The sequence below is a fragment of the Erithacus rubecula genome (assembly GCF_903797595.1).
Source record: "Erithacus rubecula genome assembly, contig: scaffold_282_arrow_ctg1, whole genome shotgun sequence".
Classification (NCBI taxonomy): domain Eukaryota; kingdom Metazoa; phylum Chordata; class Aves; order Passeriformes; family Muscicapidae; genus Erithacus; species Erithacus rubecula.
The window spans coordinates 61,616-133,704 of NW_027636043.1; the positions used below are offsets into that span (position 1 = coordinate 61,616).

General features: G+C 49.3%; 2 protein-coding genes across 2 annotated transcripts in view; one reads left to right on the forward strand and one right to left on the reverse strand.

Annotated features, from left to right (window-relative positions):
- LOC306815904 (class I histocompatibility antigen, F10 alpha chain-like) overlaps nucleotides 1-2,606 on the forward strand; it is a 3,525-nt gene extending 919 nt beyond the window's left edge. The window contains 5 exon segments of the mRNA XM_079332409.1: nucleotides 748-1,011; nucleotides 1,412-1,575; nucleotides 1,579-1,687; nucleotides 1,919-2,191; nucleotides 2,284-2,606. Coding sequence (XP_079188535.1) covers nucleotides 748-1,011; nucleotides 1,412-1,575; nucleotides 1,579-1,687; nucleotides 1,919-2,191; nucleotides 2,284-2,591 — 1,118 coding nt within the window. The 3' untranslated portion in view covers nucleotides 2,592-2,606.
- A 35,719-nt stretch (nucleotides 2,607-38,325) lies between these two features.
- On the reverse strand, nucleotides 38,326-42,997 carry LOC306815903 (class I histocompatibility antigen, F10 alpha chain-like; the record flags this gene model as incomplete). Its single annotated transcript, XM_079332408.1, has 5 exons — nucleotides 42,913-42,997; nucleotides 40,097-40,360; nucleotides 39,698-39,970; nucleotides 38,633-38,905; nucleotides 38,326-38,540 (listed from the first exon to the last, which is right to left on the reverse strand). The coding sequence occupies exons 1-5, from the start codon at nucleotides 42,977-42,979 to the stop codon at nucleotides 38,326-38,328; spliced, it is 1,092 nt and encodes a 363-aa protein (XP_079188534.1). The 5' UTR covers nucleotides 42,980-42,997.
- Nucleotides 42,998-72,089: the final 29,092 nt, after the last annotated feature.

A 72,089-nucleotide genomic window follows, 5' to 3' on the forward strand; every position in this document is an offset into this window, starting at 1 on the left:
TCCGTTCGCCTCTCCCAGCCCCAGCCCCCCCTTTCCCTCAACACCGGGGACCCCTGGAGCCCCTTTCCTGGGCACAGGGACCCCCTGGATCCCCCATCCCGCCTCTCCCAGTCCCTCCCTTGAACCTTGGACCCTTCCCAGCTCTCCCCGTTCTGCTTCCTGCCCCCCCAGTCTCTGCATCTCCCCAGATCTCCACCCCCTGCTCGTCCTGCGGGGGGTCTGGGAGGGTTCCTGGGTTATCGTGGACGCTCCCAAGGGGGATTCTGGATTCTGGGACCCCCCTGAATTCCCAGTCCCACTGGAAAGGAAGGCACCTCCCTGCACTCCCTTATCCAGTACCAATCCCCCCCTGCACCCCCTTTCCCATCCATCCCGCCTTCCCCAGCTCCAGACCCACATTTTCCTTGACTCTGAGACCCCCTGGACCCCCATTCCTGCTTTTCTCAGCCCCCAGGCCCCCTTTCCCTCTTCGTCAAGAACCCCTGAGCCCCCCATTCCAGCCATCCCAGGTCTCCTCACCTTGTGACCCCTCTTTCCTTGTCACTGGGGACCCTTGGACCCCCTTTCCTTGACACTGGGGTCCCCTGGAACCCTCATTCCTTGTATCCTGCTTTCCTTGACACTGTGAGTCCCCTGAGCCCCCATTCCTGGACATTGGGACCCCATGCACCCCCTTCCCAGCTCTCCCAGTTCCCCTTTCATTGATCCATGACCCCTCAACCCCCCCAAATCTCTGTGTCCTCCCAGTTCTCCACTCCCTGCATTACCTGGATGTGTCAGTGTCAGAGCCCAGCCCGGGGATCCCCCAGTTCATGGCCATTGGGTACCTGGATGGGATCCCCTTCACACGCTACGACAGCGAGCGGGGCCGGATGGAGCCGCTGACACAGTGGATGAAGGACGGAGCAGAGCCGGGATATTGGGATGAGGAGGCACAGACTTGCGTGGGGAAACAGCACATGGATGCCAGGAGCCTGGAGACAGCGCGGGACCGGTACAACCAGAGCAGGGGTGAGTGGGGGGATCTGTGGGGCTGGGATGTGGATGGATGAGTTGGGATGGAATCTATCGGGTTGGGATGGGATCTGTGGGGCTGGAGTGGGGATCTATAGTGCTTGAATGGGATTCATCGGGTTTGGATGTGGATTCACAGAGTGCCAAGAGGCTGAGATGGTGATCCATTAGGCTGGTATGGGATATCTTGTGCTGCATGGGTTGGGATGGGATCCATGGGTCTGGGATGGGGATCTGTGGGTCTGGGATGAGATCCATGGTGTTGGGATGGGGATCTGTGGGGCTGGGATGAGGCTCTCTGGGTCTTCATCAGACCCTGGTGCTCCATAGGGCTGGGATGGGGCTCTGTGGGGCTGGGACACAATTCCATGAGTCTCTGTGGGTACAATTCCCCCAGGTTTTCACACATGTTTGCGATTTTCTGGCTGTGACCTCCTGTCCGACGGGAGCATCCGTGGATCCTGCCGGGATGGCTACGACGGGCAGGATTTCATCTCCTTTGACCTGGAATCCAGGAGATTGGTGGCGGCTGACGGCGCTGCTGAGGTCACCAGGAGGCGCTGAGAAGGTGAAACAAACGAGGCTGAGAGGGGGACGAATTACCTGGGGCACATCTGCCCAGAGTGGCTCCAGAGATACGTCGGATATGGGCAGAAGGAGCTGGACCACAAAGGTGAGAGCAGAATTCCTGTGGGAATGTGAGTTTTGGGAATGGAGAACTTGGGAACCCTATATTTCCTGTGGGAATTCCATGGGCAGATCTCACCCCTGTTCCATTCCCATTGAATTCCATGGGCACATTAAAAACCCCATCCCATTCCAGTGGAAATTCCATGTGCAGATCTCACCCCCATCCCATTCCCATGGAATTCCATGGACATCTCTCACTGTTATCCCATTCCAGAGCCCCCTGATGTCCATGTGTCCGGAAAAGAGGAACACGGGATGCTGATCTTGTCCTGCCACGCGTACGGATTCTACCCCAAGGCCATCGCGGTCAACTGGATGAAGGGGGATGAAATCCGGGATCAGGAGACGGAGTGGGGCGGGGTCGTTCCCAACAGCGACGGCACCTTCCACACCTGGGCCAGGATCGAGGCGCGGCCGGAGGAGCGGGAGCAGTACCGGTGCCGGGTGGAGCATCCCGGAATGTCGGAGCCCGGGATCTTCGCTTGGGGTGAGGCTGGGAATGTGGAATGTGGGAACTGGGGAGTTGGAATTCCCAGATGGGGATTCCCCTCCTCCTCCTCACCATCCCACAATTCCCAGAGCCGACATCTGGTGGGAATCTCACCGTGGTGGTCGCTGTGTCCATTGTTGCCATCATCATCCTCATTGTCCTCGTTGGATTCGTCGTCTGGAAGCGCCAATCCGGTAACACATGGGATGGGGGTCAGGAAGGGGCACAGATCCACCCAGCACCGTTCTGGGAATCCTGTGCCACCAACGCTGATCCCACTGTTTTTCCACAGGGAGGAAGAATGAGAAGATATACCACAAGGCACCCAGTGAGTACCAGTGGCAGATCCAGCTTTGGATCCCCTCCATGTGGATCCCAGGATGGGTCCTGGGGTTAATCCCAGTGTGTGATCCGTGCTGGAATCTCATGGATCTTCTCTTTCTGCAGGAAATGATGTGGGAACAACAGCTTGACTGCAGGTACGGAGTGGGGTCAGGGTGGGATTCCAGAGGGGGATTGGGACAGGATGGACAGATTGGGATCAGGGAGAGATTCCGGATCAGAGGAGGGATCCAGTGCAGGATCAGATGGAATCGTGGAGTGGGATTGGGGCTGGATTCTGGAGCAGGATCAGTTGGGATGATGGATAGATGATGGGTGGATGGATGGATGATGAATGAATAGAAAATGGATGGATGGATGGATGGATGGATGGATGGATGGATGGATGGATGGATGGATGGATGGATGGATGGATGATGGATGGATGGATGAGTGGACAGGGCAGGATTGGTGTGGGATGGATGAGACAGGATCAGGTTGGGATTCCAGAGCGGGTTTGGGTGGGATGGATGGAGCAGGAGTGGGCAGGATCCGGTTGGATCTGGAGCAGCTCCTGCTCTCCATGGGCTCCAGCCAGGCCCATCCTGTGGGATGGGGACAGGGACAGGGTGACACTGTGACCCTCTCTCATCCCAGCAGCAATCACTGCCTGAGCAATCCATGGAGCTGAATCCAGCCCCTTCCTGTTCCCAGGAAACTGAGGCTTTCCAGCAGAGCTGCTCCCTGTGCTTTTACCGACCAACAGCTCCTGCTAATGGATCAATTTCCCATTTTGGCTTCTTTAAAGCCAAGAACCACAAACATTCCCAATGCTTTAGTTCTGGTGTGAAATTATCCTGCTTTGGGCAATAAATCCTGCTTGGGGCAATAAATCCAGGTTCCCTCCTCCAGTGTCTGTCAGTTCCTCTCTGGGAGCCAGGAATGAGAATAGGGATGCCGAGAACAGGATGGGGACACCAGGATTGGGATGGGGACACCAGGATTGGGATGGGGACACCAGGACTGACATGGGGACTTGCCAGTAACGCTTGGCTCCAGCCCTCAGGATTCATTTCCTGCTCTGTGTTCCATGTCCGAGGTGTCCCCAGGAGGGTTTGGCTGTGTCAGGCTCCTGGAGGGGCAGTGGGATGGGGGGAGGGATCAGGCCAGGCCTCATTGTCCCCAATGGTCCTTGAGTGTCCCAAAATCCGGGTTTGGGATCTCAGAGAGGTTCCTGCTCATGACCATGGCCATGAGATGAGAGTGGCCATGAGTGACACAACCCTGAGATGACCATGGGATGACCATGACACAACCACAGCCCCATGAGATGGTTTGGACCAAGAGATGACCATGGGTTGGCCATGGCACAGCCATGGGCTTGAGGTGGCCCTGATGTGGTCATCTCATTGTCCTGATCATCTTATGGTCATCTCATGGTCATTTCCTGATCACCATCATCTATTGAGTCCCCTGGGGTTTACACCATCTCCCCCCGAGAGAATGGATTGTTGCTGGCAATCAGGACAGGAGCTGATGATCATGTGGGACTGATCTTTAGTTAGATTAAAAGTTCTTAGGAGGGATGGGGCTTTTTGGTGAAAGAAAGAGTGACTTAAATGGGCTTGTTCACAAAAATTTGGAAGGGTGGTTTGAATGGGCGTGGTGAGGTGATCAGCATGGGCATTACCTTCAGCCCTGAATTCACTTCCAGGTAGGTTGGTACGTGAACCAACATGGGTGACAAAATAAGGTTGTTTCCTTAAAAAAGAAAATTAAACTTTTGTGCAAATTGTATAGGTTTTCATTAGTGATAAATTTGAGGGAGGAACCTTCTGCTCATTCCACAATGCCTGCATAATAAAAGGAATCTGTAACTAAATTAAAGGGAATTAAAAACTTAGAGAAAGCTTGGATAACTGCTGCAAGTTCCACAATCTGTGGTGATCCTTCAATGGAGGCTTCTGTAAAAATAGTAAGAGCATTAAGAGAGGTGTGACTATCTAGGGGTTTTTGGATAAAATTCAAAGGAAAGTGTAATAATTTATGTTTTGGAAAATTAACTGAGATTTGTCCCATAAAAGCTGCTAAAATAATTTGAAAAACCTCAGATTGCTGAATTAAGAATTCTAAATACAGGGAAGTAATGAGAATAAACGTAACAGAGAAATAATTTCTGGAAAGGGTTAAAACTCAGGATTGGGATTTTGTGATCAGCTGAGAAAGGATTTCAGGACAAGTAGTGATTGTTTTGGGCATCTGATAAGATAGGAAGATCCATTCTAAAATTAACAAAAGGACAGACAAATCCTTTTTCCGTTGAAAAATTGAACCATAAAAATGTGGCCGTTCTCCCAAAATAGCAAATCAAAATGTGACTCTGGGTGGTATCAGTGGGCTTGGTGAGTGTGCAGTGCTGTAGCCACTTTATCCAACCCGGTTCTGGCATCTGGTGTGAAGTCTCTGGGAGAGTTCAGGTCCGTGTCCCCCCTTAATAAATCAAATAAAGGAGCCAAATCCTGGTTTGTGATTCCAAGGAGGGTCCTAACCCCGTTAATTGAGTTTCTGCAGAGGGTGTAAGGTGGTGAGTTCCTCCTGCAGGTGGCTGATCTGTGGTGTGACAGTGAGCCTGTACCCTGGGTACCTGCAAGGGGAGGATCACTGCACTTCATCTTTGGCTACTTGTAGACCAGACTTATGATCTCCTCTAAAATGTCGGTGGTGACAAGTTCCATGGTGGTCTCCTTTTCTGAGGCAATCAGGATGTCATCCATTGTGGATGATTGAGATACCCCTTCAGGGCCCCCTTGGAAACTTACCCCTTAGATAAATCCTTCCTTAGGATGACTCATGCTAGAGAAATGTTCACCCCCTGTAGACCCCCGTGTTATCTTTTAGTGTTCTAACTGGTCTTTTTTCCTTCTAAGTAATTGGTCACTCTCACCTAAAACTTTAAAGTAGTTGGATAGTTTTTCAATCTCTAATTTTATTGGTCTGCATCTCAAGCCACCCCAACCCTATAAAACCCCTTTGATATTCTACGCACTTGGATTTGCTGCTGGGTCCCTTCGTAGAAATCAAGTTGCCTGCAGAATTCCTGTGCAGCATTCCCAAATCTCTTTCTCTCTGGCTAAGGAAGTGCTGCAATCAAAATGAAATCACAAAAGAGTTGATAGCCTAAGTAAGGCTAGGCCTTGCTTAATTTAATCACTTTGTAGCTGATGTCTGCCTAAGGCAGCCAGGAAAATCTCTTTTATTTGGAACATTTTATCCGGGCTTGCTGTAGCTGCCGAGGGCCATCCATGTAGTACAGTATCATTACTTGGGGGAATTTCTCTTGGGTGAAAGGATCCTTGCCATGTACCATTGGCACATTGTTGGGGAGTTCCACATCCCTTGTGGCAGGACGGTCCTATGGTGCCTTTTCAGCAGTGACTGTTGGTGGATGGAAGGTATGGAAAAGGAGAATCTTTACTCAAACTCTGGATGTAAAGGGATCCTGAAAAAGCAATCCTTCAGATCAATAATCATTAACAACCAGTCCCTGGGGATCACGTTAAGAGAGGGGCAATCCTGTCTGCAACAGTCCATCTCCTCAATGATTCCATTTATTCTTCTCAAGTCTTGAAGCAGCGTCCACTTCTCACTATGTGGCTTTCTGATAAAGAAAATGGGGATTTTCCAGGGACTATTTGTAGGGACAATATGCCCCTTTTTCCAGTTGTTCACAAGCCAGAGACTCGAGTGTGGACAGCTTTTTGATGGGAAGGGGCCAATGATCAATCCCAGATGGGTTTGCCTGAGGTCCAGGTGAGTTTTACAGCACCATGCTCATCAGTGGTCCTTGCAAAGAATTTGTTTTGAGTCTCAGTCCCCAGTGGTACAGGAGATCCCTACCTCAAACACGCACTTTGTCTTTAATAATAAATGGCTTGGTGGTGGCCACACGGCCCCACAGTCTTTTAAAGGAAACAGGATGTAAACTCCTGATTGTGTTGCTGTGCCCCCCAATTCCCACAAGTGTGTTGAGTGAAGAAACAAGAGTCCACTCTGGTGAGTTGTGTGAGATAATGGTCATGTCTACTCCCATGTCAAAAAGACCCATACAGATGAGGGTTTTCCCCATGTAAATGACATCACAGGTGATTTTGATTTTTCCCAGGCCAATCTGCTGGGCCCATGCAATGTGGTCAGTGTCATCATTAACCACAGGCAACAAGAGAGCCTGAGTGAAAGGTATTTCCTTGGAAATAAACAAGGAGGATTAGGGCACCTAGCTAACACTCTGATTTCTTGATTAGAGGTAACTGTTAAAACAGTGGGCAACACATAAAAACCTTCAATGTTACATTGCTCAAGTCCAATAATGAGAAAACTTCTTGGCTGCAGTTCTGGTTCTAGCTGGCCTGTAGAGATAATGAGATGGATAAAATCAGTTATCATTACTGACCACACAGGTGACAGCTCCAGTCAGGAGCTGCATGGTACTGAGACAGGCAGGTCCCTGAGGAGGTGTTGCAAAAAGAGGTTTGGTGGGTTCCAATGTCTGTTTTGCCAGTGTTCAGCCATGGGGGTTCTTGTGTCTCCACGTGCCACTGTCCTGTGCTCTGCTTGGAGTTTCCTCATGGCTGCAGCAATGTACCTGGACTCAATGACAAGAGTTAGTATCTAGCCCGGTTTATTCCAGTCACAAAGTTCTTGAGAGTTCTCTTCTTGGGTTTGCAATAGTTCCTTTCCCAGTGTTCATTTTGGCCACAATTAAAGCATTGTCCTGGCTTTTGGTTCTGCTGTCTTTGAGGACGCTTTTGAGATTTAATCAAGGCATTGGCTAATACTTTTCCTTGGAGGGTGGCAACATGCTCTGGAGTATCCAGCTTATTACAAGCCCCCAACATCTGGGGGATGGTGGTCTCAGGGTCAAGGGACAAAGCCTTTAAGCCCTTCTTATATTTGGGGTTAGCATTGACCACTGCTAGCTGTTTCAGCTTCCCAAACCTGGTCCTCAGCCACTTGTTCATCAAGAGTGAGTTTAACCCTATCCAGAAAAGTCATATAAGGCTCTGTAGGGTCTTGCCTTATAACAGCAAAGTTCAATTGCAGCTTACTGGCCTCAGGTACTTGTAAAAAGGCCTTTTTAGCCACTTCCATCATGTCATTTAACACTGGTCTTTGCAAATCTCTGGCCTGCTGGTCTGGGTCAGTTCCCTCCCCTGCCAATTGGGCAAGTGTAATGCCAGCCCATGCTCCAGAAAGCAATTTATTTAACTGTCTCTTCCACCCCAACTCCCATAGCAAAATCTCAGTAGGGGGTAGCAGCAATGCCATTAAGTATTTTATGTCATGAGGAATAAAGATGTGCACGACAAAAGTTGCTGAAACCAGCTTGTAAAACATGGAGAGCTCCGGGCATGATCTCTGCCTGCGTTTCATAGTTCCTTTATTTCACTAAATGTCCAAACCTCTCAGTGTGAGTTGCCTTTCCTGTTATACCTTATTGGCATTATGTCAAGTCTAGAAGCTGAATCCCATTCTCCCTTCTTCAGGGCCAATCTTTTAATTTCTTCCCAATTTCTCTTCCTTGACTCCAACCAGCAGAGGTCTTCCTTGGAAGAGGAGGGAGAGAAGGACAATCTGCAGGAGTAGCCCTTGGCAATGAGCACCATTTTATCTCTTGGGTTGGCCCCCCTTGCCGGGCCTCAGTGCAGGCCAGGGCAATCTGACATTGACATTTTGGGGATGGACCCTACTGGAACCACCTTAAGGGTAGTTCTGGTCTCCTCCCAGGGGAATGGCATTCAGTGCCAGTCTTGGCAGGGATGGGATTGGGTGGCCCCTTAAGGTGGGGGTTGAGCCATGACAGAGTGAGGACTGGCAGGAGGGGCTGGAGGTGGGGACACCTGACAAACCAGGTCTTTGTCCGAGGGTGTTAGTTGGGATTTCACAATGGCTGCCATTTGCAGCAGGGCAGATAGTGGGGTAACAGCCATGCGTGCTTTGACTGGATGGGTCTGCAAGGTGTTAGGAGGGTAAAGGGGATGAGGAGCTGTCCTAGTTTGGAGGACAGGTGTCTGCTAAGAAAGGCAGGATCCTCTGTTTGAAATGGAGAATGTAAAACCCCTCCCTCCAAATTATTATGATTTTGAAATTAAGAGGCTCTCAGGCAAAGATATGGGAAATAGGAATAGCAGTTCTTTACTTGGAAAATCAAAATAAAAATACAGTGTTATGAATACCAAACCCAAAACACTGACCGAGTCAGAATACAACCTGCCATTCTGTCAGTCAGAGTGTAGGTAGAAGTCCATTAAATGGTAGCTGCGTCCTCCTGCAGCGACAGATGTTGGAGCAGTCCTCCTGTAGAAGGTGCAGTTTTCCTCTGAAGGCCCAGGAATGATGTAGAATGGTCTGGTTTTCCTCTGTAATCCAGTGGAAAAAAGGCTGCTTTGGTGTTCCAAATCTCAGATTTTATGTATGTAAGGAATGGTTGGCTCCTTTCACTGGCTGGATCATCTCCCAGTGGGACGATGTAATTTTATCAGTCATGCCATGGGACTCAATGGCCCATTAGCAGATGATATCTTCCTGGGGGAAGGATGGGTTGTGGAAAAAAATAACGATGACTGCCTGTTGAGGGTTGAGTGTTTTTCTATTACTGTGTCAATTGAAAGAATTTTTCCCATTATCATGCCAATGGAGCTGACCGGGTTACACCCAGAATCTCTGATGATTCTAGACAAAAGGTGTCAATTGCAGCGGCTCCCGGAGGGGCCTCTGAGACTTTCGGGGGGGACTCTTGTTTCGGGCGAGCGGGGAGGAAAACGCCCGGGATCTTCAGCCACGTGGCTGGAGCACAGGAGAGCCAGACCCTCTGGATCACCTGCCCTGCATCTGCCCCGTTCCAGCCTCCTGCCTATGCGGACACAGCTGATCACCTGGACACACACGGTGAGTGAGGAGCCGCCGCTCCAGCCCGTTCCCACCCGAAACCGGCGTGGCTGCTGCCGCCCCCTCCTGCCTGCGCTCCCACCTGCCCTCAGCAGCTCCGGGCTGGGACTAGGCACAGAGACAGCGTGCTTGCATCTAAAGGGACTGACACCGAGTTATCTGTTCTGTTCTGTTAGCAATTTTAACAACTGCTGTTGTTTTCTGCTTGTACGGTTAGATATATTAGTAAAAGAGCAGTTATTCCCACCCCCTTATCTCTGCCTCAGAGTCCTTGATTCAAACAATTATAATACTTGGGGGGGAGTAGAACCAAAGTCTCTATTTCAAAGGGCAGCTTCTGCTCTTACTGGCAAACACCTGTCCTTTCAAACCAGGACAGATTTTTTGGCGTCCAACGTGGGACAGAGGGCACTGAGTTGAGAGTTAACACAGGAATAACAGTTCTCTTAAGTGGCAATATGTTGTCTGGCTTAATCTTGTTTGGGTTCCATGTGGTCACAGCCATCTCCCTCCCATTTGCAAGCCCTTATTTGAATATGGGCCCCCTCAACAAAGTTACTGTAGCTATTATCCGATTCGTTTGGTGGATTGATTATGTCAGGAATTCATGGGTTTTTAATTTTTTCTGGGAATTGGTTTCATGGATCCGGAGCTATCGTACTCTAACTGCGTGTTTCTGGGGCTATTTCAATAATGGTACTTACTGTGAGGTAACGAGTGCAAGGGAAATTTTCTCCCAACCCATCACCCAGTTTTTTGAGGCTACCCCACCGGTTCTCAAGGATTTCAGATCTGCTATAATTGCTAGTGTTATTAATCTGTGGCTGGTGTTGCTGATAGGCCTGTTCTACTTAGCATTCAGAAACAAGGGAATATTGGCTTGGACAACAACTCTGATACCTGCCCCAGAGACTAGGGATATTGCCCCAGAGCCTACCCCAGGGACTAGGGATGTTGCTCCAGAACCTGCCTCTGCCCCAGGGACTAGGAATGCTGCCCCAGAGCCTAACCCTGCCCCACAGCCCACCACAGAAATGAGCCACCCAGAGTGGGTGGGGGCTCTAGTGAAAGATATAGGCCAGATGTTGAAGGAGCATAGCCAGATGATGAAGGAGTATTTTTCTCCACCTGGTGAGAAACTCTCCCCCTGCCCTAAAGAGGGAGAGTCAGATGGTGCTGCAGTGGAACCCGTAGATGTTGTATCTGTCCAGGTTCCAGCTGGTTCACAGGAGCAGCCACAGCCAGCAGCAGTTGCTCCTGTAGAAACTAGGAAATCTAAGATTAAAATGAGGCACTTAGATAATGGGGATCAGCAAGGAGGGTCCTCACAACCAGCAAGGGAGCCAGAGGTTGAGATTGTCACCGAGTCCCTCTCATACGATAGTCTCCGTAACCTGCGTAAAGACATTGCTCGGCGGGGCCGTGAGCCTTTCACAACTTGGTTACTCCAGGTCTGGGACCTTACAGGAACAGGTGTACAACTGGATGGAACTGAGGCCAGGAATTTGGGATCCTTGGCCCAGGATTCAGGTGTGGACCAGATATTCCTAAGGGAGCAAGGCCTCCTTTCCCTCTGGGACCGGCTTTTAATGAGTGTGAGAGAGAAGTTTGTACACAGAGAGAGAATGCAGGAGCACCACCGTAGGATGCGCTGGCAGACCCTTGAGGAAGGGATCCAGCAGCTGAGAGAGACAGCAGTATTAGAGGTACTCTTTGGGAGGGATGGACAGCATGACAATGACTCTGACAAGGTGAAGTGCACAGGGCAGATGTTATGGAATTTGGCAACCTTGGGTCCATCTCAATATACCACCTACATAGCAATGATTAATGCTGATAACCATCCAGAGACAGTGTGTTCTGTTGCCAACAAACTCAGAAATTTTGAGAGCATGATGAATGGCCCAATGCAGGCCAATGTCTCTGCCGTGGCCAGGGACATCCAACAGGTCGAAGATAGGATGAGGGATATGAGGGAGGAGATGATAGAGAGAATTGAGGAGGTGAGGAAGATCAGCGTAGCAGCAGTACGAGTCACAGGCCCCCAAGTCAGAGCTTCACACCCCCCGTTAGGGAGATAGGGTACACCTCACGAGCTGACCTGTGGTTTTTCCTGTGAGACCATGGGGAAGACATGAGAAAATGGGATAGGAAACCCACTTCTGTCCTGGCAGCACGGGTGCGTCAGCTCAGGGAGGGAAATGCTAACCGAGGGAGCCGCACTAAAATGAAGGTAGCCTCAACCTCCCACAAGCAAGGTGCAGGGTATTACAGCAAGGAGGATGATCTGTCAGATCCCCTGGAAGGAACCTCCACTATGTATGCCCAGGAAAGAAATAATAACCAGGGCTAGAGGGGCCCTGCCTCTAGCCAGGGAGAGGCATGGGATGACAGGATCTATTGGATAGTGTGGGTGCGATGGCCTGGCACGTCAAAGCCACAGAAACATAAAGTGTTAGTTGATACTGGTTCACAATGCACCCTGATACCATCAGAACATGTGGGGAAGGTACCTGTTTCCATTGTTGGGGTGACAGGGGGATCACAGGAATTCACTTTGCTGGAAGCTGAGATTAGCCTGACAGGGAAGGGGTGGCAGAAACATCCAATTGTAACTGGCCCAGGGGCACCGTGCATTCTAGGCATAGACTTCCTCAGGAATGGCTACTACAAAGACCCAAAGGGGTTCAAGTGGGCTTTTGGAATAGCTACTGTAGAGACAGAGAGCATTAAGCAGTTGAACACCTTGCCTGGACTGTCAGAAAACCCCTCTGCAGTAGAATTCCTGAAAGTGACTGAGCAACAGGTGCCAATTGCCACCATGACAGTGCACCGCCGGCAGTACCGGACAAATCGAGATGCTGTGATCCCCATCCACAAAATGATCCGTGATCTAGAGAGCCAAGGGGTGGTCAGCAAGAGCCACTCACCCTTCAACAGTCCCATTTGGCCTGTGAGTAAATCTGATGGAGAATGGAGACTGACTGTGGACTATTGTGCATTGAATGAAGTGACTCCACCGCTGAGCGCTGCCGTGCCGGACATGCTGGAACTCCAGTACGAGCTGGAGTCCAAGGCAGCAAGGTGGTATGGCATCATTGACATTGCAAATGCATTCTTCTCCATTCCTTTGGCAGCAGAGTGCAGGCCTCAGTTTGCTTTCACCTGGAGGGGCGTGCAGTACACCTGGAACCGACTGCCCCAGGGGTGGAAGCACAGCCCCACCATCTGCCACGGACTGATCCAGGCTGCACTGGAGAAGGGTGAGGCTCCAGAACATTTGCAGCACATCGATGACATCATTGTGTGGGGGAACACAGCAATGGAGGTATTTGAGAAAGGAGAGAAGATCATCCAGATTTTGCTGGGAGCTGGTTTCCCATTAAAAAGAGCAAAGTCAAAGGACCTGCCTGAGAGATCCAGTTCCTGGGAGTGAAGTGGCAGGATGGTCAGTGCCAGGTGTGCAAGGGTTCAGATTGGGGTCCCCTAGTCCCTGGGGCAGGATCAGGCTCTGGGGCAGAATCTCTAGTCGCTGGGGCAGGGTCAGGCTCTGGGGCAGCATCCCTAGTCCCTGGGGTATGGTCAGGCTCTGGGGCAGCCCCTCTGTTCCCTCAGGTAGGTATCAAGGTTGTCATTGAGGCCAATATTCCCTTATCTCTAAATGCTAAATAGAACAGGCAAATAAGCAACGCCAGCCGCTGTATGATATCATTAGCATTTAAAATGGATCTGAACTCCTTGAAAACTGGTGGGGAAGCCTCAAGAAACTGGGTGATGGGTTGGGAGAAGATTTCCTCTGAATTCACTTTCTCACAGTAGGTACCATTATTGAAGTAAACCCAGAAACACAGCTAGAGTATGACAGCTCTGGATCCATATGGCCACTTTCCAGAAAAAATTAAAAAAGCATGAATTCCTGACGTAATCAACCCACCAAATGAATCGGATAATAGCTACAGTTATTTTGGTGAGGGGGCCCATGTTCAAACAAGGTCGTGCAAATTGGAGAGAGATACCTGTGATCACATGGAGCCCAAGCCAAATTAAACTGGACAACATGTCGTCACTTAGCACACGAAATCTTAGGTAACTCAAGAGCTATTATTCCTGTCTTAACCCTCCTCTCAATGCCCTCTGCCCCATGTCTGGGTCACCAAAATCTGTCCTGGTTTGAAGGACAGGCGTCTGCCAATAAAGGCAGAAGCTCCTCTTTGAAATAGAGAATGTATGTCCTCTCCCTCCCAATAATTATAATTTTTGAATCAGCAACTCTCAGACAGAGATAAAGGGGTAGCCTCCTACCACTGAGACCACAACTGACCACCAGGATTCCAATGGTGAGTGGCGAGCTGTTCCTCCACAGTGGCAGGAGGCTGGAGCGGAGCAGATGCAGGGCAGTGTCCCACAGCAGAGCCTGGCTTCCCCGGCGTTCGGACGGCATGGGCTGGAAACCGGCAGTCCTCACTTCACCCAGACCCTGCCGGAGCGTGAAAAGCCCTGGAAGCCAGCCCCCATCTACCCCTTTGTCTCCAGCCCTGAAAGAGCCTGGGTGTAACCCTGCAGGCTTCCTTAGCATAATAATGGAAAAAATTCTTCAAGCTGGGACCATAAGGGAACAAACCCCAACACTCAACATATATATATATATATATATATATACACATACACACACATATGTATATATGTATATATAAGAGGGTATTGGTTTGGGTATGATATAGATTGTAATAGAACAAGGGGTGGATTATGTCCTATATATCTTACCTACAATGTAAAGATATGCCCAAATGTATGTATGCTATCACTATCTGCTGAAGCCAGGTGGGGCAGTGGTTCTCATCTCTGTGGGAGATATCCTCTGCTGATATGGCTGCTGTTAAAAACCAGATGGGGAAATGTTCTTTATCTTTCCCTTGACCCATCCTTCCTCCAGGAAAATATCTTCTGTAAATGGGCCTTTGGGTCCCGGCTGCATGACTGATAAAATTACATCATCCCATTGTTAGGAGCTCCACCCAGGGGAAGAAGCCAAGCGTTTCCTACCTAGATAAAATCTGAGATTTGGAACACCAAAGCAGCTCTTAGCCACTGGTTTCCAAAGAACAAGAGCTCCTAGAACTTCTATAGGATCACAGCTTCAAGACCACTTCATCTGGACTGCTACCACCACTCTAAGTAATAGGGTGTCAGATTGTGTTTTGACAAAGTCAGTAGTTTTTCTTTTGTACTACTGCTTGTATTTTCTCCTTTTTCTTATTAAATTGGATTTCTGATGTGGAGTCTCTCACTGTTTTTTCTTTCAGAACCATTACACGGACTCTTAGAACCTAATGGCCATTGTGACACCGTGGGGCCTCAGAGAAAAAAGGGGCATTGTGACATCATCAGGGCCCAAAGGAACCAAGGGGCCTTCAGACACCATAAGGACCTCGTGGGATCAAGGGGCCATGGTGGCACCACTGTGTCCCATGAAACCAATGTCCATTGTGACACCATAGGGCTTCACAGAACCAAGGGCCCATCATGGCACCATGGGACTCATGGCACCAAGGGGCCATTGTGACACCATGAAGACTAGCAGGACCAAGGGGCCATTATAACACCATTGGGTCTAACAGAACCAAGGGGCCATTTTGACACCATAGAGCCAAAGTTCACCAAGGGGCCCATGTGACACCAGGGAGTCTAATGGCACCAAGGGACAGTGTGACACCATGGAGCCTAAGAGAACCAAGGGGCCATTGGGACACCATTGTGACAAATGGAACCAAAGGTCCATTATGACCCCGTGGGCCCTAGCAGAAACAAGGAGCTTTTGTGACACCATTGAGGCTCACAGAATCTAGAGGACAATGTAACACCATAGGCCCTTAGTGAACTAAGGCTACATGGTTACACCACGGGGCATCATGGCACCAAATGTACAAGGTGACATTGTGGATCATATCAGAACCAAGGGCATATTGTGGCACCATTCGGCCTGACAGAATCAAGATGTCATAGTGACATCATGGGGCCTCATAGAACGAAGGGCCATCGTGACTGCATGGGGATGAACAGAATGCAGGCAACATTGTGCCACCATGGGGCCTCACAGAACCAAGGGGCCATTGTACCACCATGGGGCCTCATTGAGCCAAGGGGCCATTTGAACACAAAAGGGCCTAATAAAACCAAGGGGCCATAGTGACACGTGGGTCCTAAAAGAACTGAGGGGAAATTGTGACACCATGGGGCATAATGGAACCAAGAGACTTTGCTGACACCATAGGGCCTAAGATATGAAGGGTCCATTGTCATGCCATGGTGTCCACCGGAACCAAGGCATCATTGTGACCCCATGCAGCCCATCTGAACCAAGGGACCAGTGTGACAACACGGAGCCTAACAGAACCAAGGGACCATTGTGACACCAGGGAACCTCAGGGAACCAAAGGACCATTGTGACATCATGTGCCCTTAGATACCCAAGGGACCCTTCAAACAAAATGGGGCCTCATAGAAGCAAGGGTGCACTGTGACACTATGGACTCTAATGGAACCCAAGGGTCCATTGTGACACCATGCAGCCTAATACAATAAACGGCCATTGTGACACCATGGGGCCTCATGAAACCAAGGGTCAATTGTGACCCCCATGTGGCCTAACAGAACCCAGGGAGCATTGTGACACCATTGTGCTGTATGAAACCGAAGGGCCATTGTGACCCCATTGATCCAAACAGAAACAAGGGGACAACGTGACACCATTGTGCCATCTGGAACCAATGGTCTATTGTGACACCTTGGGGCCTAACATTATAAAGGGGCCACTCTGGCACGACGAGGCCTCATAGAACCAAGGGACCATTGTGACACCATGGGACCTCATGGCAGCAAGGGTCCATTTTGAACACCATGGAAGCTCATAGAACCAAGGAGCCATTTTAAACACCACAGAGCCTAATAGAATCAATGGGCCATTGTGACCCCAAGGGTCCTAAAAAAACTGTGGGAAATTGTTACACCATGGGGCATAATGGAACCAAGGAGCTATTGTGACACCATGGGGCATCATGGCACCAAGGAATCATTTTGAACACAATGGGACATATAAGAACCAAAGGGCCATTGTGACATCATGGGTGCTAATAGAACCAAGGGGAAATTGTGACACAATGTAGCATAATGGATGCAATGGTGTTTTGCAAAACCATGGGGCCTAACAGAACCCAGGGGCTGTTGTGACACCATTGTGCCATATGAAACCAATGGTCCATTGTGACATCATGGGGCCTAACAGAACCAAAGGGCCTTTGTGACACCATGGGGCCTCATAGAACCAAGAGGCCATTGTAAAACTATGGGACCTCTGGGAACCAAGGGGATATTGTGACACCATGAGGTCTCAAAGAACCAAAGGGTGATTTAGACACCCTGGAGCCTAATGAAACCAAGGGTTCCTTGTGACACATGGAGGCTCATGGAACCAAGGGGGCTTTGTAACACCATGAGGCCTCGTAGAACCAAGGGGCCATTTAAACATCATGGGACCTCGTGGAACCAATGGGCCAAATTAACACATTTTGCCTCATAGAACCAAGGTGCCATTGTGACACCCAGATGGCTCATGGCTCCAAGGGGCCAATTTGAACACTATGGGAGCTCATAGAACAAAGAACCAATTTGAACACCATGGGGCCCAAAAGAACCAAGAAGCCATGGTGACACTGTGGGTCCTAACACAACTGAGGGGAGATTGTAACACCATGGGGCATAATACAGCAAAGCGGATTTTGTGTCACCATGAGTCCTCTGATAATCAAGGCAGGATTGTGACACCAAGGGGCCTCATAGAACCAAGGGGGTATTGACACACCATGGAGTCTAACAGAACCAAGGGGCCATTGTGCCACCATGGCACTTCATGGAACCAAGAGCCATTGTGAGACCATGGGACCAAACAGGCCAAGGTGCCAATGTTACTCAATGCTGTCCACTGGAACCAAGGGGCTATTGTGAGACCATGGAGCCTAAGAGAACAAAGGGCCCATTGTGACACCATGCAGCCTATCTGAACCAAGGGTCCATTGTGACACCATGGAACCTAACAGAAGCAAGATGCCATTCTGATACTATAGGGCCCCATGGCACCAAGGGGCCATTTTGAAACCAAGGGTGCCTAACCGAACCAAAAGGCCATTGTGACACCATGGGACCGTAGAGAAGCAAGAGGCCATTGTGACACCATGGGTCCTCATAGAACCCAGAGTGCATTATGACACCATGGGGCCTCATAGAACCAAGGGTCCATTGTGGTACATGGCAAGCATTGAACCAAGGGGCCATGGTAACAGCATGAGACCTCAGCGAATCACAGATCCACTGTGACACCATGTGGCCTATCTGAACCATGGGGCCATTGTGACAACATGGGTCCTAACAGAACCAAGGGGAAATTGTAACACCATGAGGCCAAACAGAACTAATGGGCCATTGTAACTCCATTGGGCCTTATGGAACCAAGGGTCCATCATGACACAATGAGTCCTAACAAAACCAAGGGAAAATGGTGACACCATATGTCCTAAAAGAACCAAGGGTCTATTGGGAGTACCATAGGGCCTAAGGAAACCCAGTAGCCATTGTGACCCCATTGTGCTATATGAAACCAATGGGCCATTTAGATACGATGGGACCTAATAGAACCATGTGGCAAATGCGACACCAATGTGCTGCCTGGAACCAATGTTCCATTGTGACACCATGGGATCTCATAGAACCAAAGGTGTATTGTGACACCAGTGGGCCTAACAGGACCAAGTGTCCATTGTGACATATGAGGGCTCATAGTACTCAGGGGCCATTATAACACCATGGGACCTCACAGAACCATGGGTCCATTGTGACACCATGTGACATATCTGATATAAGTGGTCATTGTTGCAACATGGACTCAAACTGAATCTAGGTCCATTGTGAGGCCAAGTAGCCTCATGGCACCAAAGGGCCACTTTGAACACCATACGAGCTCACAGAACCAAGGGGCAATTATTAACATCATGGGGCCTAACAGAACCAAGGGACCATAGTTGCACCATGGGTCTTAACAGATGGGAAATTGTGACACTATAGAGCCTAACAGAAAAAGGGGCCATTTTCACACTATGGTGTCCACCAGAATCAAGGGGCCATTATGACATCATGGGGCCTCCCAGAACCAAGAGACCATTTTGACCCCACGGAGCCTGACTGGACCATGGTGCCGTTGTGACACCGTAGGCCTCATGGCACCAAGGTGCCATTTTGAACACTGTGGGGTCTAAAAGGACCAAGGGGACCATTTTATACCATGAGGCATAATGGATGCAAGGGTTTATTGTGACACCATTGGGCCTAACAGAACAATGGGGCTGTTGTGACACTATGGGAGCTCATTACATCAAGGGGCCATTGTAAAAACATGGGACCTCACGGAACCAAGGGTCCATTGTGACACTATAGGTCCTCAGAAAACCAAGGGGTCATTGTGACACCTGGGGCCTAATAGACCCAAGGGTGTATTGTGACACCATGGGGCCTAACAGAGCCAAAGGGCCATTGTGACACCATGAAGGCTCATAGAACCAATGGTCCATTGAGACACCATGGGATCTCATGGTATCAATAGGTCATTGTGACACTGTGGGGCCTCATAGATCCCAGGTTCCATTGTGTCACTATGAGACCTCATGGAACCAAGTGGCCATTTTGACATCATGGAGCCTCATGGAACAATGGTTTATGATGACACCATGGGGCCATACAGAACCAAGGTGCCATTGTGACACCTTGGAACTTAACAAAACTAAGGAGCCATTTTGACATCATGGGCCTCATAAAACCAAGGGGTCAATGTGACACCATGGGACCTCACAGAACCATGGGTCCATTGTGGCACCATCTGGTATGTCTGATCAAATTGGTCATTTTGACAACATGGACCCAAACAGAACCAAAGTGCCATTGTGACACGAAGTGGGCTCATGGAACCAATGGCCCATTTTGAACACCATGGGAACTCATGGAACCAAGGGGCAATTATTAACACCATGGGGCCTAATAGAACGAAGGGGCCATGGTGACACCGTGGGGTCTCATAGAATTAAGGTTGTGTTGTGACACCATGGTGCCTAACAGAGCCAAAGGTCCATTGTGACACATGGGGGCTCATAGACGCAAAGGGCCTTGTAAAACCTAGAAACACATAGAACCTCATGGAATCAAGTGGTCATTGTGACACTTTGGTGCCTCATAGAACCAAGGGGCCATTCTGGAACCATGGGGCCTCTGAGAAGCAAGAGGTGATGTAGACACCACGGAAACTAATGAAACCAAGGGCCATTAGTAACAGATAAAAGTAGACATTATGGCAGCATGGGGAATCATGGAACGAAGGAGACATTGTGATACCTTGAGACCTAACGGAACCAAGGGACCATTGTGACACCATGAGGCCTAACAGAACTCGGTGGCCATTGTGACATCATGGGCCCTAACAGAACCAAGGGGCCATTCTGGCACCATAGGACCCAACGGAACCAAGGATGCTACTGAGGAACCTCGTGTGAACATTAATTAAACCAAGAATCTGCTCCAGTTGAGCTCCTCTCCCCAGGTGTCCTGGGGTGACGTTACGATGCTTTGTATCCCCAATTGTGTGTGCTGTTCGTTTCTGGAATTATGTTCGGTGCTTTCAGAATTGACTCTGAAAGTGAAGGTTTGTTTTGTCTAGTTAGCGGGTGCCCCTCCACCATTGTCTGGGCTTACGGAGGCTCACTGGCTTTGCTTTCACTTTGCTGGCTTGGCTGCTGCTTTGCTTGCTTTGCTTTTGCTTTGCTTGCTTGGCTTGGCTCACTGGCTTTGCTTTTGCTTTTTCCTTACTAGTTTGTTTACCTAAGTAGCCCAATTTCCTTCTCTGGACTGTTTTCTTTGCTTTCCTTCTTTTCATTTCCTGAGTACCATCTGAATCTGTTTCAGACCAGGACCTAGGAACATCGAGGAGCCCCATGAGTCTGCATTTTCATGATAAGCATTCAGCCCTCCCCAGCACTGAAGACTTTCTGAGTTTGTTCATCCTCTCAGACTGGTGAAAGAGTTTCTTTTGTCATCTGTGGCTGTTTTTTCTTGTGTAAGGGAGTGGGGGTGTTTTTGTTTGCTAAATAAACAGGTTTTTTCCACTTTTCCTCTGAGGAAATTCTTCCTGAACCCGGTGGTGGGGGTCTGGTTTTTTTGGGGGGGGCTTCCTTCCAGAGGTTTTCTTCTTAATTTGTCCTAAATCAGGATACCAGGGTTCTACAGGTCCTGCAGGATCCTGCTCCATCACAGGCTTCCTGTTTGGTCATAGCCTCCTTTGGGAATAGATCTACTGCAGAGCAGGATCCAGCACAGGATGCAGGTGAATCCCTGCTCCATTCTGGGCCTCCGTGGGCTGCAGGTGGATCTCTGCTGCATCATGAGGTACCTGAGCCAGTCACCCTCCCCATGTGTTACTGCATGATTAGGGCAGGGGAAATTTGGGAGGACAAGAACTGCTGTTTCCTCCAGTTACATGGTTGTGAATATTGAGTTTTCGGAGTAGCTACTGCCCATTCTGGTGTTGTGTCACCAACTGAACCATCCAGCAGTTCAATCTTAGGTCAGGCTCCCATATTGACAGGATCTTTTCTTGATCCCCTGTGGTTCTCATCCATATTTTCCTAAGCAGAGGGAAGAAGAAAAGGAAAGAGCAGCCCTGACAGAATCCCAGAAAGATGGTGATGAGAAGGGGCCCAGCAGGGTAAGACACCTCAAACCCACTGAATGTGCAAATAAGACCATAGGAGCATAACCTACGAATTTGATTGAACATGGATTTGATTGAACTGGAAATGTGAGGTAGAGAAATAGGAAAGAGAGAAAAAGAAAGAGGGAAGAGTTGAGGCTGGGACTGGGCAGCTGCTGGGAAGAGCCACAGAGCACAGAGTTATTCACCAGCACGGCCAGAGCCCAAACTGAACAATTTGCTCAGTGGTGACTCCCCAGAGAGTGGCATGAAAAATGTGTTTCTCTCTGTGTTGATTTTAAAAGGTGTAATACAAGAAAATAAGAGACAAATAGTAAAGTAAAAGTTTATAATGGTTGGGAGTTTGGTATTTGGATAAGAATACACTTTTTTTGAGGTATACTTTTTTAATTTATTAGCTTCTTGTATATTTACAGACTTACTGTATATTTTCAAACTGTTTTATAAATTACATTTTATAATTTAGGATTTGTTTTTAAGGTTATTTTATGAGTTTGGTTTTTAAGAGCATTTGTTGTGGTTTTAATTTATTTTTTTAATAAGTTTAGATTTGTGGCTTTTAGTTTTTAGAGATGGTTGGTGCTGGTAACTGGTATATTAGCAATAGGTGTTTCTATTGAGTGTTATTTAATTAAGTAAGTAGTTTCTTTATTATAAATGCTCTTTATTAACCTATGTTACTTTTAAAGAAAACTATATTTAAAAAATTATTTTAACACTACACATACAGTATTTCTCTGAATATTCAGGAGAAGCCAATGCCATAACATGTATTTGTAGCAGCGGCAGAGCCGCAGCGCCCAGCGCTCCCCACTCCCACCCCACCTGCGCCACCCCCTCGCATCCAGCGACCCCCGGGAGCGGAACTGGGGCTCGGGGGGAGGGGACGGCACGGACGGATCTGCACTGGGGGGCCCGAGCCCCCTGCCCAGCCCTGAGAAGCGCGGAAAAACTCTCTATACCGCACAAAATAAGGTATAAGAGTAGGAATGTATTTATTCAGCACTGAGGGGGATAGCTCCTCCAAAACCACGCACACCTTTGGCGACCTGCACCTCTCTTTTTATTCTCTACAAACTAGAATTCCACAATTCACCTAATACATATTCATCGCCTGTCCCGCTTCATATTAAAATTAGCTACAAGCCTCTTTCTGCTCCACACTGCTCCTTGGGAAAAAGGAAACCGTTTTCCTCTCAGTTGAACTTTTCATCTTATCTCCTAGCACATATTCTTTTTACTCCTTTGCCCATCTTCTGGACTTTGATACCAGTTTTCTTGGGTTCAGGGATCTGGAGAATCCCCCTTATCCTGTGGTGCCTTTGTCCTTGCATCCTGTTCGCCCACTCCAGCTCTTTATCTTATCCTGCAGCCTTGCTCTCCCCTGTTCTTGTAAGCACCGTAAATTCCAGCAAACATAGGGTTTTGTCAGCCCCCTTCTAGTCCAAGCATTTCTCGATGCTCGATTCCTAACTCTCAGTTGCTCTGTCTCCCCTGCAGGTTCAGGGGGTGCTGCCCCCTCCCCAACAGCCGCTGCTGCGGCGGCCGTGGGGCACAGGGGGTGGCAAAGGGGGGTCCGGGATGCGAGCGGGGCAGCAGCGGGAGGAAGAGGAGGAGAGAGGAAGAGGAGGAGAGAGGAAGGAGAGGAAGAGGAGGAATGGGAGGAGCAGGAGCAGGAGGAGCAGGAGAGGAGAAGCGGGCGCAGGCGGAGAATCGCGGTGCTGCAGGGCGAGCCCGCTGAGCCCGCAGCTCCGCTGGCCCCGGCAGCATCGCATTCCTGCATCCCGCGGGTGAGCGCGGAGGGGAAGCTCGGCCCGGGGCTATCGCGGCAGCTCCGGCACGGCTGGTTGGGTTTCGGATTCTTGGGGGATGGGGGGTGAGGTATGTGCCTTGCAGATTCGGGAATCGAGTCCCAAATGTATTTGGGTGTCCCTGGGAGAGGTATTGTTTTATTGATGTGAGGAGGGGATGTTTCTGGCTCATGCAGGAATCCAAAGCTGAGCCGTAAATGCTCCTTGGGGGGATTTGGAGGGGCCCACGTGGCGATGGCCCGGTCCCGGCGGGGCGGGACATCGGTTTTGGGGATCCCTGGGAGAGGCGGGGGATGAAAGGCGGGAGCCCCGGCGTGGGGAGAGGGGCGACAGCAGAGCTGGGGGACCCCCGGCAGCCTGGAGGGGAGGTGGAGCCGGGAGATGAGTGGGGTGCGGGCCCCCCGAGCCTGGAAGGGCTTGGCAGGGAACGGGGGAAGCCCCGAGTGCCTGGAGTGGGGGGATGCTGGAGAGGGGGACCCTGGGACCTGAGTCAGGATCAGGGCAGGATGAGCCCTGGGACCCACAAAACTCCCTCAGTGTGCCTGAGCAGGAGCCAGGAGAGGGGGAATCCCCAGGAGCCACGGGTCCCCATCAGCTCTGAGAACAGGAACCCCCATAACCACAAAGTGAAGAGTGTGAACAGGGATCTTCTGGGAGAGTGTTTTTGGGCTCCTTCGTGATTTTTGGAGGTTTTTATGGACACCAAACAGCTCGGGCATTTCTAGAGATGTACTCAGGCAGCAGGACCTTCAAAGCCATATCAATCACTTTGTTTTTCCCCTAAACCAAGATTTTCCATTCCCAAGTCTTATTCAGGTGGAGGAAAAGGCTGTGAGGAACAGGAAGATGCCCCTGCACAGCCAGGCAGGTGAGGAGGAAGTCACTGCCCCTTTCCCCCTCTGTCATGCCAGGGAGGATTTGGGGCATCTCCTCCTTCCCTCTGGCACAGAGTCAAATCCCATCCTCTCCTTGTCCTTCCCCCACAGACCAGGAGCTGAGGACGGAGACCATGGAGGACAAATCCCCACAGCAGAACCTCGTGGAAGAGGCCGTTTGCAGCAGCTCCACAGTGCAGGAATCCAACAGGGAGGAAAAGCCGCGGAGATCCCGCACAAGGAGGGGCTGCAAACGCAGATCATGGGGATCCGAGGAGGAAAGACCCAGCCTGGGCCGGGCAGGCAGCCAGAGATGTGGCCAGAGCTCTGAGCTGAGGGTCCATGAGCAGCTTCATGATGGCAAAAAGCCCCTTCAGTGTTTGGAATGTGGGAAGAGTTTCCACACGAGCTCTGGCCTGGTCCGCCACCAGAAGATCCACACTGGGGAGAAGCCCTATGAGTGTGGGAAATGTGGGAAGGGATTCAGAGACACCTCAGATCTGATCAGGCACCAGACAGTGCACACTGGGGAACAGCCCTATGAGTGTGGGGAATGTGGGAAGGGATTCAAGTGCAGCTCCAGTCTGATCATCCACCAGAGGATCCACACTGGGCAACAGCCCTACAAGTGTGAGGAATGTGGGAAGAGCTTCAGTGTGAGGTTTGGTTTGACCCGCCACCAGAGGATCCACACTGGGGAACGGCCCTACGAGTGTGGGGAATGTGGGAAGAACTTCAGCCAGAACCGCAGCCTGATTGTCCACCAGATGATCCACACTGGGGAACGACCCTATGTGTGTGGGGAATGTGGGAAGGGCTGCAGAACCACCACTGAGCTGATCCGCCACCAGACAGTGCACACTGGGGAACGGCCCTGTGAGTGTGGGGAATGTGGGAAGGGATTCAGGAACACCTCTCACTTGATCCGCCACCAGACAGTGCACACTGGGGAACGGCCCTGCAAGTGTGGGGAATGTGGGAAGGGATTCAGCCTCAGCTCCAGCCTGATCCGCCACCAGAGGTTCCACACTGGGGAACGGCCCTACAAGTGTGGGGAATGTGGTAAGAGCTTCAGCCAGAGCTCCAGTTTGATCTACCACCAGAGGATCCATACTGGGGAACAGCCCTTTTTGTGTGGGGAATGTGGGAAGGGATTCCACAAGAGCTATGGTTTAATCTGCCACCAGAGGATGCACACTGGGCAGAAGCCCTATGAGTGTGGGGAATGTGGGAAGGGCTTCACCATGAGGTCCTGTTTGATCCGCCACCAGAGGATCCACACCGGGGAACGGCCCTACAAGTGTGGGGAATGTGGGAAGAGCTTCAGCATGAGGTCCAGTTTGATCCGCCACCAGAGGATCCACACTGGGGAATGGCTCTACAAGTGTGGGGAATGTGGGAAGAGCTTCAGGCACAGATCCCACCTGAGTGTCCACCAGAGGATCCACACCGGGGAGAAGCCTTATGAGTGTCCGAAGTGTGGCAAGAGGTTTCAGAGGAGATGCAGTCTGCTAAAGCATCAGCAGATTCATGTAGAGGTGAGGACAGGCCCTTCCGCTTCCCCTAGTGCAGGAAGGGTTTTAAGAAAAACTCCACCCTCGTCACCCACCAGTGGATCCACACCAGGGAGAGGCCCTAACAGTGTCCCCAGTGTGGGAAGAGCTTCTCCCAGAACTCTGCCATGACCCAGCACCAATGGGGGCACTGGCAAGGGAAGCTCTGTGAGTGCCCTACGTGTGGGAAGAGGTTCCTGCATTGCTTCAGCTCCATCCCCTCTGTTGGGCCCTGTTGGATGCTCCCCAGTAACCCTTGTTGGGCAGAGCCTTGGTGATCGATGGTCCTGGTGATCCATGTTGGGAACTCACCTGGCTGGTGGTCTCCACATCTTCCTGGCTCATCGTGGGCACCTGGACTCAGCAGGCCAAAAACCCATTGGGATGCAGACTGACATCAGGAATTCATTTGGGACAGCGGATTTTACTTTCCACCCTGTGAGAGTCCGTGTGAGCCTCTCATCTGTTTCTGCCCAACGACCCTCGCCTGAGGCCTGCGCTGGCCAGGGATGGGAGGAACGCCAAGTGACTGTTCCGCAGGTGATGCCTGCCAGGACTGGTTTCTCATGACAACTAGTCACGGGGCGCTGACTCAACAAAGCTCCCACAGATGGAAAACAATGGACTGGTCAGTATGCGCTGCCCTGCGTGTGTTCATAACAACAAAGATGATTTTGTGTTCCTTGAAACGTCCTGTTTCCACCTGTTCCTCAGGATAACGATCACCACATACAATAGTCCATAAATCTTCCCACCTTTTGGCCAGAAGCCACTCGCTTTGGGAAAGGACTATAAATGTGACTTTCTCAGAGGAGACCCCTGAGATCTCCCCAGACGGCAACAGACATCTGTTGGTTGGCTCCATGAGGATTCGTCTGCCAGTCTTGGTAGCTATAATCCTGACCCCCCTTTCTCTCTCTCTCTCTCTCTCTCTCTCTCTCTGTCCCCCTATCACATTTTGGTTGGCACTAAATAAAGTGCATTTCTGCAAAAGTAAACTGGTTTTGTCCCCTGCTGTGTCTTTTGCACTCTGAGATCCATAAAAGAACCAGTCACAACTCCCTCTTGAATTGGGAGGACCGTGACATTATTTGGCATAGTTGGAATTGGATTCCCGATACTGGGGGAGTTGGGGTTTCTGTGCACTTTGTACCAGGGGAAGACCTGTGCCATTTCAGCCGCACCTAGCCTGTCAGTGCCGTAAGGACTGAACAGTGTTAGAAAGCAAGGGAGGTGGTATTGGGTTCTTCTCGCAATCTGCACACAGACCCAGGTGGATAATCAACTCCATTTCAGTTATCGGAGAATTTTTTGAAAGGATCTCAGCTGAGCAAAAGATGGGACTTGTGTTTTATGTTGTTTGCTGCTTGATGTAGTCGAGGAGACACCCATTGTGCAACTAAAGAAATCCTCCCAAGCGGTTTGGTCTCCTCAGCCACTCAGGGATGGCAGGGGGTTGTCCCCAGCAGAAGTCTGGGTGACAAGTGTTGACCTTCCTGAAGTGGTTTTTTCCCCCTCGCACATAATCGTAACTCAGAGGTTACAGTTGTTGTATAATTATTGTATTTGACTACTTGGGATCACGAAGAGACAAGTGGTTTTTGTAGTTAAGTTAGTATCTCCCAAGTAGTGTGTCTCTTCACCCGCTCCAGGGAAGAGAAGGGATTCACAGTTTCAGCTGTGCTTTTTGTGTAACTTTAAGTGTGTCTCCCTGAGAGTGGTTTTAGTCCCTTCAAAGAAATGTCTGAAAATTATAAAGCTGCATTTTACGCTTTACTAGCTAAGTATAATGCCAGACCCTCCCAAGTAGGGGAAGATTGGGCACACAGTAATTGGTTTAATTTAGAAAATGTGATTGATAGGATACATTCTTTGCAACATGAAACAAAATTCAAACTGAGCAAGAAAAATAAGACCGCACTTTGCTCAGTTCTAGGCGCTTGTCTTTCAGCTGCTGTAGAATCTCGTTTTAAATGAGTGAGTGAGGAAAATGCAGTGATAGACTCCTTGCAAAACCTGGTGGAAGCTTTGCAGAAACTATTACAGGAGGAAAGAAATGAGGTACAAACTCTGAAAAACCAACTAGAGCAGGAAAGAAATCAAGGAGAAACTCTGCAAAACCAACTAGAGCAGGAAAGAAAACACAACTATTTGCTACAACTATCACATGCCTCACAACATGCAGATATACCTAATGAAACAGAAGAAAAGGAAATATATAACATAAAGCAGATATACCCACAGAGAGAACTAGTACATGTACAGAATTGTGGGGAAAAGTTGCTGCTCTAAAATGAGACCTCTCATTAAAACGGAACATAGATACTTGAACGACGAGGATTTTGACCCACACATAACCTCCAAAGAAATACCATACACTGCTACAGAATTGGACAAATTAAAGAAAGAATGCTCATGTCTCCCACAAGAATCTGAGACCAGGTATGTTTTTAGAGTTTCACTCACTGGAGGACATCAAATTAAATTGAGTGAACAAGAAGCCAGTGGGTACTGGGGGACTGGAGTTTTCTAAACAACTGGAAACTCACATGTTCCGTGGTCTCTGACACAGCGTGCAGCCTACTGGGCTGGGGGACTTAGCCCCCTAAAAAGAGGTGATCCTCTAGCCATAACTGGCACCCTAGACCAACTCCTAACAAACATTCAATAAGCTGCCTGCTTGCAAATTATACATGAAATACAATTCACTGCTGGTCATAAATCACTTATGCAATTATCTGTAAATGTAAAACAATACCCTCTTCGTTCTGGTGCCAAGGTAGAGATCAAACTGGTTATACAGGACTTGCAAAACTCCCCTGTATGGCCAATCCAAAACCCCAAACCTGACACTGTAGCTGTGTACCAATACATAGATGATGTATTGATAGGAGGAGAAGAAAAAGAAGAAGTGAGGGATGTGCAACAGAAAACAATTTCACTCCTACAAAGCCTTGGTTTGAAGATTCCTTCAGGGAAAATTCAAAAAGCTTCTCAGGAAGTGAAGTTTTTAAAGACAGCCATTACTGGGACTGCCCCCTCTGACGGGGTGGCCCAGAAATCCTCAGTAACAGAAGGAACTGTAAAAAATCTGGCAATAACAGAAACTGAGACGTTGGGCAACAGCGATGACAAACCTGCCTCAATAATTAAAGTAGCCTCTGCTTTCTCCCCCAAACACTCTTTGTTCACTAATTCTTCATTCACTGATGCTTCTGCTGAACAAATTCTTGCTGTGGGATTGGGTGGGTCTAGAGTTGGGGTGCTGATGGTTATTTGGGGTGTTTTCCAGCTTGAAGTTCAGAGTGCCTCCTTTGCTTGTAACTACACTGACTCTCATTTTGTGTTTAAAGGAGGTACAGAGTGGCTTCCTTCTTGGCAGCAAAATGATTGGGAAGTTAACAGAATTTCTGTCTGCATAGTTCCATCATTTTAACCTCCTGCCTCTTCGTGGCAGATTCTGTTGTGTTTACTTTTCACAGAATAACGCCATGGAACGTGAAGATTAATTGCTGAATCCCTCATCGAACCTGAATACAGTTATGGCACAGGACCTTACAGCTGTGTTTTATTTTGTGAAGATTCAAAATCAAAATTGAACTGTTGTACAATTTTTCCAAAAAACTTATGTGTGGGAAAAAAATACAAAATATAAAGGAGAACTTGATGTCAATGTTGTAACACCTACTACCCAACCACCGGTTATACTGAGCCTGAAAATTTTTGAAATTGGACCTTGGGTAATTCGGAAAACTGGCCAACAGCAAATATTGTTTAATTCAGCATGGCCTTTTAAAGAAGTCAAATTGCCAATGCAAAACAATGTCTCAGTAATTCAGCCAGCTTGTTCACCTTTTCTAGGGGTGGACAAACGACCTGGTTGCAAAAGCAGGATGATCCTTTCAAGAAACAAACAAGAGACATAACCGGTGTTGTGAAAACAGGATGGGGAATTTTAAATAGCATTGATTCAGAGGTATTAATGAACAAATTGGTTGCCACCACCAGAGACCTGACCAAATTGAAACAACCTCTGCAGTCCTCTTTAACAGCCCTGGGGATGCAACAATGGTTTGCGTGGGTGCGGAGCCACTTGTTGGGGAATGGCGAGGGGATCAGCCAGACAATCAATGTGATTGATAAAGCATAATCCAGCTTTATTGAGAGCATCAGACAGTTTTATAGGCCAAAATAGCATAAATCAGCATTTTTCATATTAGTACAATCTTATTGGTTTTTACTATGTATGCCTTCTCTTATTATTGGTTTTTACAAGTGTGAGATAATCACGCTTACTGAATTTCTAGCCAAAAATTATACGTGCTACCTCGCTGCTAGTCTTGGCTGCTATTTCCCTTATTCTTACACTTATTGCTATATAATATCCGTCCCAGGGTTATACCTCGCTTGCTACGTGCTTCCCTGGAAGTTAAGGCCTTGACTGAACAATGGACATATGTATTACTTGTCGACCAACTCTGCAAATGATGCTAGCTGCATTGCTTTTGCAAAAGTCTCTAAAAAGCAAACACTGCTGCTCAGCAAAATCTGCTTAAGAGCAAGGCCTAGCTACTACTTAGCAGGAGCTGCTCTCCTGTAACAAGGCCTCAGCCGAGCCATATCCACAGTTGTGTCCATGGCTTTCTAACCAATTCTCAACACTGGTTATTATCAAACATTTTACCAAATTGGGAAAAGGCAAATGTAAATGATCACAAATTGAGAATTGATGCTCTTGATACTGCTCAAAACAACATCTCCTTAGCCCTCAGCTGTATCCAGACACAGCTTTGGATGCAAACAGTTGTTACCTCAATTATAAGGGAAGGGGAAGAAGGCATCTTCCCTACTGAAATCCAGACAATAATTTGGGACAGTGCTAATGATTTTGAAAGGAAGTTTCAGTCCTGGTGGAATCTGGTAAACTTTACCTACAACCCCAGCACAAACACAGCCACAGCCTTTGTGTCAACAATACACAACACTTCAGTGCATTTGATATACCCCATCATTGCATTAGGATTGAATCACAATGGAACTATTCTCTATCCTTTCGAGCACAGAGAATGGGTCAGTCAAATTGGCAAGAAATGGCAAACTGTTAATTTGGAATCTTGTGTTGTTCGGGAGCAACAGGGTTTCATTTGTGAAAGCAATGCCATTGTGGCCCAAGACATCTGTTTAGACACAAAGCAAAATATCTGTCATTTTGAAATACACCTTGATGAGACTCCTACAACAGTGCTGGTGTACATAGGAAATGGATGTGTGTGTGTAAGAACTGCTTGCGAATTAGTGTTTGTAGAAAATGCAACAGTGGATCTAAAAAATAATTTAAATTTTTGTGTTTGTAATTTTACCACGATCATGGGCTGTGACTTTTCCTATACTGCTCCGGTTATGTCTTATCACCTTTTGCAATCCAATTTTACACTGATTCATCAGTTAGTGCCTGCTCCCATTGGGATGAACCTCACTTTGATTAAACAATTGTTGCTTCAGCAGGACTTAATTGGGATCTTGGGAAAAATCAAGAAAAATGGACAGAAGACCCTGGTGACAGTTCATCACGATGTGAGAGAAATATATCGGGTTTTAGACAGGGTAAAAGGGGATGCTGAACCCAGGTGGTGGGATACTCTTTTTGGGTGGTCACCTACTGCTACCGGCATCCTAAACAAATTGTGTCATCCCATTGTTGTGCTTTTGATTTTGGTTTTGATCGGTTTTGTTTTGTCAGGTATCCTATACATCCTGAATTGAAGAATGGTCAAACAGTTGACACAATTGGCATCAACAATGGAAGCACATAATTTGATCACTACTCCATCTGCTAAAGATACCCCTAAAGTTATTGACACCAGACAAATTACACAAGCAGTAAAAGTCAGGCCTTTAACAGCAAACTGATTGGAATTGTTTGTTGCTTGTTATGATTGGTATGATTAGTTTTAGTAATGTTAAGCTTTTGATTGAAAATGATTTTGGAAAATAATTGTTTTAATCATAAAAACATAATATAATGGATACTGATTTGTTTTAATTTTAATTGTTTTCATTTTAATTGTTTGAATGTTATTTCATTGATTTGTTTTAATTCTAATTGTTAGACTTTTTTATTATTTGAATGTTATTTCATTGATTTGTTTTAATTCTAGTTGTTAGAGTTTTAATTCTAATTGTTAGAATTTTAATTGTTTGGAAGTTATTTCATTGATTTTGTTTTAATTCTAATTGTTTGAATTTTAATTGTTTGAATTTTAATTGTTTGGAAGTTATTTCATTGATTTCTTTTAATTTTGTTTGAATTTTAATTTTTGAATGTTATTTCATTTATTAATTTTGATTGTTTGAAAGTTATTTTAGCTAATAGCATTGTGATTTGTTTGAAAAATTATTTTAATCAATTTTGTTGCGATTATTTTGCTTTATTATTTTTCTGTTTATTTTCTTTCCTTTTCCTTTTCCCTTTTCCTTCTTATCCCTGGTTTTTAGTTTTTCCTGTTCTCGGGATGTGCTACCAATGACGGGTCCTGAAGATGCTACAAGGTCACAACATCATGCTGATGGAGTTTCTCAGCGACGCTCGTTGGTCACGGGGTGATGTGAGAGTCCGTGTGAGCCTCTCGTCTGTTTCTGCCCAACGACCCTCGCCTGAGGCCTGCGCTGCCCAGGGATGGGAGGAACACAAAGTGACTGTTCCGCAGGTGATGCCTGCCAGGACTGGTTTCTCATGACAACTAGTCACGGGGCGCTGACTCAACAAAGCTCCCACAGATGGAAGAACAATGGACTGGTCAGTATGGGCTGCCCTGCGTGTGTTCATAACAACAAAGATGGTTTGGTGTGCCTTGAAACGTCCTGTTTCCACCTGTTCCTCAGGGAAACGAGCTCCACATAAATCTTCCCACCTTTTGGCCAGAAGCCACTCGCTTTGGGAAAGGATTATAAATATGATTTTCTCAGAGGAGACCCCTGAGATTTCCCCAGATGGCAACAGACATCTATTGGCTGGCTCCATGAGGATTCGTCTGCCAGTCTTGGTAGCTATAATCCCAATCCCCCTTTCTCTCTCTCTCTATCTCTCTTTCTGTCCCACTATCGCATTTTGGTTGGCACTAAATAAAGTGCATTTCTGTAGAAGTAAACTGGTTTTGTCCCCTGCTGTGTCTTTTGCGCTCTGAGATCCATAAAAGAACCAATCACGACTCCCGCTCGGGTTGGGCGGATCGTGACACCTTGACATAAAATACTTAATGGCATTGCTGCTATCCCCTACTGAGCTTTTGCTATGGGAGTTGGGGTGGAAGAGACAGTTAAATAAATTACTTTCTGGAGCATGGGCTGGCATTACACTTGCCCAATTGGCAGGGGAGGGAACTGACCCAGACCAGCAGGCCTGAGATTTGCAAAGACCAGTGTTAAATGACATGATGGAAGTGGCTAAAAAGGCCTTTTTACAAGTACCTGAGGCCAGTAAGCTGCAATTGAACTTTGCTGTTATAAGGCAAGACCCTACAGAGCCTTATATGACTTTTCTGGATAGAGTTAAACTCACTCTTGATAAACAAGTGGCTGAGGACCAGGTTTGGGAAGCTGAAACAGCTAACAGTGGTCAATGCTAACCCCAAATATAAGAAGGGCTTAAAGGCTTTGTCCCTTGACCCTGAGACCACCATCCCCCAGATGTTGGGGGCTTGTAATAAGCTGGATACTCCAGAGCATGTTGCCTCCTTCCAAGGAAAAGTATTAGCCAATGCCTTGATTAAATCTCAAAAGCGTCCTCAAAGACAGCAGAACCAAAAGCCAGGACAATGCTTTAATTGTGGCCAAAATGAACACTGGGAAGGAACTATTGCAAACCCAAAAAGAGAACTCTCAAAAACTTTGTGACTGGAATAAACCAGGCCAGATACTAACTCTTGTCATCAAGTCCAGGTACATTGATGCAGCCAGTGAGGGAACTCCAAGCAGAGCACAGGACAGTGGCACGTGGAGACACAAGAACCCCCATGGCTGAACACTGGCAAAACAGACATTGGAACCCACCAAACCTCTTTTTGCATCACCTCCTCAGGGACCTGCCTGCCTCAGTACCATGCAGCTCCTGACTGGAGCTGTCACCTGCCCGGTCAGTAATGATAACTGATTTTATCCATCATGTTATCTCTACAGGCCAGCTAGAACCAGAACTGCAGCCAAGAAGTTTTCTCATTATTGGACTTGACCAATGTAATACTGAAGGTTTTTATGTGTTGCCCACTGTTTTAGCAGTTACCTCTAATCAAGAAATCAGAATGTTAGCTAGGTGCCCTAATCCTCCTTGTTTATTTCCAAGGAAATACCTTTCACTCAGGCTCTCTTCTTGCCTATGGTTCATGATGACACTGACCACGTTGCATGGGCCCAGCAGATTGGCCTGGGAAAAATCAAAATCACCTGTGATGTCATTTACATGGGGAAAACCCTCATCTGTATGGGTCTTTTTGACATGGGACTAGACATGACCATTATCTCACACAACTCACCAGAGTGGACTCTTGTTCCTTCACTCAACACACTTGTGGGAATTGGGGGGCACAGCAACACCATGGGGAGTTTACATCCTGTTTCCTTTAAAAGACTGTGGGGCCGGGTGACCACCACCAAGCCATTTATTATTAAAGACAAAAGTGCGTGTTTGAGGTAGGGATCTCTGTCCCACTAGGGACTGAGACTCAAGAGAAATTTTTAGCAAGGACCACTGATGAGCATGGTGCTGTGAAGCTCACCTGGACCTCAGGCAAACCCATCTGGATTGATCAGTGGCCCCTTCCCATTGAAAAGCTGTCCACAGTAAAGTCTCTGGTTTGTAAACACCTGCAAAAAGGGCATATTGTCCCTACAAATAGCCCCTGGAACATCCCCACATAGTGAGAAGTGGACGCTGCTTCAAGACCTGAGAAGAATAAATGAAACCATTGAGGAGATGGACTGTTGCAGACAGGATTGCCCCTCTCCTTACACGATCCCCAGGGGCTGGTTGTTAATGATTATTGATCGGAAGGATTGCTTTTTCAGGATCCCTTTACATCCAGAGTTTGCGTAAAGATTCTCCTTTTCCATTCCTTCCATCCACCAACAGTCACTGTTGAAAAGGCACCATAGGACCATCCTGCCACAAGGGATGTGGAACTCCCCAGCAATGTGCCAATGGTTCATGGCAAGGATCCTTTCACCCAAGAGAAATTCCCCCAAGTAATGATACTGCAATACATGGATGGCCCCCGGCAGCTATAGCAAGCCCAGATAAAATGTTCCAAATAAAACAGATTTTCCTGGCTGCCTTAGGCAGACATCAGCTACAAAGTGATTAAATTAAGCAAGGCCTAGCCTTACTTAGGCTATCAACTCTTTTGTGATTTCATTTTGATTGCAGCACTTCCTTAGCCAGAGAGAAAGAGATTTGGGAATGCTGCACAGGAATTCTGCAGGCAACTTGATTTCTACGAAGGGACCCAGCAGCAAATCCAAATACGTAGAATATCAAAGGGATTTTATAGGGTTGGGGTGGCTTCAGATGCAGACCAATAAAATTAGAGATTGAAAAACTATCCAACTACTTTAAAGTTTTAGGTGAGAGTGACCAATTACTTAGAAGGAAAAAAGACCAGTTAGAACACTAAAAGATAACACGGGGGTCTACAGGGGGTGAACATTTCTCTAGCATGAGTCATCCTAAGGAAGGATTTCTTATCTAAGGGGTAGTTTCCAAGGGGGCCCTGAAGGGGTGTCTGAATCATCCACAATGGATGACATCCTGATTGCCTCAGAAAAGGAGACCACCATGGAACTTGTCACCACCGACATTTTAGAGGAGATCATAAGTCTGGTCTACAAGTAGCCAAAGATGAAGTGCAGTGATCCTCCCCTTGCAGGTACCCAGGGTACAGGCTCACTGTCACACCACAGATCAGCCACCTGCAGGAGGAACTCACCACCTTACACCCTCTGCAGAAACTCAATTAATGGGGTTAGGACCCTCCTTGGAATCACAAACCAGGATTTGGCTCCTTTATTTGATTTATTAAAGGGAAACACGGACATGAACTCTCCCAGAGACTTCACACCAGATGCCAGAACCGGGTTGGATAAAGTGGCTACAGCACTGCACACTCACCAAGCCCACTGACACCACCCAGAGTCACATTTTTGATTTGCTATTTTGGGAGAACGGCCACATTTTTATGGTTCAATTTTTCAATGGAAAAAGGATTTGTCTGTCCTTTTGTTAATTTTAGAATGGATCTTCCTGTCTTATCAGATGCCCAAAACAATCACTACTTGTCCTGAAATCCTTTCTCAGATGATCATGAAATCCCAATCTCAAGTTTTAACCCTTTCCAGAAATTATTTCACTGTTATGTTTATACTCATTACTTCCCTGTATTTAGAATTCTTAATTCAGCAATCTGAGGTTTTTCAAATTGCTTTAGCAGCTTTTACAGGCCAAATCTCAGTTAATTTTCCAAAGCATAAATTAATACACCTTTCTTTGAATTTTACCCAAAAACCCCTAGATAGTCACACCTCTCTTAATGCTCTTACTATTTTTACAGATGACTCTGGCAAATTTCATAAATCAGTTATCACCTGGAAGAACCCTAACAGTGATAACTGGGAATCAGACATTGAACTTGTAGATGGATCAACACAGATTGTAGAACTTGCAGTGGTTGTCCATGTTTTCTCAAAGTTTTTAATTCCTTTCAATTTAGTTACAGATTCCTTTTATTATGCAGGCGTTGTGGAATGAGCAGAAGGTTTCTCCCTCAAAATTATCACTAATGAAAACCTATACAATTTGCACAAAAGTTTAATTTTCTTTTTTAAGAAAACAACCTTATTTTGTCACCCATGTTGGTTCACGTATCAACCTACCTGGAAGTGAATTCAGGGCTGAAGGTAATGCCCATGCTGATCACCTCACCACGCCCATTCAAACCACCCTTCCAAATTTTTGTGAAAAAGCCCATTTAAGTCACTCTTTCTTACACCAAAATGCCCCATCCTTCAAAAGATCTTTTAATCTTGCTAAAGATCAGTCCCACATGATCATCAGCTCCTGTCCTGATTGCCAGCAACAATTCATTCTCTCGGGGGGTGGTGGTGTAAACCCCAGGGGACTCAATAGGTGATGGTGATCAGGAAATGACCATGAGATGACCATAAGATGATCAGGACAATGAGATGACCACATCAGGGTCACCTCAAGGCCATGGCTGTGCCATGACCAACCCATGGTCATCTCTTGGTCCAAACCATCTCATGGGGCTGTGGTTGTGTCATGGTCATCCCATGGTCATCTCAGGGTTGTGTCACTCATGGCCACTCTCATCTCATGGCCATGGTCATGAGCAGGAACCTCTCTGAGATCCCAAACCCTGATTTTGGGACACTCAAGGACCATTGGGGACAATGAGGCCTGGCCTGATCCCTCTCCCCATCCCACTGCCCCTCCAGGAGCCTGACACAGCCAAACCCTCCTGGGGACACCTCGGACATGGGACACAGAGCGGGAAATGAATCCTGGGGGATGGAGCCAAGGGTGGCTGGCAAGTCCCCATGTCAGTCCTGGTGTTCCCATCCCAATCCTGGTGTCCCCATTCTAGTCCTGGTGTCCCCATCCCAATCCTGGTGTCCCCATTCTAGTCCTGGTGTCCCCATCTTGTTCCTTGTGTCCTCAACCTGTTCCTGGTGTCCCTATTTTCATTCCTGGCTCTCAGAGAAGAACTGACAGACATTGGAGGAGGGAACCTGGATTTATTGCCTCAAGCAGGATTTATTGCCCCAAGCAGGATTTATTGCCCAAAGCAGGATAATTTCACACCAGAACTAAAGCATTGGGAATGTTTATGGTTCTTGGTTTTGAAGAAGCCAAAATGGGAAATTGATCCAGTAGCAGGAGCTGTGGGTGGGTAAAAGCATGGGGAGGAGCTCTGCTGGAAAGCCTCAGTTTCCTGGGAAGAGGGAAGGGGTTGGATCCAGCTCTGTGGATTGCTCAGGCGGTGATTGCTGCTGGGATGAGAGAGGGTCACAGTGTCACCCTGTCCCTGTCCCCATCCCACAGGATGGGCCTGGCTGGAGCCCATGGAGAGCAGGAGCTGCTCCAGATCCAACCGGATCCTGCCCACTCCTGCTCCATCCATCCCACCCAAACCCACTCTGGAATCCCAACCTGATCCTGCCTCATCCATCCCACACCAATCCTGCCCTGTCCACTCATCCATCCATCCATCATCCATCCATCCATCCATCCATCCATCCATCCATCCATCCATCCATCCATCCATCCATCCATCCATCCATCATCCATTTTCCATTCATTCATCCATCCATCCATCCATCCATCCATCCATCCATCCATCCATCCATCCATCCATCCATCCATCCATCCATCCATCACCCATTTTCCATTCATTCATCATCCATCCATCATCTATCCATCATCCCAACTGATCCTGCTCCAGAATTCAGCCCCGATCCCACTCCAGAATTCAATCTCATCCTGCTCTGGACCCCTCCTCTGATCCAGAATCCCTCTCTGATCCCAATCTGTCCATCCTGTCCCAGTCCCCCTCTGGAATCCCACCCTGATCCCACTCCTTACCTGCGGTCAAGCCGTTGCTCCCACATCATTCCCTGCAGAAAGAGAAGATCCATGAGATTCCAGCACGGATCACACACTGGGATTAACCCCAGGATCCATCCTGGGATCCACATGGAGGGGATCCAAAGCTGGATCCTCCACTGGTACTCACTGGGTGCCTCGTGGTATATCTTCTCATTCTTCCTCCCTGTGGAAAAACAGTGGGATCAGCGTTGGTGGCACAGGATTCCCAGAACGGTGCTGGGTGGATCTGTGCCCCTTCCTGACCCCCATCCGTGTGTTACCGGATTGGAGCTTCCAGACGACGAATCCAACGAGGACAATGAGGATGATGATGGCAACAATGGACACAGCGACCACCACGGTGAGATTCCCACCAGATGTCGGCTCTGGGAATTGTGGGATGGTGAGGAGGGGGAGGGGAATCCCCATCTGGGAATTCCAACTCCCCAATTCCCACATTCCACATTCCCAGCCTCACCCCAAGCGAAGATCCCGGGCTCCGACATTCCGGGATGCTCCACCCGGCACCGGTACTGCTCCCGCTCCTCCGGCCGCGCCTCGATCCTGGCCCAGGTGTGGAAGGTGCCGTCGCTGTTGGGAACGACCCCGCCCCACTCCGTCTCCTGATCCCGGATTTCATCCCCCTTCATCCAGTTGACCGCGATGGCCTTGGGGTAGAATCCGTACGCGTGGCAGGACAAGATCAGCATCCCGTGTTCCTCTTTTCCGGACACATGGACATCAGGGGGCTCTGGAATGGGATAACAGTGAGAGACATCCCTGGAATTCCATGGGAATGGGATGGGGGTGAGATCTGCACATAGAATTCCCACTGCAATGGGATGGGAGTGAGATCTGCCCATGGAATTCCATGGGAATGGGATGGGGGTGAGATCTGCCCATGGAATTCTCACTGCAATGGGATGGGGGTGAGATCTGTCCATGGAATTCTCACTAGAAGGGGATGGGGGTGAAATCTGCACATGGAATTCCCACTGCAATGGGATGGAGTGAGACCTGCCCATGGAATTTCCACTGGAAGGGGATGGGGGTGAGATCTGCCCAGGGAATTCCCACAGGAATGGGGATAAGATCTGCCCATGGAATTCCATAGGAATGGGATAGAGATAAGGTCTGCCTATGGAATTCCATGAGAATGGGATGGGGGTGAGATATGCCCATGGAATTCCCACTGCAACAGGATGGGGGTGAGACCTGTCCATGGAATTCCCACTGGAGTGAAATGGAGATGAGATCTGCCCATGGAATTCCATGGGAATGGGATGGGGGTGAGATTTGCCCATGGAATTTATTATGAATGTGATAGAGGTAAGATCTGCCCATGGAATATCATGGGAATGGGACAGGGGTAAGACCTGTCCATGGAATTCCATGGGAATGTGATAGAGATGAGATCTGCCCATGGAATTCCCACTGCAATGGGATGGGGGGGAGATTTGTCCGTGGAATTCCCACAGGAATTACCTTGTTCCCAAGTCCTCCATTCCCAAATCCCACTTTCCCACAGGAATTCTGCTCCCACCTTTGCGGTCCAGCTCCTTCTGCCCATATCCGATGTATTTCGGGATCCACTCCGGGCATTCGTGCCCCAGGTAATTTGTAAAACCCTCAGCCACATTCTCATCTTCCCAGCGCCTCCTGGTGACCTCAGCAGCGCTGTCGGCCGCCACGAATCTCCTGGATTCCAGGTCAAAGGAGATGAAATCCCTCCCGTCGTAGCTGTACCGGTAAGATCCACGGACGCTCCCGTCGGACAGGAGGTCACAGCCAGCAACTCGCAACACTGTGTGGAGACCTGGGGGGATTGAACCCACAGAGACTCATGGAATTGTGTCCCAGCCCCACAGATCCCACCCCAGCCCCATGGATCCCATCCCAACCCATCCATCCACATCCCAGCCCCACAGATCCCCCCACTCACCCCTGCTCTGGTTGTACCGGTCCTGCAGTATCTCCAGGCCCCTGGCATAGAAGTGCTGGTTCCCCACGTTGATCTGTGTCTCTCTATCCCAATATCCCGGCTCTGCTCCGTCCTTCATCCACTGTGTCAGCGGCTCCATCCGGCCCGGCTCGCTGTCGTAGCGTGTGAAGGGGATCCCATCCAGGTACCCAATGGCCATGAACTGGGGGATCCCCGGGCTGGGCTCTGACACTGACACATCCAGGTAGTGCAGGGAGTGGAGAACTGGGGGGACACAGAGATTTGGGGGGGTTGAGGGGTCATGGATTAATGAAAGGGGAACTGGGAGAGCTGGGAAGGGGGTGCATGGAGTCCCAGTGTCCAGGAATGGGGGTTCAGGGGACTCCCAGGGTCAAGGAAAAGAGGAGACAAGGACCGGGAGAAGTGAGATAAGGGATCAAGGAAATCCCCAGTGCCAAGGAAAGAGGGGTCACAAGGTGGGGAGACCCGGGATGGCTGGAATGGGGGGCTCAGAGGTCCTTGATGCAGAGGGAGAGGGGGGCTGGGGGCTGATAAAAAACAGGAATGGGGGTCCAGGAGAGGTCTCAGAGTCAAGTAAAATGTGGGTCTGGAGCTGGGGAATGCGGGGTGGATGGGAAAGGGGGTGCAGGGGGGGATTGGTACTGGATAAGGGAGTGCAGGGAGGTGCCTTCCTTTCCACTGGGACTGGGAATTCAGGGGGGTCCCAGAGCCAAGAATCCCCCCTGGGAGTGTCCACGATACCCCAGGGATGCTCCCAGACCCCCCGCAGGACGAGCAGGGGGTGGAGATCTGGGGGAACACAGAGACTGGGGGGGCAGGAAGCAGAACGGGGAGAGCCGGGAAGGGTCCAAGGTTCAAGGGAGGGACTGGGAGAGGCAGAATGGGGGATCCAGGGGGTCCCTGTGCCCAGGAAAGGGGCTCCAGGGGTTCCCGGTGTTGAGGGAAAGGGGGGGCTGGGACTGGGAGAGGCGAACGGATCCCGGAGGCGCAGCCTGGGAGACGGGAAAGAGACCGAGGGAGTGCGGTGGGGGAGGGGAAAAGGGGGAAAGGGGGAATTCCAGAGAGTTCATCTGGATCCCATTGGATCCCCGCTGAGACCCCCCTGAGACCCCTGGAACCCTCTGGGACCCCGTTTCGGGAAGCGCCGGGAATGGAAAACGGGGGGACACGGAAAGTTGGGAGGTTCGGGGGGTCCAAAGGTCAAGGGAAAGGGCGGGACTCGAGTCTGGGAAAAGCGGGATGTCCGAAAATGGGGATTCGGGGGTGTCCCAATGACCGGGAATGGGGGTTCAGGGGGGTCCCCGTGCCCAGAAATGGGGGCTCAGGGGGTCCCGAGATCAAAGCAAATGGGGGGCTGGGTCCCCGAGAGGGGGAGGGCCGGGAAATGGGGTACAGGGGGGCACTGGGGCTGGATAAGGGGGATCCGGCTGCGCAGGAAATGGGGTTCAGGGGGGGTCTCTTTGCAGGTAATGGGGTTCAAGGGGTCCCGGTGTCCGAAAATTGAGGTTCAGGGGGGTCCCGGAGAGCAGAAATGGTGGTTCAGGGGGGTTTCCGTGCACGGGAATGGGGGTTCAGGGGATTCCAGGTGCCAGATAACGGGGTGATGGGGTTTTCAGGAGAGGAGAAAGCGGCACAGGGGGGTTCCCGTTCCCCATAATGAACGCTCAAAGGGGCCCCGTGCCCAGGAACGGGGGTTCAGGGGGTCCCGGTGCCGGTCCCGGGGCCGATCCCGAAGCCGCAGCTTGGGAGACGCGAAAGTGACCGGGGAGCGCGAGGAGGGGGAGGGGACAGGGGAAACCCTGGGAATTCCCCTGAATCCCCCCGGGGACCACCCAGGACCCCCCCGCAGGACGAGCAAGAGGTGGAGAACTGGGGGGGACTCAGAGATTGGGGGTCTGGCGGCGTCCAAGGGTCAGGAAGCGAAACTGGGAGAGCCGGGAAGGGCGCAGGGTTCAAGGAAGGGACTGGGAGAGGCGGGATGGGGGATCCAGGGGGTCCCTGTGCCCCGGAAAGGGGCTTCAGGGGTCCCCAGTGTTGAAAAAAGTGGGAGCTGGGAAAGGCAGGAACGGGGGTCCTGGGTGTCCCTGGGCCACGGGAAAGGGGGGCTGGGGCTGGGAGGGGCGGGCGGATCCCGGGGACGCGTTTGGGAGACGCGAAAGCGAGACGGGAGTAAAGGGGAATTCCAGGGAATTCATCCGGATCCCACTGGATCTGCGCTGAGACCCCCGGGACCCCCTCCCAGGAAGCGCCGGCAATGGAGAACTCGGGGGATGCAGAAATTTGGGAGATCTGGAGGTTCAAGAGCCGAGGGAAAGGGCGGAACTGGGGTGTGGGGATGGCCGGGAATGGGGGTGCAGGGGGGTCCCAGAGCACTGACGGGGCTGCGGGGGGATCCCAGCCCCGGATTAGGGGGTGCAGGGGGGTCCCGGTGCTGGGGAAGGGAGTATGGGGGAGTCCCCGTGCCCAAAAATGGAGGTTCAGGGGTTCCCGAGCTGGGGAATGTGTGTTAAGGGGGAGTTTCCTTCCCGGAATTCGGGGCTCAAGGGCGTTCTGCTGCCCGAAAATGGGGGTTCAAGGGATACTGGTGAGCAGAAAATGGGGGTTCAGGGGGGTCTCCGTGCTAGATAAGGGGGTACATTGGTGGGGCCGCTGCAGGGGAGGGGGATTGAGGGGGAGGTCACAGGACCCAAAATGGAGATTTCGGGGATTTCCCTGCCCGCGAATGGAGGGTTAGGGGGTTCCTGGTGCCCGAAAATGGAAGTTCAGAGGGTCCCGGTTTCGGGGGTCCCACTCACCTTTGGTCGCGCCCCCCGGGTCCCCCAGGAGCCACAAGAGCAGCCCCAGCCCCAGCGCTGGAGCCATCGCGCTGCTCCGCTGCGATCCCGCCCCCAGAACTGGCCCCGCCCCCAGAGCCGCCTCCGGCCCCGCCATTGGCGCCGCTATTTCCTGCTAGCCAATGGAAACTCAAAGTGTCAGTGACGTCACGGGTAGCTGGGTAGATCCCAGTCTCTCGGCTTCGGACGCGGAAGCGAAAGTGACCGAGGCAGCGCGGGGGGGGAGGGGAAAAAGGGGATTTCCAGAGAATTCCTCTGGACCCCTCTGGATCCCCGCTGCGACCCCCCTGGAGCCCTCTGAGAAACACCTGGGACCCCCTGGGACCGCCCTGAAGAAAGCGCCGGGAGTGGAGAACTGGGGGGACATGGAAATTTGGGAGATCTGGGGGTGCAAAGGGAAGGAAAAGGGCGGGTCTGGGGCCTGGGAAGGGCGGGATGCCCGAGAAGGGGGTGCAGGGGGTCCCCATGCCGAATTAGGGGGTGCGGGGGGAGTCCCCATGCCCAGTAATCGGGTTTCAGGAGGTCCCGAGGTCAAGGAAAATGGGGGGCTGGGTCCCCGAGAGGGGGAGGGCCGGGAAAGGGGGTACAGGGGGGCACTGGGGCTGGATAAGGGGGGTCCCGATACGCAGGAAATGGGGCTCAGGGGGGTTCTCTTTGCGGGTTCTGGGGTTCAAGGGGTCCCTGTGTCTGAAAATTGAGGTTCGGGGGGTCCCGGTGGCCAGAAATGGGGGTGCAGGGGGTTTTCCTGCTCGGGAATGGGGGTTCAGTGGATTCCAGGTTCCTGATAAGGGGTGCAGGGGTTTTCAGGACTGGAGAAGGGGGAACAGGGGGGTCCCGGTTCCCCGAAATGAACCTTCAAGGGGGTCTCTGTGCCCAGAAAGGGGGGTTCGCCAAGAAATGGAAGTGCAGGGGGGTCCCCGTGCCCAGGAACGGGGGTTCAGGGGGTCCCGGTGCCGGTGCCGGGGCCGATCCCGAAGCCGCAGCTTGGGAGACGCGAAAGTGACCGGGGGAGCGCGAGGAGGGGGAGGGGACAGGGGAAACCCTGGGAATTCCCTTGAATCCCACCTGGACCACCCAGGACCCCCCCCGCAGAACGAGGAGGGAGTGGAGAACTGGGGGGGACTCAGAGATTGGAGGGTCTGGCGGCGTCCAAGGCTCAGGAAGCGAAACTGGGAGAGCGGGGAAGGGCGCAAGGTTCAAGGAAGAGACCGGGAGAGGCGGGATGGGGGATCCAGGGGGTCCCTGTGCCCAGGAAAGGGGCTCCAGGGGTCCCCACTGTTGAGAAAAGTGGGAGCTGGGAGCTGGGAAAGGCAGGAACGGGGGTCCTGGGGGTCCCTGGACCACGGGAAAGGGGGGCTGGGGCTGGGAGGTGGGGGCGGATCCCGGGGACGCGGTTTGGGAGACGCGAAAGCGAGACGGGAGTAAAGGGGAATTCCAGGGAATTCATCTGAATCCCACTGGATCTGCGCTGAGACCCCCGGGACCCCCTCCCAGGAAGCGCCGGCAATGGAGAACTCGGGGGATGCAGAAATTTGGGAGATCTGGGGGTTCAAGAGCCGAGGGAAAGGGCGGAACTGGGGTGTGGGGATGGCCGGGAATGGGGGTGCAGGGGGGTCCCAGAGCACTGACGGGGCTGCGGGGGGATCCCAGCCCCGGATTAGGGGGTGCAGGGGGGTCCCGGTGCTGGGGAAGGGAGTATGGGGGAGTCCCCGTGCCCAAAAATGGGGGTTCAGGGGTTCCCGTGCTGGGGAATGTGTGTTAAGGGGGAGTTTCCTTCCCGGAATTCGGGGCTCAAGGGCGTTCTGCTGCCCGAAAATGGGGGTTCAAGGGGTGCTGGTGAGCAGAAAATGGGGGTACAGGGGGGTCTCCGTGCCAGATAAGGGGGTACATTGATGTGGCCGCTGCTGGGGAGGTGGATTGAGGGGGGGTCACAGGATCCAAAATGGAGATTTCGGGGGTTTCCGTGCCCGCGAATGGAGGGTTGGGGGGTTCCCGGTGCCCGGAAATGGAAGTTCAGGGGGGTCCCGGTGCCCGGGAATTGCGGTTCCGAGGGGTCCCGGTATTGGAGGGTCCCACTCACCTTTCGTCGCGCCCCCCAGGCCCCCCAGGAGCCCCAAGAGCAGCCCCAGCGCTAGAGCCATCGCGCTGCTCCGCTGCGATCCAGAGCCGCCTCCGGCCCCGCCATTGGCGCCGGTATTTCCTGCCCACCAATGGAAACTCAAAGTGTCAGTGACGTCACGGGTAGCTGGGTAGATCTCGGTCTCTCGGGTTGAGACGCGGAAGCGAAAGTGACCGAGGCAGCGCGGTGGGGGAGCGGAGAAGGGGGATTTCCAGAGAATTCCTCTGGATCCCTCTGGATCCCCGCTGCGACCCCCTGGAGCCCTCTGAGAAACACCTGGGACACCCTGGGACCGCCCTGAAGAAAGCGCCGGGAATGGAGAACTGGGGGTAATTCCCCATGCGGCCATAATGACTACTTTTATATGTTGCTATCCATGGTGCCACAATGGCACCTTGGTTCTCTTAGGCCCCGGGGTATGCCAATTCCCCTTTGGTTTGTGTGGTCCATTGGTGTCACAATGGCATTTTTGTTCCACGAAACTCCATGGTGTCAAGATGGCCCCATGATTTTTTTAGGCCCCAAGGTAACACCATGGCCCCTTGCTTCCCTTAGACCTCATGGTGTAACAATGGCCCTTGGTTTCAATAGTTTCCATGGTGTCTACATCACCCCTTGGTTCTTAGAGGCCCCATGGTTCCAGAATGGCCCCTTGGTTCTATGAGGCACCAAAGTGTCACAATGGCCACTTGATTCCATGAGGTTCTATGTGTTTCTAGGTGTTACAAGGGCCCTTTGCGTCTATGAGCCCCCATGTGTCACAATGGACCTTTGGCTCTGTTGGGCACCATGGTGTCAGAACACAACCTTGATTATATGAGACCCCACGGTGTCACCATGGCCCCTTCATTCTATTAGGCCCCAAGGTGTTAATAATTGCCCCTTGGTTCCATGAGTTCCCATGGTGTTCAAAATGGGCCATTGGTTCCATGAGCCCGCTTCGTGTCACAATGGCACTTTGGTTCTGTTTGGGTCCATGTTGTCAAAATGACCAATTTGATCAGACATACCAGATGGTGCCACAAAGGACCCATGGTTCTGTGAGGTCCCATGATGTCACATTGGCCCCTTGGTTTTATGAGGCCCATGATGTCAAAATGGCTCCTCAGTTTTTTAAGTTCCAAGGTGTCACAATGGCACCTTGGTTCTGTATGGCCCCATGGTGTCATCATAGAACATTGTTCCATGAGGCTCCATGATGTCAAAATGGCTGCTTGGTGCCATGAGGTCCCATAGTGACACAATGGAACCTGGGATCTATGAGGCCCCATGGTGTCACAATGACCTTTTGATACCATGAGATCCCATGGTGTCTCAATGGACCATTGGTTCTATGAGCCTTCACGGTGTCACAATGGCCCTTTGGCTCTGTTAGGTCCCATGGTGTCACAATACACCCTTGGGTCTATTAGGCCCCAAGTGTCACAATGACCCCTTGGTTTTCTGAGGACCTATGGTGTCACAATGAACCCTTGGTTCCATGAAGTCACATGGTGTCACAATGGGCCTTGGGTTCTGGTGGACACCATGGTGTGATTATGATCCCTTAGTTCTGTCAGACCCCATGGTGTCAAAAGGACCATTGGTACCATGCAACATAATGGTGTCACAACAGCCACTTGGTTCTGTTAGGTGCCATGGTGCCACAACCACCACTTTTTTCTCTTAGGACCCATGGTGTCACAATGGCTCCTTGGTTCTCATAGGCCCGACAGTGTCACAATTCAATTTTGGTTTTTGCGGTCCATTGGTGTCACAAGGGCATTTTGGTTTTACGAGGTTCCATGATGTCAAAATGTCCCCTTGTTTCTATTTGTCCGTATGGTGTTTAAATTGCCCCGGTTGTTCTATGAGCTCCCATGGTGTTCAAAATGGCCCCTTGGTGCTATGAGGCCCTGTGGTGTCACAATGGCCCCTTCGTTCCGTGAGGTCTGATGGAGTCACAGTGGCCCCTTTGCACTGTTAAGCACTATGGCGTCACAAATGCCGGTTGCATTCCTTGGGCCCCATAGTGTCACAATTTTCCCCTGGTTCTCTTAGGAGCCATGTTGTCAGAACAGCCCCTCGGTTCACACTGGCCACATGGTGTCACAATGGACCCTTGGTTCCATGAGGTCCCATGTTTTTACAATGGCCCTTCGGTGTAATGAGCTCCCATAGTGTCACAACAGACCCATCGTTCTGTTAGGCCCAATGGTGTCACAATAAACCCTTATGCCATTATGCCCCAGGGCATAAAATGGTCCCCTTGGTTCTTTTAGACCCTATAGTGTTCAAAATGGCACGTCAGTGCCATGAGGCCCTATGGTGTCACAATGGCACCGTGTTCCAGTCAGGCTCCATGGTGTCACAAAGGTCCCTTGGTTCTGGGAGGCCCCATAATATCATAATGGCCCCTTGATTCTGGTGGACACCATGGTGTGGAAATGGCCCCTTTGTCTGTTAGGCTCTATGGTGTGACCCAAACCCCTTGCTTCTTTTATGCCCCATGGTGTCACAATTTCCCATCTGTTAAGACCCATGGTGTAACTATGGCCCCTTGGTTCTGTTAGGCCCCATGGTGTTAATAATTGCCCCTTGGTTCTGTGAGCTCGTATGGTGTTCAAAATGGCCCTTTGGTGCCATGAGGCTACTTGGTGTCACAATGGACCTTGATTCTGTTTGAGTCCATGTTGCAACAATGACCACTTAGATCAGACATGCCACATGGTGTCACAATGGACCCATGGTTCTGTGAGGTCCCATGGTCTTATAATGGCCCCTGAGTTCTATGAGCCCTCATATGTCACAATGGACACTTGGTCCTGTTAGGCCCACTGGTGTCACAATACACCTTTGGTTCTATGAGGCCCCATGGTGTCACAATGGCATCTTGGTTCACTGAGACCCCGTCATGTCATGATGGCCCCTTGGTTCCATGAAGTCCCATGGTGTCACAACAGCTCATTAGTTCTATGAGGTCCCATCGGGTCACAATGGTATCTTGGTTCTATGAGGCCCGTGTTGTCAGAATGGCCCATTTATTCTGTTAGGCCCCATGGTGTCACAATGGAACATTGGTTCCAGGCAGCACATTGGTGTCACATTTGCCACATGGTTCTATTAGGCCCCATCGTATCAAAATGGCCCATTGGTTTCATACAGCACAATGGGGTCACAATGGCTACTGGGTTTCCTTAGGCCCTATGGTACTCCCAATAGACCCTTGGTTCTTTTAGGACATATGGTGTCACCATTTTCCCTTGGTTTTGTTAGGACTCATTGTGTCATGATGGACCCTTGGTTCCATAAGGCCCGATGGAGTTATAATGGCCCATTCGTTCTGTTTGGCCTCATGGTGTTACAAGTTCCCCTTGGTTCTGTTAGACCCCATGGTATCACAATGGCCCCATGGTTCAGATAGGCCACATAGTGCCACAGTGGATCTGTGATTCTCTGAGATCTCATGCTGTTACCATGGCCCCTTGGTTCTATGACTGCCATGTGCCACAATGGACCCTTGGTTCTATGAGGCCCCATGGTGTCACAATGCACTCTGGGTTCTATGAGGACGCAGGGTATCACAATGTCCTCTTGCTTCTCTGAGGTCCCATGGTGTCACAATGGCCTCTTGGTTCTGTTAGGCACCCTTGGTTTCAAAATGGCCCCTTGGTGCCATGGGGCCCTATAGTATCAGAATGGCACCTTGCTTCTGTTAGGTTCCATGGTGTCACAATGGACCCTTGGTTCAGATAGGCTGCATGGTATCACAATGGGCCCTTTGTTCTCTTAGGCTCCATGGTCTCACAATAGCCCCTTGGTTCCAGTGGACAGCATTGAGTAACATTGGCACCTTGGCCTGTTTGGTCCCATGGTCTCACAATGGCTCTTGGTTCCATGAAGTGCCATGGTGGCACAATGGCCCCTTGGTTCTGTTAGACTCCATGGTGTGTCAATACCCCCTTGGTTCTATGAGGCCCCTTGGTGTCACAATCCCACCTTGATTATCAGAGGACTCATGGTGACACAAAATCCGCTTTGCTGTATTAGGCCCCATGGTGTTCAAAATGGCCCCTTGGTGCCATGAGGCACCATGGTTTCACGAAAGCCCCTTGGTCCCATTATGCCCCATGGGTTTACAATCTCCCCTCAGTTGTGTTAGGACCCACAGTGTCACCATGGCTTCTTGGTTCTTTTGGGCCCCATGGTGTTCAAATTGGTTCTTGGTTCTATGAGCTCCCATAGTGTTCAAATTGGCCCCTTGGAGCCATGAGCCATCTGGGTGTCACAATGGCACCTTGGTTCTATGAGGCAAAATGTGTCAATTTGGCCCATTGGTTCCACGAGGTCCCATGGTGTTTAAATGGCCCCTTGGTTCTACGAGGCCTCATGGTGTTACAAAGTCCCCTTGGTTCCATGAGCCTCCATGTGTCACAAGGAACCCTTGGTTTCATTAGGCTCCAGGGTGTCTAAATCACCCTTTGGTTCTTTGAGACCTCATGGTGTCACAATATCCCCTTGATTCCCTGAGCTCCCATAGTTTTACAATGGCCTCTTGGTTCTATGAGGCCCCACGGTGTCACAAAGGCCCTTTGGTTCTGTTAGGCCCCATGATGTCACAATGGACCATTGGTTTCATACGGCACAATGGTGTCACAACAGCCCCTGGGTTCTGTTAGGCCCCATGGTTTTGCAAAACACCATTGCATCCATTATGCTCCATGGTGTCACAATTTTCCCTTGGTTATATTAGCACCCATGATGTCACAATGGCCCTTTGGTTCTTATATGTCCCATTGTGTTCAAAATGATTCCTTGGTGCCATGATGCCCCATGGTGTCACAATGGCTCCTTGGTTCCATTATGCCCCATGGTGTAACAATTTCCCACAGTTTTTTTAGGGCACTTGGGGTCACAATGGCCCATTGATTCTATTAGTCTCCGTGGTGTTTAAAATGGCCCCTTGGTTCTATGAGCTTCCATGGTGTTCAAAATGGACACTTGCTGCCATGAGGTCCCATGGTGTCACAATGCTCCCTGGGTTCTGTTAGGCCACATGGGGGTCACAATTGACCCTTGGTTTCATGAGGCCCCATGGTGTCACAATGGCCGTTTATTGTATTAGGCTGCATGGTGTCACAATGGACCCTTGGGTTCCATTAGAGTTCATAGTGTCACAGTGCACCCTTGCTTCTATGAGGCCTCATTTTGTTTGAAGGGTCCCTTGGGTATCTAAGGGCACATGATGTCACAATGGTCCTTTGGTTCCCTGAGGTCCCCTGGTGTCACAATGGCCCCTTGGTTCTGTTAGGCTCCGTGTTGTCACACTGGTCCCTTGGTTCAGATGGGCTGCATGGTGTCACAATGATGCCTTGGTTCCGGTGGACACCATGGTATGACAATGGACCCTTCATATCTTAGGCCCTATGGTGTCACCAAAGCCTCTTGGTTCCATTATGCCCCATGGTGTCACAATTTCCCCTCAGTTCTTTTAGGACCCATGGTGTCACCATGGCCCCTTGGCTTTATTAGGCCCTTTTGTGTTCAAAATGGCCTCTTGGCTCAACAAGGCCCCATGGTGGTACAATGGCCCCTTGGTTCTGTGAGGCCCCATGGTGGCACAATGTTGCCTGCATTCTGTTCATCCCCATGCAGTCACGACGGCCCTTCGTTCTATGAGGCCCCATGATGTCACTATGACATCTTGATTCTGTCAGGCCAAATGGTGCCACAATAGGCCCTTGGTTCTGATATGATCCACAATGTCACCTTGGACATTTGGTGCCATGATGCCCCGTGGTGTAACCATGTAGCCTTAGTTCACTAAGGGCCTATGGTGTTACATTGTCCTCTAGATTCTGTGAGCCTCAATGGTGTCATAAAAGCTCCTTGTTTCTGCTAGGGCCCATGGGGTCATAATGTACCTTTGGTTCCATTTGTCACAATGGTGTCCCCATGGCCCCTTGGTTGTCTTAGGCTCCATGGTGTCACAATGTCCCTTGGTGCCATTAGACTCCCTGGTGTCACAATGGCCCCTTGGTGAACTTTGGCTCTATGGTGTCAAAATGGCCCCTTGGTTCTGTTAGACCCAATGGTGTTATAATGGCCCCTTGGTCCTGCTAGTCTTCATGGTGTCACAATGGCCCCTTGGTGCCATGAGTCCCATGGTGCCATGATGGGCCCTTGGTTCTGTGAACCCCTATGGTGTCACAATGGACATTGGTTTCATGGGACACAGTGGTGCCACCATGGCCCCTTGATCCCATGAGGTCCTTATGGTGTCTGAAGGCCCCTTGGTTCCTGTGGGCCCTGATGATGTCACAATGCCCCTTTTTTCTCTGAGGCCCCACGGTGTCACAATGGCCATTGGGTTCTAAGAGTCCGTGTAAGGGTTCTGAAAAAAAACTAGTGAGAGACTCCACATCAGAAATCCAATTCAATACGGAAAAGGAGAAAATTCATGCAGTAGTACAAAAGAAAAACCACTGACCTTGTCAAAACACAATCTGAAACCCTATTACTTAGAGTGGTGGTAGCAGTCCAGATGAAGTGGTCTTGAAGCTGTGATCCTATAGAAGTTCTAGGAGCATTTGTTCTTTGGAAACCAGTGGCTAAGGGCTGCTTTGGTGTTCCAAATCTCAGATATTATCTAGGTAGGAAATGCTTGGCTTCTTCCCCTGGGTGGAGCTCCTAACAATGGGATGATGAAATTTTATCAGTCATGCAACGCGACCCTGTCGCGATCCACCCAACCTGAGCGGGAGTCGTGACTGGTTCTTTTATGGATCTCAGAGAGCAAAAGACACAGCAGGGGACAAAACCAGTTTACTTTTACAGAAATGCACTTTATTTAGTGCCAACCAAATTGCGATAGTGGGACAGAGAGAGAGAGAGAGAGAGAGAGAGAGAGAGAAAGGGGGGTCAGGATTATAGCTACCAAGACGGGCAGACGAATCCTCATGGAGCCAGCCAATAGATGTCTGTTGCCGTCTGGGGAGATCTCAGGGGTCTCCTCTGAGAAAGTCACTTTTATAGTCCTTTCCCAAAGCGAGTGGCTTCTGGCCAAAAGGTGGGAAGATTTATGGACTATTGCATGTGGAGATCGTTACCCTGAGGAACAGGTGGAAACAGGACGTTTCAAGGCACACCAAACCATCTTTGTTGTCATGACCACACGTAGGGCAGCCCATACTGACCAGTCCATTGTTCTTCCATCTGTGGGAGCTTTGTTGAGTAAACGCCCCGTGACTAGTTGTCATGAGAAACCAGTCCTGGTAGGCATCACCTGCGGAACAGTCACTTGGTGTTCCTCCCATCCCTGGCCAGCGCAGGCCTCAGGCGAGGGTCGTTGGGCAGAAACAGACGAGAGGCTCTGACGGACTCTCACATCACCCTGTGACCAACGAGCGTCGCTGAGAAACTCCATCAGCATGATCTTGTGACGTTGTAGCATCTTCAGGACCCATTAGTGGTAGCATATCCCAAAAACACGGACAGGGAAAACAAAAAACAGGGGTAAGAAGGAAAAGGAAAAATGGAAAGGAAAAGGAAGGAAATAAACACAAAAGTAATCACATCAAAATTGATTAAAACAATTTTTCAAACAAATCACAATCATATTAGCTAAAATAACTTTCAAACAATCAAAAGTAAAACAAACCAATAAAATGACATTTAAACAATTAAAATTCAAACAATAAAAATTAAAACAAATCAATATCAATTGTAATATGTTTTTATGAATAAAACAATTATTCAGCAAACAACAAACAATTCTAATCAGTTTGGTCTTAAAGGCTTGACTTTCACTGCTCGTGTAATTTGTCTGGTGTCACTAACTTTAGGAGTATCTTTAGCAGATGGAGTAGTGATCAAATTATGTGCCTCCATTGTTGATGCCAATTTTGTCAGCCGTTTTACTATTCTCCAATTCAGGATGTATAGAATGACTGACAAAACAAAACCGATCAAAACCAAAATCAAAAGCACAACGATGGGATGACACAATTTGTTTAGGATGCCGGTAGCAGTAGATGACCACCCAAAAAGAGTATCCCACCACCTGAGTTCAGCATCCCCTTTTACCCTTTCTAAAACCCGATGTATTTCTTTCACATCGTGATGAACTGTCACCAGGGTCTTCTGTCCATTTTTCTTGATTTTTCCCAAGATCCCAATTAAGTCCTGGTGAAGCAACAATTGTTTAATCAAAGTGAGGTTCATCCCGATGGGAGCAGGCACTAACTGATGAATCAGAGTAAAATTGGATTGCAAAAGGTGATAAGAGATAACCGGAGCAGTATAGGAAAAGTCATAGCCCATGATCGTGGTAAAATTGCAAACATAAACATTTAAATTATTTTTTAGATCCACTGTTACATTTTCTACAAACACTAAGTTGCAAGCAGTTTTTACACACACACATTCATTTCCTATGTACACCAGCACTGTTGTAGGAGTCTCATCAAGTTGTACTTCAAAATGACAGATATTTTGCTCTGTGTCTAAACAGATGTCTTGGGCCACAATGGCATTGCTTTCACAAATGAAACCCTGTTGCTCCCGAACAACACAAGATTCCAAATTAACAGTTTGCCATTTTTTACTAATTTGACGGGCCCATTCTCTGTGCTCGAAAGGATAGAGAATAGTTCCATTGTGATTCAATCCTAATGCAATGGTGGGGTATATCAAATGCACTGAAGCATTGCATATTGTCAACACAAAGGCTGTGGCTGTGTTTGTGTTGGGGTTGTAGGTAAAGTTTACCAAATTCCACCAGGACTGAAACTTCCTTTCAAAATCATTAGCATTGTCCCAAATTATTGTTGGGATTTCAATAGGGAAGATGCCTTCTTCCCCTTCCCTCATAATTGAGGCAACAACTGTTTGCATCCAAAGCTGTGCCTGGATACAGCTGAGAGCTAAGGAGATGTTTTGAGCAGTACCAAGAGCATCAGTTACCAGTTTGTGATCATTTACATTTGCCTTTTCCCAGTTTGGTAAAATGTTTGATAACCACTGTTGCATGCCCAGGGCTGTTAAAGAGGACTGCAGAGGTTGTTTCAATTTGGTCAGGTCTCTGGTGGTGGCAACCAATTTGTTCATTAATACCTCTGATTCAATGCCATTTAAAATTCCCAATCCTGTTCCCACAACACCGGTTATGTCCCTAGCCATGAGCTTTTTGGAAGGAGTCCGCTTCCACAGCCAGATGGTCCACCCCTGAAATGAAATTTGTAAAAAAGGTGAACATTTTGGCAGAATTTCTGAAACATTGTTTTGCATCAATAATTTAACTTGTTTAAAAGACCATACCAAATTAAACAATATTTGCTGTTGGCCAGTTTTCCGAATTATCCAAAGTCCAATTTCAAAAAATTTAAGGCTCAGTATAACTGGTGGTTGGGTAATAGGTGTTACAACATTAACATTGAGTTCCCCTTTATATTTTGTATTGTTTTTCCCACACATAATTTTTTTGGAAAAATTGGACAACAGTTCAACTTTGATTTTGAATTTTCAAAAAATTAAACACAGCTGTAAGGTCGTGTGCCATAACTGTATACAGGTTCGATGAGGGATTCAGTAATTAATCTTCACGTTCCATGGCATTATTCTGAACAGAATCTGCCACAAAGAGGCAGGAGCTAAAAATGATGGAACTATGCAGACAGAAATTCTGTTAACTTTCTAATCATTTTGCTGCCAAGAAAAAAGCCACTCTGTACCTCCTTTAAACACAGCATAAGAGTCAGTGTAGTTGCAAACAAAGGAGGCACTCTGCACTTCAAGCTGGAAAACACCTCAAATAACCATCAGCGCCCCAACCCAAGAGTCACCCCGTCCCCCAGCAATAATTTGCTCAGCAGAAGCATTAGTGAACGAAGAATTAGTGAACAAAGACTGTTTGGGGGAGAAAGCAGAGGCTACTTTAATTATTGAGGCAGGTTTGTCATCTCTGTTGCCCAAGTTCTCAGTTTCTGTTATTGCCAGATTTTTTACAGTTCCTTCTGTTACTGAGGATTTCTGGGCCACCCCGACAGGGAGGGCAGTCCCAGTAGTGGCTGTCTTCAAAAACTTCGCTTCCTGAGAAGCTTTTTGAATTTTATCTGAGGCAATTTGCAAGTTAGGGCTTTCTAGGTGGGAAATTATTTTCTGTTGCACATCCCTCACTTCTTCTTTTTCTTCTCCTCCTATCAATACATCATCTATGTATTGGTACACAGCTACAATGTCAGGTTTGGGGTTTTTGGATTGGCCATACAGAGGAGTTTTGCAAGTCCTGTATAATCAGTTTGATCTCTACTTTGGGACTAGAGAGGAGAGGGTATTGTTTTACATTTACAGGTAATTGCATAGGTGATTTATGGCCAGCAGTGAATTTTATTTCATGTATAATTTGCAAGCAGGCAGCTTTGGGAATGTTTTTTAGGAGTTGGTCTGGAGTGCCAGTTATGGCTAGAGGATCACCTCTTTTTAGAGGCTAAGTCCTCCAGGCCAGTAGGGTGCACGCTGTGTCAGAGACCATGGAACATGTGAGTTTCCAGTTGTTAAGAAAACTCCAGGCCCCCAGTATCCACTGGCTTCTTGTTCACTTCATTTAATTTGATCTCCTCCAGTGAGTGAAACTCTAAAAACAGACTCAGTCTCAGATTCTTGGGTGGGGGACGCGAGTATTCTTTCTTTAATTTGGCCAATTCAGTAGCAGTGTATGGTATTACTTTGGAGGTTATGTGGGGGTCAAAATCCTCATCATTCAGGTATCTATATTCCATTTTAACGAGAGGTCTCATTTTAAGGCAACAATTTTCCCCACAATTTTGTATGTGTACTAGTTCTCTCTGTGGGTATATCTGCTTTATGTGATATGTTTCCTTTTCTTCTCTTTCATTAGGTGTATCTTCATGTTGTGAGGTATGTGATAGTTGTAGCAAATAGCTGTGATTTCTTTCCTGCTCTATTTGGTTTTGCAGAGTTTCTACCGGATTTCTTTCCTGCTGTTATAGTTTTTGCAAACCTTCTGACGTGATCCGCCCAACTCAAGTGGGAGTCGTGACTGGTTCTTTTAGGGAGCTCAGAGCGCAAAAGACACATCAGGGGAAAAAAAAACAGTTTACTTTTACAGAAATGCACTTTATTTAGTGCCAACCAAATGCAATAGTGGGACAGAAAGAGAGAGAGAGAGAGAGAGAGAGAGAGAAAGGTGTTCGGAATAATAGCTACCAAGACGGGCAGACGAATCCTCGTGGAGCCAGCCAATAGATGTCTGTTGCCATCTGGGGAGATCTCGGGGGTCTCCTCTGAGAAAATCACTTTTATAGTCCCTTCCCAAAGTGAGTGGCTTCTGGCCAAAAGGTGGAAAATTTATGGACTATGTGAAGATCATTACCCTGAGGAACAGGTGGAAACAGGACGTTTCAAGGAACACCAAATCATCTTTGTTGTCATGAACACACACAGGGCAGCCCATACTGACCAGTCCGTTGTTCTTCCATCTGTGGGAGCTTTGTTGAGTAAACGCCCTGTGACTAGTTGTCATGAGAAACCAGTCCTGGTAGGCATCACCTGCTTTTCACAGTCACTTGGTGTTCCTCCCATCCCTGGCCAGCGCAGGCCTCAGGCGAGGGTCGTTGGGCAGAAACAGACGAGAGGCTCACACGGACTCTCACAGGGTGGAAAGTAAAATCCACTGTCCCAAATGAATTCCTGATATCAGTCTGCATCCCAATGGGTTTTTGGCCTGCTGAGTCCAGGTGCCCACAGAGAGCCAGGAAGATGTGGAGACCACCAGCCAGGTGAGCTCACAACATGGATCACCAGGACCATGGATCACCAAGGCTCTGCCCAACGAGGGTCACTGGGGAGCATCCAACGGGGTCCAACAGAGGGGATGGAGCTGGAGCAGTGCAGGAACCTCTTTGCACACGCGGGGCACTTACAGAGCTTTCCTTGCCAGTGCCCCCATTGGTGCTGGGGCATGGCAGAGTTCTGGGAGAAGCTCTTCCCACACTAGGGACACTGTTAGGGCCTCTCCCTGGTGTGGATCTACTGGTGGGTGAAGAGGGTGGAGTTTTTCTTAAAGCCCTTCCTGCACTAGGGGAAGCAGAAGGGCCTCTCCTCTCCTCTACATGAATCTGCTGATGCTTTAGCAGACTGCATCTCCTCTGAAACCTCTTGCCACACTCAGGACACTCATAGGTCTTCTCCCCGGTGTGGATCCTCTGGTGGACAATCAGGTGGGATCTGTGCCTAAAGCTCTTCCCACATTCCCCACATTTGTAGGGCCATTCCCCTGAGCTGTAGGGCTGTTCCCTGGTGTGCACTGTCAGGTGTTGCCTAAGTTCAGAGGTGTCATGGCAGCCCTTCCCACATTCCCCACAATTGTAGGGCCGTTCCCCAGTGTGAATCCTCTGGTGGCGGATCAAACTGGACCTCACGCTGAAGCTCTTCCCACATTCCCCACATTCATAGGGCCGTTCCCCGGTGTGCACTGTCAGGTGTTGGATTAATTCGGTGGTGTCTCGGAAGCCTTTCCCACAATCCCCACACTTGTAGGGTCGTTCCCCAGTGTGGATCCTCTGGTGGCGGATCAGGCTGGAGCTCTGGCTGAATCCCTTCCCACATTCCCCACACTCATAGAGCCGTTCCCCAGTGTGGATCCTCTGGTGGCGGATCAAACAGGACCTCATGGTGAAGCCCTTCCCACATTCCCCACACTTATAGGGCTTCTGCCCAGTGTGCATCCTCTGATGGCAGATTAAACCATAGCTCTTGTGGAATCCCTTCCCACATTCCCCACACACATAGGACTGTTCCCCAGTGTGGATTCTCTGGTGGTAGATCAAACTGGAGCTCTGGCTGAAGCTCTTCCCACATTCCTCACACACACAGGGCTGTTCCCCAGTGTGGATCCTCTGGTGGCGGATCAGGCTGGAGCTCTGGCTGAATCCCTTCCCACATTCCCCACACTTGTAGGGCCGTTCCCCGGTGTGCACCGTCTGGTGGCGGATCAGCTCAGAGGTATTTCTGAATCCCTTCCCACATTCCCCACACTCGTTGGGCCATTCCCCAGTGTGCACTGTCTGGTGGCGCATCAGCTCAGTGGTGGTTCTGCAGCCCTTCCCACATTCCCCACACACATATGGTCGTACCCCCGTGTAGATCATCTGGTGGACAATCAGTTTGTGGTTCTGGCTGAAGCTCCTCCCACATTCCCCACACACATACGGTCGCACCCCACTGTGGATCCTCTGGTGGTGGGTGAGGTCGCTGCGCATCCTGAAACTCATGCCACATTCCCCACACTCATAGGGCCGTTCCCCAGTGTGGATCCTCTGGTGGCGGGTCAAACCAGACCTCACACTGAAGCTCATCCCACATTCCCCACACTCATAGGGCCGTTCCCCAGTGTGGATCCTCTGGTGGCGGATCAAACCGAACCTCACACTGAAGCTCTTCCCACATTCCTCACACTCGTAGGGCTGTTCCCCAGTGTGGGTCCTCTGGTGGCGAATCAGGCTGGAGCTGCACTTGAATCCCTTCCCACATTCCCCACACTCATAGGGCCGTTCCCCAGTGTGCACTGTCTGGTGACTGATCAGATCTGAGGTGTTTCTGAATCCCTTCACACATTTCCCACACTCATAGGGCTTCTCCCCAGTGTGGATCATCTGGTGCCGGACTAGGCCGGAGCTCGTGCGGAAACTCTTCCCACATTCCAAACACTGAAGGGGTTTTTTGCCATCCTGAAGCTGCTCATGGACCCTCAGCTCAGAGCTCTGGCCACATCTCTGGCTGCCTGCCCGGCCCAGGCTGGGTCTTTCCTCCTCGGATCCCCATGATCTGCGTTTGCAGCCCCTCCTTGTGCGGGATCTCCGCGGCTTTTCCTCCCTGTTGGATTCCTGCACTGTGGAGCCGCTGCAAACAGCCTCTTCCACGAGGTTCTGCTGTGGGGATTTGTCCTCCATGGTCTCCGTCCTCAGCTCCTTGTCTGTGGGGGAAGGACAAGGAGAGGATGGGATTTGCCTCTGTGCCAGACGGAAGGAGGAGATGCCCCCAATCCTCACAGCAGGACAGAGGGGGAAAGGGGCAGTGACATCCTCCTCACCTGCCTGGCTGTGCAGGGGCATCTTCCTGTTCCTCACAGCCTCCATCTGGATAAGACTTGGGGATGGAAAATCTTGGTTTGGGGGAAAAACAAAGTGATTGATATGGCTTTGAAGATCCTGCTGTCTGAGTGCATCTCTAGAAATGCCCGGGCTGTCTGGTGTCCATAAAAACCTCCAAAAATCACGAAGGAGCCCAAAAACACTGTCCCAGAAGATCCCTGTTCACACTCTTCACTTTGTGGTTATGGGGGTTCCTGTTTTCAGAGCTGATGGGGACCCGTGGCTCCTGGGGATTCCCCCTCTCCTGGCTCCTGCTCAGGCAAGCTGAAGGAGTTTTGTGGGTCCCAGGGCTCATCCTGCCCTGATCCTGACTCAGGTCCCAGGGTCCCCCTCTCCTGCATCCCCCCACTCCAGGCACTCAGGGCTTCCCCCGTTTCCTGTCAGCCCTTCCAGGCTCGGGGGGCCCGCACCCCACTCATCTCCCGGCTCCACCACCCCTCCGGGCTGCCGGGGGTCCCCCAGCTCTGCTGTCGCCCCTCTCCCCACGCCGGGGCTCCCGCCTTTCATTCCCCGCCTCTCCCAGGGATCCCCAAAACCGATGTCCCGCCCCGCCGGGACCGGGCCATCGCCACGTGGCCCCTTCAAATCCCCCCAAGGAGCATTTACGGCTCATCTTTGGATTCCTGCAAGAGCCAGAAACATCCCCTCCTCACATCAATAAAAAAATACCTCTCCCAAGGACACCCAAATACATTTGGGACTCGATTCCCGAATCTGCGAGGCACAAACACCACCCCCCCATTCCCCCAAGAATCCGAAACCCAACCAGCCGTGCCGGAGCTGCCGCGATAGCCCCGGGCCGAGCTTCCCCTCCGCGCTCACCCGCGGGATGCAGGAATGCGATGCTGCCGGGGCCAGCGGAGCTGCGGGCTCAGCGGGCTCGCCCTGCAGCACCGCGATTCTCCGCCTGCGCCTGCTACCCCTCTCCTGCTCCACCTGCTCCTGCTCCTCCCCTTCCTCTCTCCTCCCCTTCCTCTCTCCTCCTCTTCCTCCCGCTGCTCCCCCGCTCGCATCCCGGACCCCCCTTTGCCACCCCCTGTGCCCCACGGCCGCCGCAGCAGCGGCTGTTGGGGAGGGGGCAGCACCCCCTGAGCCTGCAGGGGAGACAGAGCAACTGAGAGTTAGGAATCGAGCATCGAGAAATGCTTGGACTAGAAGGGGGCTGACAAAACCCTATGTTTGCTGGAATTTACGGTGCTTACAAGAACAGGGGAGAGCAAGGCTGCAGGATAAGATAAAGAGCTGGGGTGGGCGAACAGGATGCAAGGACAAAGGCACCACAGGATAAGGGGGATTCTCCAGATCCCTGAACCCAGGAAAACTGGTATCAAAGTCCAGAAGATGGGCAAAGGAGTAAATAGAATGTGTGCAAGGAGACAAGATGAAAAGTGCAACTGAGAGGAAGACTGTTTACTTTTTCCCAAGGAGCAGTGTGGAGCAGAAAGAGGCGTGTAGCTAATTTTAATATGAAGCGGGGACAGGCAATGAATATGTATTAGGTGTATTGTACAATCCTAGTTCGTAGAGAATAAAAAGAGAGGTGCAGGCCGCCAAAGGTGTGCGTGGTTTTGGAGGAGCTATCCCCCTCAGCGCTGAATAAATACATTCCTACTCTTATACCTTATTTTGTGCGGTGTAGAGAGTTTTTCCGCGCTTCACAGGGCTGGGCAGGGGGCTCGGGGCCCCCCAGTGCAGATCCGTCCGTGCCGTCCCCTCCCCCCGAGCCCCAGTTCCGCTCCCGGGGGTCGCTGGATGCGAGGGGGTGGCGCAGGTGGGGTGGGAGTGGGGAGCGCTGGGCGCTGCGGCTCTGCCGCTGCTACAAATACATGTTATGGCATTGGCTTCTGGATATTCAGATAAATACTGTATGTATAGTGTTAAAATAATTTTCTAAAAATAGTTTTCTTTGAAAGTAGCATAGATTAATAAAGAGTATTTGTAATAAAGAAACTACTTACTTAATTAAATAACACTCAATAAAAACACCTTTTGCTAATATACCAGTTACCAGCACCAACCGTCTCTAAAAACTAAAAGCCACAAATCAAAACTTATTAAAAAAAATAAATTAAAACCACAAATGCTCTTAAAAACCAAACTCATAACATAACCATAAAAACAAATCCTAAATTATAAAATATAATTTATAGAACAGTTTGAAAATATACAATGTCTGTAAATGTACAAGAAGCAAATAAATTCAAAAAATATACCTCAAAAAAAAGTGTATTCTTAACCAAATACCAAACTCCCAACCATTATAACCTTTTACTTTACTATTTGTCTCTTATTTTCTTGTATTACACCTTTTTAAATCAACACAAAGAGGAACACATTTTTCATGCCACTCTCTGGGGAGTCACCACTGAGCAAATTGTTCAGTTTGGGCTCTGGGTGTGCTGGTGAAAGGCGCTGTGCTCTGTGGCTCTTCCCAGCAGCTGCCCAGTCCCAGCCTCAACTCTTCCCTCTTTCTTTTTCTCTCTTTCCTATTTCTCTACCTCACATTTCCAGTTCAATCAAATCCATGTTCAATGAAATTCGTAGGTTGTGCTCCTATGGTCTCATTTGCACCTTCACTGGGCTTGAGGTGTCTCACCCTGCTGGGCCCCTTCTCAGCACCATCGTTCTGGGATTCTGTCAGGGCTGCTCTTTCCTTTTCTTCTTCCCTCCGCTTTGAGCTGGGAATGGGCTGGAAAATGTCCAGCATGATATAAATCCGTATTATGATATTGGTTTTTTGCAAATATTAAAATGCATGCTGTATGTATAATGTTATAGCATTTTTCTATAACGATATAGTTTTTATTTCTGCTATTAACTAAACTTAAACATAGTAGTGAAATAGCTGATATAGTCATGCTTGTGGGAATTGAACTGCCTGCTTGGTTGGGATTCCAATGAAGAGGTGATGAAGTCCCCTGCTACAATCAGCACCAAGTATGGACCGAAGCCCAGGCTGGAGGTGATAATAAGAACAGACTAAAGCCAAGAAATGTGCAGGCTCTAAAAAGGTAAACCCGAGGAGGAGCCATGCTAAACAGTTCTTGGAACATGTAAACTTCTTTGGTGGAAACTGGGAGGGGTTGACCAAGTATCCCAAAGCATATGATGTATATCATATCATATCATATCATATCATATCATATCATATCATATCATATCATTAATCTTATCCCAAGGCCATGGTATTGAGAAGTTTGAAAATGATAATATCAGTAATTGGTGGATAACCAGAAGCACACCTCATAGAAAATTGGTAACTACACTACAGTTGAGAGTCAATGTCTGCCCCAGGAGAGAGATCATGGCCAGGGGTACTTGTGGAAACTTGATAATATTGTGGTGCTGATAATGAAACATCAGCCCATATTAAAGGGAGCTGTCCAATTACTCAAAACACCAGGAATAAAGGCACAAAGAGACACAACTGTGAGCTGTGAGGCAAAAAAGAAGAATTGGACTGTGTTTCAAGAGGTGATGACAACAAGTTATACAAGCCAGATTTGATATTTGTTAAAGGAAGAAAGGCATTCATGGTGAACATGACAGTCAGATACAAGCACACCAACTCCTCCTTGAAAGTTGCTGCCAATGACAAGGTCAGGAAATATCAGTGCCTTCACAGACTAACTCAAGATCTTACAAATCCAGCAGACATTGAATTTTTGGGATTTCCCATAGGAGCGCGAGAAAAGTGGTGTGAGAAGAACTCTTCTGCTGTTGGCCCTAGGTCTCTCTAAGATGAAGCAAGAGAAGACAGCCTGGGCCCAGAGCATCCAGAGCACTGCTCTTCTCCATTGGTATGGTACATAATTTTGTGGACAAAGCTCGATGGATTGTTTCTGTTCATGAAAATAAAAAATAAGGCTGAACAGCATATCTGGACAGTGGGTAGGACATGTGGGAGCAATACAATTCTTTCAATCATACTTTGTTGGCCACTGCCCATATTTGAGATAAATTTACCAATTTGGCCCAGGTGGATGGGCCACCACTACTTAAGCTGGAAAAGAAATCTATTATCATATCTATTTATAAGAAACCATGAATGATCACGATTGGTTCCATCTTGTTAAGACTGTTCTCCAGAATAAGATCAGCAAGGTTAACTGAGGCATGCTCCCTCAAGCCAAGGCAAAGAGGCTTTATGAAGCAGTGGGATGCTCTGAAAAATTGATACTCCAGCAAAAAATAATTTGATCTGCCAGAAGAGAACACAGGCTGCTGGGTGTTGTATTCATGGATATTGGCTAAGGCTTTTGACCACCAGCACTTTCTACGTGCTCTGCAGCAAAGGGAAGTGGACTGCCATGTCACCAGCTTGGTGAGTAACGTGTCAGAGCATACATCTTCACATGAAAACCTCTTCGGAAAACTGACATAACCCAAAACATATACACCATCCCTAGACAAAGATACTTGGCAGACCAAACGGATGCAAAAGCAGGGCTCCTTGAATCCCCTGACCTCCAGATTTGATCAACTGTCAAGGAACGGCAATGCCTAACACCGTGCACATGTGATGTCATCCTGCACTCCAGCATGAAGGATGGAGTCTGGGTATCCCAACATTGATGGGACTCAATCCAATATCTAGGCCCGAAGATTGCAAAGACTTGCCCAATGTTTGGATGATAAATTAATGCTGTGGGGGGATTTTTTGTTAGGGTTGGGATTAAATGTGTGAGATTTTATTTTTTGTTTGGATTTAGATGTTTATTACTTTTTATTTCTATTCTAGTTTTACCAAAGGTGAGTTTTACAGTACTTTAAGTTAAACAATTTAAAATGAAGACTTTTTTTGCAGGTATTTTAATGATAAATTGCTTAATTAAGAAATGATGCTTAAATTATTTTTACTTTTAACTTAATAACTTAAAACTAACAATTTGTGGCTTGTAATGCAGACTTTTTATTTAATGAAATATTACTTAGACTTATGAAGAAGAAGGCCAAAAGGACAAACTTTTGTTCTAAAAGTTCTACTTGTTTTATATATATATTATTCTATTCTAAAACTTTAAAATCTTATTTCCAGCATTTTAAGATTGTTCCTGGAAAAACAATGCTTAGGTCAAGTATATAGGAAATTATGGATGAGAGCCAGAGGGCATCAAGAAAAGATCCTGTCAATATGGGAGCTTGACCTAAGATTGAACTGCTGGATGGTTCAGTTGGTGACACAACACCAGAATGGGCAGTAGCTACTCCGAAAACTCAGTATTCACAACTGTGTAACTGGAGGAAACAGGAGTTCTGGTCCTCCCAAATTTCCCCTGCCCTAATCATGCAGCGACACATGGGGAGGGGGACTGGCTCAGGTACCTCATGATGCAGCAGAGATCCACTTGCAGCCCATGGAGGCTCAGAATGCAGCAGGAATTCGCCTGCATCCAGTGCTGGATCCTGCTCTGCAGTAGATCAATTCCCAAAGGAGGCTATGACCAAACAGGAAGCCTGTGATGGAGCAGAATCCTGCAGGACCTGTAGAACCCTGGTGTCCTGATTTAGGACAAATTAAGAGGAAAACTTCTGGAAGGAGGCCCCCCCCCAAAAATCCAGACCCCCACCACCGGGTTCAGGAAGAATTTCCTCAGAGGAAAAGTGGATAAAACCTATTTATTTAGCAAACAAAAAAAAAAAAAAACCCACTCCCCAATACAAGAAAAAAACAGCCACAGATGACAAAAGAAACTCTTTCACCAGTCTGAGAGGATGAACAAACTCAGAAAGTCTCTGGCGCCGGGGAGGGCTGAATGCTTATCATGAAAATGCAGACTCATGGGGCTCCTCGATGTTCCTAGGTTCTGGTACGGAACAGGTTCAGATGGTATTCAGGAAAACAGAAGAAGGAAAGCAAAGAAAACAGTCCAGAGAAGGAAATTGGGCTGCCTAGCTAAACGAACTAATAAGGAAAAAGCAAAAGCAAAGACAGCGAGCCAAGCCAAGCCAGCAAAGGGAAAGCAAAGCCAGTGAGCCTCCCTAAGCCCAGACGATGGTGGAGGGGCACCCGCTAACTAGACAAAACAAACCTTCACTTTCAGAGTCAATTCTGAAAGCACCAAACATAATTCCAGAAATGAACAGCACACACAATTGGGGATACAAAGCATCGTAACGTCACCCCAGGACACCTGGGGAGAGGTGCTCAACTGGAGCAGATTCTTTGTTTTATTAATGTTCACACGAGATTCCTCAGTAGCATCCTTGGTTCCGTTGGGTCCTATGGGGTCAGAATGGCCCCTTGGTTCTGTTAGGGCCCATGATGTCACAATGGCCACTGAGTTCTGTTAGGCCTCATGGTGTCACAATGGTCCCTTGGTTCCGTTAGGTCTCAAGGTATCACAATGTCTCCTTCCCCATGCTGCCATAATGACTATTTTTATCTGTTACTATCCGTGGTGCTACAATGGCACCTTGGTTCTCTTAGGCCCCAGGGTGTACCAATTCCCCTTTGGTTTTTGTGGTCCATTGGTGTCACAATGGCATTGTGGTTCCACGAGACTCCATGATGTCAAAATGGCCCCATGATTTTTTTAGGCCCCAAGGTAACATCATGGCCCCTTGCTTCTCTTAGACCTCATGGTGTAACAATGGCCCTTGGTTTCATTCGTTTCCATGGTGTCTACATCACCCCTTGGTTCTCAGAGGCCCCATGGTTCCAGAATGGCCCCTTGGTTCTATGAGGCACCAAAGTGTCACAATGGCCACTTGATTCCATGAGGTTCTATATGCTTCTAGGTGTTACAAGGGCCCTTTGCATCTATGAGCCCCCATGTGTCACAATAGACCTTTGGCTCTGTTAGGCACCATGTTGTCACAATACAGCCTTAATTCTATGAGACCCCGCGGTGTCACCATGGCCCCTTTGTTCTATTAGGCCCCATGGTGTTAATAATTGCCCCTTGGTTCTATGAGTTCCCATGGCGTTCAAAATGGGCCATCGGTTCCATGAGCCCGCTTCGTGTCACAATGGCACTTTGGTTCTGTTTGGGTCCATGTTGTCAAAATGACCAATTTGATCAGACATACCAGATGGTGCCACAACAGACCCATGGTTCTGTGAGGTCCCATGGTGTCACATTGGCCCCTTGGTTTTATGAGGCCATGATGTCAAAATGGCTCCTTAGCTTTATTAAGTTGCAAGGTGTCACAATGGCACCTTGGTTCTGTATGGCCCCATGGTCTCATCATAGACCATTGTTCCATGAGGCTCCATGATGTCAAAATGGCCGCTTGGTTCCATGAGGTCCCATAGTGACGCAATGGAACCTGGGATCTATGAGGCCCCATGGTGTCACAGTGACCTATTGATACCATGAGACCCCATGGTGTCTCAATGGACCATTGGTTCTATGAGCCTTCACGGTGTCACAATGGCCCTTTGGCTCTGTTAGGCCACATGGTGTCACAATACACCCTTGGGTCTATTAGGCCCCAGGTGTCACAATGACCCCTTGGTTTTCTGAGGACCTATGGTGTCACAATGGACCCTTGGTTCCATGAGGTCCCATGTTTTTACAATGGCCCCTTGGTGTAATGAGCTCCCATAGTGTCACAACAGCCCCATCGTTCTGATAGGCCCAATGGTGTCACAATAAACCCTTGCATCCATTATACCCCAGGGCATAAAATGGTCCCCTTGGTCCTTTTAGACCCCACAGTGTTCAAAATGGCAACTTGGTGCCATGAGACCCTATGGTGTCACAACGGCACCGTGGTCCAGTCAGGCTCCATGGTGTCACAATGGACCCTTGGTTCAGGGAGGCCCCATGATGTCATAATGGCCCCTTGATTCTGGTGGACACCATGGTGTGAAAATGGTCCCTTTGTCTGTTAGGCTCTATGGTGTGACCCAAACCCCTTGCTTCTTTCATGCCCCATGGTGTCACAATTTCCCATCTGTTAAGACCCATGGTGTAACTATGGCCCCTTGGTTCTGTTAGGCCCCATGGTGTTAATAATTGCCCCTTGGTTCTGTGAGCTCGTATGGTGTTCAAAGTGGCCCTTTGGTGCCATGAGACTACTTGGTGTCACAATGGACCTTGATTCTGTTTGAGTCCATGTTGCAACAATGACCACTTAGATCAGACATGCCACATGGTGTCACAATGAACCCATGGTTCTGTGAGTTCCCATGGTGTTATAATGGCCCCTGGAGTTCTATGAGCCCTCATATGTCACAATGGACACTTGGTCCTGTTAGGCGCACTGGTGTCACAATACACCTTTGGTTCTATGATGTCCCATGGTGTCACAATGGTATCTTGGTTCTATGAGGTCCCATCAGGTCACAATGGCAACTTGGTTCCATGAGGCCCGTTTTGTCAGAATGGCCCCTTTATTCTGTTAGGCCCCATGGTGTCACAACGGCTCATTGGTTCTATGAGGTCCCATCAGGTCACAATGGAACATTGGTTCCAGGCAGCACGTTGGTGTCACATTTGTCACATGGTTCTATTAGGCCCCATCGTATCTAAAAGGCCCATTGGTTTCATACAGCACAATGGGGTCACAATGGCTACTGTGTTTCCTTAGGCCCTATGGTACTCCCAATAGACCCTTGGTTCTTTTAGGACATATGGTGTCACAATTTTCCCTTGGTTTTGTTAGGACTCATTGTGTCATGATGGACCCTTGGTTCCATAAGGCCCGATGGAGTTACAATGGCCCATTCGCTCTGTTTGGCCTCATGGTGTTACAATTTCCCCTTGGTTCTGTTAGGACCCATGTTCTCACAATGGCCCCTCGGTTCATATAGGCCACATGGTGTCACAGTGGATCTGTGATTCGCTGAGGTCCCATGTTGTTACCATGGCCCCTTGGTTCTATGATTGTCATGTGCCACAATGGACCCTTGGTTCTATGAGGCCCCATGGTGTCACAATGCACTCTGGGTTCTATGAGGACCCATCGTGTCACAATGTCCTCTTGCTTCTCTACGGTCCCATGGTGTCACAATGGCCTTTTGGTTCGGTTAGGCACCCTTGGTTTCAAAATGGCCCCTTGGTGCCATGGGGCCCTATAGTATCAGAATGGCACCTTGCTTCTGTTAGGTTCCATGGTGTCACAATGGACCCTTGGTTCAGATAGGCTGCGTGGTGCCACAATGGGCCCTTTGTTCTCTTAGGCTCCATGGTCTCACAATAGCCCCTTGGTTCCAGTGGACAGCATTGAGTAACATTGGCACCTTGGCCTGTTTGGTCCCATGGTCTCACAATGGCTCTTGGTTCCATGAAGTCCCATGGGGGCACAATGGCCCCTTGGTTCTGTTAGACTCCATGGTGTGTCAATACCCCCTTGGTTCTATGAGGCCCCTTGGTGTCACAATCCTGCCTTGATTATCAGAGGACTCATGGTGACACAAAAGTCCCTTTGCTGTATTAGGCCCCATGGTGTTCAAAATGGCCCCTTGGTGCCATGAGGCCCCATGAAGTTACAATCTCCCCTCAGTTGTGTTAGGACCCACAATGTCACCATGGCCTCTCAGTTCTTTTAGGCCCCATAGTGTTCAAATTGGTTCTTGGTTCTATGAGCTCCTATAGTGTTCAAATTGGCCCCTTGGTGCCATGAATCATCTGGGTGTCACAGTGGCACCTTGGTTCTATGAGGCAAAATGTGTCAATTTGGCCCATTGTTTCCACAAGGTCCCATGATGTTTAAATGGCCCCTTGGTTCTATGGGCCCCCATGGTGTTACAAAGCCCCCTTGGTTCCATGAGCCTCCATGTGTCACAAGCAACCCTTGGTTTCATTAGGCTCCAGGGTGTCTAACTCATCCCTTGGTTCTTTGAGACCTCATAGTGTCACAATGTCCCCTTGGTTCCCTGAGGTCCCATAGTTTTACAATGGCCTCTTGGTTCTATGAGGCCCCACGGTGTCACAAAGGCCCTTTGGTTCTCTTAGGCCCCATGATGTCACAATGGACCATTGGTTTCATACGGCACAATGGTGTCACAACAGCCCCTGGGTTTTGTTAGGCCCCATGGTTTTGCAAAACACCATTGCATCCATTATGCTCCATGGTGTCACAATTTCCCCTTGGTTCTATTAGCACCCATGATGTCACAATGGCCCTTTGGTGCTTATATGTCCCATTGTGTTCAAAATGATCCCTTGGTGCCATAATCCCCCATGGTGTCACAATGGTTCGTTGGTTCCATTATGCCCCGTGGTGTAACAATTTCCCTCAGTTTTTTTAGGACCCTTGGGGTCACAATGGCCCATTGATTCTATTAGTCTCCATGGTGTTTAAAATGGCCCCTTGGTTCTATGAGCTTCCATGGTGTTCAAAATGGACCCTTGCTGCCATGAGGTCCCATGGTGTCACAATGGTCCCTTGGTTCTATGAGGCCTCGTCGTGCCAGAGTGGCCCCTTATAATGTTAGGCTCCAAGGTGTCACAATAGACCGTTGGTTCCAGATGGCACAATGGTGTCACGTTGTCCCCTTGTTTCTGTTTGGACCAATGGTGTCACAATGGCCCTTTGGTTTCATACAGCACAATGGTGTCACAATGCTCCCTGGGTTCTGTTAGGCCACATGGGGGTCACAATTGACCCTTGGTTTCATGAGGCCCCATGGTGTCCCAATGGCCATTTATTGTATTAGGCCGCATGGTGTCACAATGAACCCTTGGGTTCCATTAGAGTTCATAGTGTCACAGTGCACCCTTGCTTCTATGAGGCCTCATTTTGTTTAAAGGGTCCCTTGGGTATCAAAGGGCGCATGATGTCCCAATGGTCCTTTGGTTCCCTGAGGTCCCCTGGTGTCACAATGGCCCCTTGGTTCTGTTAGGCTCCGTGTTGTCACACTGGTCCCTTGGTTCAGATGGGCTGCATGGTGTCACAATGATGCCTTGGTTCCGGTGGACACCATGGTATGACAATGGACCCTTCATATCTTAGGCCCTATGGTGTCACCAAAGCCTCTTGGTTCCATTATGCCCCATGGTGTCACAATTTCCCCTCAGTTCTTTTAGGAACCATGGTGTCACCATGGCCCCTTGGTTTTATTAGGCCCTTTCGTGTTCAAAATGGCCCCTTGGCTCAATGAGGCCCCATGGTGGTACAATGGCCCCTTGGTTCTGTGAGGCCCCATGGTGGCACAATGTTGCCTGCATTCTGTTCATCCCCATGCAGTCACGACGGCCCTTCGTTCTATGAGGCCCCATGGTGTCACTATGACATCTTGATTCTGTCAGGCCAAATGGTGCCACAATATGCCCTTGGTTCTGATATGATCCACAATGTCACCTTGGACATTTGGTGCCATGATGCCCCGTGGTGTAACCATGTAGCCTTAGTTCACTAAGGACCTATGGTGCTACATTGTCCTCTAGACTCTGCGAGCTTCAATGGTGTCACAAAAGCTCCTTGTTTCTGCTAGGGCCCATGGGGTCATAATGGACCTTTGGTTCAATTTGTCACAAAGGTGTCCCAATGGCCCCTTGGTTCTCTTAGGCTCCATGGTGTCACACTGTCCCTTGGTGCCATGACACCCCCTGGTGTCACATGGGCCCCTTGGTGAACTTGGGCCCTATGGTGTCAAAATGGCCCCTTGGTTCTGTTAGACCCAATGGTGTTATAATGGCCCCTTGGTTCTGCTAGTCTTCATGGTGTCACAATGGCCCCTTGGTGCCATGAGTCCCATGGTGCCATGATGGGCCCTTGGTTCTGTGAAGCCCTATGGTGTCACAATGGACATTGGTTTCATGAGACACAGTGGTGTCACAATGGCCCCTTGATCCCACGAGGTCCTTATGGTGTCTGAAGGCCCCTTGGTTCCTTTGGGCCCTGATGATGCCACAATGCCCCATTTTTCTCTGAGGCCCCATGGTGTCACAATGGCCATTGGGTTCTAAGAGTCCGTGTAATGGTTCTGAAAAAAAAACTAGTGAGACACTCCACATCAGAAATCAAATTTAATAAGAAAAAGGAGAAAATACAAGCAGTAGTACAAAAGAAAATTCACTGACCTTGTGAAAACACAATCTGACACCCTATTACTTAGAGTGGTGGTAGCAGTCCAGATGAAGTGGTCTTGAAGCCGTGATCCTATAGAAGTTCTAGGAGCTCTTGTTCTTTGGAAACCAGTGGCTAAGGGCTGCTTTGGTGTTCCAAATCTCAGATTTTATCTAGGTAGGAAACACTTGGCTTCTTCCCCTGGGTGGAGCTCCTAACAATGGGATGATGAAATTTTATCAGTCATGCAGCGGGACTCTGTCACGGTCCGTCCAACCAGAACGGGAGTCATGACGAGTTCTTTTATGGATCTCAGAGCGCAAAAGACACAGCAGGGGACACAACCAGTTTACTTTTACAGAAATCCACTTTATTTAGTGCCAACCAAAATGCGATAGTGGGACAGAGAGAGAGAGAGAGAGAGAGAGAGAGAGAGAGAGAAAGGGAGGTCGGGATTATAGCTACCAAGATGGGCAGACGAATCCTTGTGGAGCCAGCCAATAGATGTCTGTTGCCGTCTGGGGAGATCTCAGGGGTCTCCTCTGAGAAATTCACTTTTATAGTCCTTTCCCAAAGCGAGTGGCTTCTGGCCAAAAGGTGGAAGATTTATGGACTATTGTATGTGGAGCTCATTACCCTGAGGAACAGGTGAAAACCGAATGTTTCAAGGCACACCAAACCATCTTTGTTGTTATGAACACACGCAGGGCAGCCCATACTGGACCAGTCCATTGTTCTTCCATCTGTGGGAGCTATGTTGAGTAAACGCCCCGTGACTAGTTGTCATGAGAAACCAGTCCTGGTAGGAATCACCTGCGGAACAGTCACTTGGCGTTCCTGCCATCCCTGGGCAGTGCAGGCCTCAGGCGAGGGTCGTTGGGCAGAAACAGATGAGAGGCTCACACGGA